The sequence below is a fragment of the Talpa occidentalis genome, unplaced genomic scaffold, assembly GCF_014898055.3.
Source record: "Talpa occidentalis isolate TD23 unplaced genomic scaffold, MPIMG_talOcc4v2.1 talOcc4.11, whole genome shotgun sequence".
In the NCBI taxonomy this organism is placed as follows: Eukaryota; Metazoa; Chordata; class Mammalia; order Eulipotyphla; family Talpidae; genus Talpa; species Talpa occidentalis.
Window position 1 is genome coordinate 98423101 of NW_023601104.1, and position 60948 is coordinate 98484048.

At 53.5% G+C, this 60948-nt stretch overlaps 3 protein-coding genes across 3 annotated transcripts; all 3 read right to left on the reverse strand.

The window, feature by feature from the left end:
* Positions 1-18079: 18079 nt before the first annotated feature.
* Positions 18080-20596, reverse strand: LOC119238138 (putative serpin A13). Its single transcript, XM_037501854.1, is given in 7 exon segments — positions 18080-18161; positions 18402-18427; positions 19047-19161; positions 19564-19834; positions 20044-20424; positions 20427-20481; positions 20483-20596. Coding segments are annotated over 7 exon segments (1044 nt in total).
* A 6489-nt stretch (positions 20597-27085) lies between these two features.
* Positions 27086-36006, reverse strand: LOC119239428 (alpha-1-antichymotrypsin-like). Its single transcript, XM_037503972.2, has 6 exons — positions 35942-36006; positions 33902-33999; positions 32864-33513; positions 31495-31768; positions 28968-29118; positions 27086-28020 (listed from the first exon to the last, which is right to left on the reverse strand). The coding sequence occupies exons 3-6, from the start codon at positions 33495-33497 to the stop codon at positions 27775-27777; spliced, it is 1305 nt and encodes a 434-aa protein (XP_037359869.1). The 5' UTR covers positions 33498-33513; positions 33902-33999; positions 35942-36006; the 3' UTR covers positions 27086-27774.
* Positions 36007-45709: 9703 nt separating this feature from the next.
* On the reverse strand, positions 45710-56153 carry SERPINA5 (serpin family A member 5). Its single transcript, XM_037503973.2, has 5 exons — positions 56055-56153; positions 49909-50544; positions 48243-48513; positions 47812-47959; positions 45710-47339 (listed from the first exon to the last, which is right to left on the reverse strand). Exons 2-5 carry the CDS (start codon positions 50525-50527, stop codon positions 47151-47153), a joined length of 1227 nt encoding a protein of 408 aa, XP_037359870.1. The 5' UTR covers positions 50528-50544; positions 56055-56153; the 3' UTR covers positions 45710-47150.
* Positions 56154-60948: the final 4795 nt, after the last annotated feature.

The following is a 60948-nucleotide window of genomic DNA, read 5'->3' on the forward strand; positions in this document are numbered from 1 at the left end:
TCCCATAAGGAAATAAAAAATGACCATTCTGAGCCATGGCTGGGGGGCTGGAGCTCTCTTGATTTCATTTATTTTCTTTGTCCCCCTCCTGCTTTGTCATATTTTGCCCCCCAACCTAAAGTAGTTCTATTTTTGGTTTCTTAAATAATTAATTTTGACAGCAACTGATTGGTGTGAAGCTTTTGAAACTTGTGCTTTTCTGTATAAAAATACTTGTAATTGTTTTCATTTTTCCATCATAGATTCAAGCTTCCTTTTTATTTATTTACCATAAATCATTGAAGTCATTTGTGTTTAAAAAATGAATTAAAAAAATAAATGCCCTCTGCATTCCCCTCTGGGAAGTGTCCCTATTTCTCTTTTAACTTTAATATTGGGTCTTGCTCTGCTTTAAATCAATCCATTAATTAATAATTGTTCACGTAAGTATTAAGGGGTTAACACTTCATTCATAAATAATTATTCATCTGGTAATATTTTAATTGATGAAGTCATTTATTAATTTGTAGGAGATGATATATATAATTCTAAATTTCTTACACAACCCAAAACTGTTTTTCCAATTTGTCACTTGTCTGGTGACTCATGTCTTTGCCACATTGAATTCTGAAATTTACTTCGTGGAATTGATAATATTTTCTTCTAGGGGTTTTGGATTTAGGATTATGCTAAGGAAAACATATAAAAAATATATATATTTATACACCCCATACAAATTTATCCAGTTTTCTTTACTACCTTTAAAAAATTTCATTTCTTACTTGGAAATGTTGCTTCATCTGGAATATATTTACATCAAGAATGTGGAAGCAGTCAAAGTTACTTTTGTCTGCATACTTACCACATTATCCCAGTTACGCTGATTGAAAAATTCATTGCCCTCCACCCCCCTTAAAAGGCCTCCCCTGTCATAGATTCAATTGAGAGAATTGTTCAGTGTAAGGATAAAGGAAGAAGCAACTTTGCAGAAGGTCAACAGACTGTCTGCCTGGAATTGTAAAAATGTCTGTGCATTCCACTGTGCTATAAACAAGATTAAAGGTTACAAAAGATGCTAACCTTTTGCCAAAAACAGGACAAAAGCTATCTACGTAACATATAAAGATTCACATGTTTGCATTTCCCAAATGTATGAATTTTATAATCAGACAAAAATTTACAAAGCAAGGAGTATCTTGGGGAGCTGTGTAGATTGTGCTTCTGTTGAACTGGTGCTTTTGGTTGCACGGGTGCTGACTTTCGGCAGGAGGACAAAGATGCGGCAGCTAAACTAAAGGCCCGTGACCAGTGGGTTTTTGTTTCCCCTTGGATGGGTCTGTGACCACACGGGTGTCACATTTAATATAGGCTGAGCATATGTGTTAGTAACTGGACCTATATTTTATTGTTTTTTATTGTTCTTGTACAAAATTCTCTCAGCGGTTCCAACACCTTAAATGAATAACTTGCTAATTACTTTTGTCAAATGATGAACGACTGTTGGTTTGATTGTTGCTCTTATTGCATTAAATCTTCATTGAATTTGGGGTGAATGGATGGCTTCTCTCCACTGTTTTTCCCTTGTACAGCCCCCAGTAAAGTTTCATATATTTCTTCATGTAGCATCTTCAACCTTTTAGAGTTATTTCTAGAAATTTTATCTTTTTTTAAAAAAAGATTTATTTTATTTATTTATGCATACAAAAGCTGGGATACAGGCCAGAGGTATGGGGGTAGAAGGATTCACCAGAGACAGAGTGGGGAACAGAACAGGTAGATCTACTGAAATACACTGCTGAGGGGAGCAGCAGGCAAGGCAGGAGAGGTCTGCTGCTGTGCCATGTGGGTCAGCTCCCTGGCTGGCGATCGAACTCCTGCTGCAGTGGCTGCCTATGGCTTGATAGGACTGAGATTTAACCCCTTGCACCACCAGGGAGGCCTGAAATTTTATGTCTTATGTTATTATACAGGGAGTCTCTTTTTTCTTTATGTAGTTTCATCTGTTATTGCTGGTGCATAAAAAAAGCTATTGACTTTGACCTATTCATCATGTAACTGGCCATTATATTGAACTCATTATTTTTAATAGCTTTTCAGATGATTCTCTTGGGTTTTCTTGATATATCATACTGTCTGAAAATAACCTAATTTCATCTCTTCCTCCAGAAATTCTATCTCTTCATCTATTTTATGCAGACTTGCATTGGGTGGGAACTCAAGAACAACGCCTATGAAAATATTCTCTGGCTTCCTTGCCTTGCCCCAACTTACTCTGTGATGTTTAACCATGAAATGGGAGATGACATTAGATGTTCTGCTCTTCCTAACTTTCAAAACTGATTCAGAAATTTAAATGGAGAATAAATATCAAATTTTGTCAACTGTCTGTGTGGCATTTGTTATGACGATTAGTTTTTTATAAAAGCACTTTACCACGTTAATAGTTTACCTGCTGGTAAATCACTCTGCCTTCCTACTAGGTCCTATGGAACATTATTTTAGGCTAATTGGATTTTTGACTTGCTAATATTTGTTTTTCTGCTCACTTTTTTAAAAAAAAAGATTTATTTATTTATTTATACAAGCACTGGGTACAGTCAGAAGCACAGGAGGGTGACAGAATTCACCAGAGCTAGAGCAGGGAGCAGAGCAGGCAGACTGACAAAATACACTGCTGAGGGGAGGAGCGGGCACGGCAGGAGAGGTCTGCGCGCCATGTGGAACCCTCACCCGGCGGCCGGGGATCAAACCGGTGCTGCAGAGGCTGCGGGCAGCTTCGCAGCCCAGTGCTCAACCGCTGCGTCAGCAGGGGAGGCCCTTTTCTGCTCACTTTTATACAGAGGCACTAAGTCCACGTCTCAAGGTCTGTGTGTGTGAACCTGTCCTAATATTTCAGGACCTAGAGCCAGGTTAGAGACAGAGATCCTGGGAGAAAGTATCAATAGAAGCCCCCACAACCATCTGCCAAACCTTGAAAAGTTGTAAAACAAACTCTACCGTTAGATAATATACGTTGACCTTACCTTTTCAAATATCCTTGGACAATGACAAAATAATCTATAAAACTGTGGTATTTATACACCAAAAATTGGCAAACTCAGAAAAATAGTTCAAAATTTAATTATCACGGTGCTGAAATGGGTTCTGACCTTCAGGTTGGCAATGTTTGGATGCTCATACAATAGCTAATCACTAAATTCTTGAATTGCCACATGTCGATTTCAAAAGTATTGTTATTCCTTCATTCCATTTCAGGAAAAGTACCAATCACGTTGCTACCAAGATAATTACACAGTACTTTTCACTGAGAAAGGTAAAGTATTAAAGAGTCAAATGTAATTAATACAAAATGTGAATCTGCTTTTATGAAAGTGTCAACGAAAAATGTAAATGACAGAAAATTAAAAATTATTCATGCTTTCAAATCATCATTTTTCTTCTAAAACACTGAAAATGATATTTTAGTAAATGGTAAAATGCAATTTAAAACCAGTAATTATAAAAATCTAAAGAAAAATTATTCACTGAAACAGAATTTAATTTTAAATTTAGTTAGAGCTTATTAAATGTTTTCATAAATGTTAATTTTCCCCCAATTCTAGTATAATTGGCAATCTGGAAACTCCATTTCTTGCTTCCCGTGCTTTTTGTCTAGACCTGTGTTATACAAATTTGTAATATAAATTATTTAATATTGAAAAATATTCCTCAGCTGTCACGAGCAACTGTCTGGGGATATTGTGCTAATTTATGGGTACCTCCAGGAACACAAATTGTGACATTAAAAGAAGCAGAAAAATGGATGTTGGTGCTTCTGGAAATAATGATCATTATGCAAAAATCTGTTGCCTTCTCCTGCCCAGAGGACGGACTGGCAAGTCAGTCTGTCTGTGCCACCTCTTTCTCAGATCCCCCACATCTGCAGGAACACAGCCGCCTGCCCTCCCAGCATCTGCACATTCACCTTTCAGAGGTGGGGTGGGGGATGAGGGGGTGGGGTTGGAGACCAGCAGAAGCCTCTCTCCGTGGGGCCTGAGCAGTGTTACCCTGAGGGTAACGAGGTTTTGGGCAAACTGAGCTCCCAGCTCTGAGAGGCAGGGATATGTGCCTACGTGTTCTCTGATATTTGTGTGTGCAGGCCTAAGTAAGTCTGCACATGTGTGTGCATGTGTGTATTTGTGTGTCTTGATGTTTACAACTTACTCTCAGATGGATGGGCGTGTGTGTGTGTGTGCGCGTATGTGTGTGTCCGTGCACAAGCATGCACGTCTCAGCTTCCTCATCTGTAAGAGGAAGATGATGATAGTAGTAGCTCATTCAAAGCCCTGGGTACGGTGGCAGGCACATGACATTTAGCCAGTGAAATCAGCTATGACCACTGAACCGGATTGTTGGACGTTGCCAGTATTGTCTCTCTCTTTCCCTTCTACCACCATAGGTTTTTTTTCTTCTAAAACACTCAAATGTGTCTCTTAAATGACAAAATACAACTTAAAATTAATAAATATAATATTACTTATAATTGTAAAATGTTAAAATTATTCAAAGAAGCAGACTTATTTTTATTTATTTTTATTTTTTTCCCTAAGATTTATTCATTCATTCATTCATTCATTTATTTATTTTTACAAGCACTGGGTACAGTCAGAAGCGCGGGAGGGTAAGAGAATTCACCAGAGCCAGAGCGGGGAGCAGAGCAGCAGAAGGACCGAAGTACACTGCTGAGGGGAGCAGCGGGCGGCAGGAGAGGTCTGCGCGCCATGTGGGACCCTCCTCCGGTGGCCGGGGAGCAGCCGGGGATCGAACCGGCGCTGCAGAGGCTGCGGGCAGCTTCTCAACCCAGCGCTCAACTGCTGCGCCACCGGGAAGGCCCCAGAACTTACTTTTAAATTTAGTTAAATCGCATAAAGATGAATTCTTTGTCATTCTAGCATAATATGCAAGAGGTAGCAAAATATCAAAGACTGGTGCATGCAGGAGAAGGGTATGTAGGTTCAAGCTGCGGTGTGAGACAGCACTTGAGAGAGTTCTGTGGGGGACACACAATGTCACATGAATCAACAGGTTGGGACCCCAGGAATGCATCATCTATTGCAAAATGTTAACGTAAGACTAACAATAAAAATGGAGTAGGTAATTATTTTTCTTTATCAACTAGGGTGTACAAGCAATGATACATCTCATTATTTTTAAAATTAACTTCCTCTGGCTCTGAGTGTCCATCCTGTTGGCTGGAAATGTATTAGTCACTACCAGGCAGTGGGGTGGGTGGGGAGCCCTCTGTCTGGGGGACCTGAAGACGAGGCTCATTCAGTTGTAGCCCATCTTGAGTCCTTCCATTCTGATGGTGCCCCCAGGTGCTCATTGTCCAAATCTTTTTTTCCAAAGATTTATTTATCTGTAGAAGAACTGGGGTGCAGGCCAGAGTGCGGGGTGTGAGAGGATTCACCAGAGACAGAGTAGGGAACAGAACAGGTGGATCTACCAAAACACACTGCTGAGGGGAGCAGCTGGTAAGAGAGGAGAGGTCTCCTGCACCCTGTGGGTCAGCTCCTTGGCCTGGGATCAACGTAAGGTTTTAGCGATGATGGCTGAGACTGAACCCGTAGGCCACTAGGGAGGCCCTTGTTGTCCAAATCTTGAAGGTCACAGCCACGCATCCCCAGCATCCATTCTAATGAGAACTGATGGTAACCCTGGGGGTGTGCCTTTTCCCAGGGGTGGTTGTGGAACGTGAGGGATTCTGCAGAGACCCCTCAATAAAAGGGGGCTTATCATGTAGGTCTTCTTGATTCTAAAGCTCCTTTTTATGCATGAGTGGCCAGCAGGGGGATGGGGTGGACCTCTGACAGGACCCCAGGTTTGTTCTCCATGCCCTGTCCAGACATCAAGTTTCCCTGATGCACTGCCATCCCTCTCCCAGGTCAGCTCAGACGGGAACTGAGTACTTCAGGAGGACAGAGAATTCTCCACTTGGGCAAAGGCTTGCCATGGACTGATCTATTTGAAGAGGAAGCTGTGAGAGCAATTTTCATGGGCGCTTCTGTTATGATAAGATGAGAAGATAAAAAACACATTTGACATTCTGCAGCAATTTGATAACTTCAATAAGAAAAACATTCAACTGAAATGGAATTGGAGTTGACCTTAAAAAACAAAAAATGTGGGTCTTAGGTTTTCTGAAGAAATGTCTTCCAGTTTTGAAGTATACGAAACTCAATGCAGCGGGAAATTATGGTTAATTGCCTCGAACCTTCTCGGTATGCAATTTCAGATGCATCTAGGGTTACATAATTGTTTCCAATACTCGGAAACACATAAACACGTAATTTCATTGTTTGATGGACCCTCACTGTGCTCTTGCCCTGGCCAGCTCCAGAGTTTTTGTTTTTTCTCTCTTATTTAAAGTCAATTTGTGAGGAGGTAATATCAACATTGTTCAGATTCTGAATGAGTTAGAGGAAAACGGTACATTTTTCCTCCAAACCTCTCTCCCTCTCAGCAGCATCAAGAGCCCCTCCCCAGGGGCAAACCCACTCTAAACAACTTAAATAATTTTTCCAGAAGTATTTTATTCCTACACAAAGAGCAGCCTAGCGGTCATGTGCCTTGCTCTTATGACCTTGCACTTTGCAATGTATTTCGGGGGGTCTTTCCAAACCAATTATAGAGTCACAGAGAGTTTACTCATTGGATAGGTTTTTATATGCTTTAATAAAATGATTGTCATTTATGGATGGACATTTGGGTTGTATTTTCCCCTTTCTTCCTTCCTTGCAACTTTAAATGACTCTGCAATGAATAACATCGTATCCAGATCATTTCTCAACTGGACAAATATACCTGCAGGAAAAATTCCTAGAAATGGAATCGCTGGGGCAAAAAGGTAAATAAACTTACAGTTTTGAGAAATATGATCGGCTATGCCCCCCCATAGTGTGATTGGCTAGCCACCCCCACAAAGCTATTCCAGTCCATGTTTGCTGTAGGACTATATGAGAGTCCAGGCTTGCCACACTCTCATCGATAGACTTTTGGCTATTCTGGGCTTTGCCAACCTGACGGATGAAGCAAAGCTGCTCATCTATAGTTTTAATTTCCATTTCTTTTAACCTGATTAGTATTTTCACAAGTTCAAGAGTCTAGTTGGTTAGGAACCATCCACTAATATATTTTGGTTGATTTTTATGCTGGATCAGTGATGTTTTTCTTTTCTTTTTTTTTTAAGATATATTTATTTATTTATACAAGAACTGGGGTACAGGCCAGATGCGCAGGAGGGTGAGAGGATTCACCAGAGACAGAGCAGGGAGCAGAACAGGCAGACTGACGAAACACACTGCTGAGGGGAGTGGTGGGTGAGACAGGAGAGGTCTGCTGCACCATGTGGGTTTTTCCTCGGCTGGCCTGGATGGAACCCGCGCCGCACAGGCTGCAGACAGCTTCACAGTGTGGTGCTCAACCGCCTGTGCCACCAGGGAGGCCCTTTTTCTTTAATGATTTGTAAGAATTCATTACAAAGAAATGAAATTTGTCCTTTTTAATGGTGTGAGTTGTGATTTTTTTCTCCAGTTTTTCTTTTGTATTATAATTCTGCTTATGGTAATTTTTGTCATGCAGCCATGTTGTAATTTGTATTTATTTAATACATAACATTATGCATATATATGTGTAAATATGTTTAAATGTAATATTAAAAATGGATTTTGGGTCTTATTTCTGAGTTATAAAGGCATCTTCTAGTCTGAAGTTTTAAGCTTGCTTGGGATTTCTTCCAGGACTTTTAAGCTTCATTTTTATATGGAAATCTTTCATGTTTATGAAATTTGTTCTGTTGCAACAAGACAATGCAACAGTTAGGATAAGCTAAAATACGCTGCAGTAACAAAGAACCCCAAGTCTAAATGGTTGAAAACAACAAAGACTATTTTCTTTCTCATCTCACACGCACATTCTTGGGTCGGGTTGCTGGGGGTCTGGGACACAGGCTGGCAGAGCTGTTTATTAGGAATGCAGTTGGTGACTGGGGCAGGAACAAAGAGACTTGGTGCAGAGGGCACTGTCTTTTAAAGGCTTCTTTTTGGGACACATTCTGCTCATACTTCATCAGTCAAACAGATTATATGGTCAGACAGAGAAGAGAAGTGAAATATTTGTGAACAGATGCAATAATTAGTAGAGAACTTCAGGATCCAACTTTTAATTTCCAGATGAGAACTTTGCTATTTCAACCCCATTTAATGATTAAGCCACCTTTTCTCCACTGATTTGAAATACTTTCTTAATTGTATTCTAAATACCATTATGCATTTGGGGTGATTTATAGATTTCCTATTGTGTTCCCTTGATCAGTCTATCTATCCAAACATTTATATAGTTTTGTTTTTTTTTTTTTTTTATAGAGGCATGTTTTATTTACTTATTTATTTATTTATTATATTTGTTTGTTTGTTTTGTTTATACATGCACTGGGTACAGTCAGAAGCGCGGGAGGGTGAGAGAATTCACCAGAGCCAGAGTGGGGAGCAGAGCAGGCAGAAAGACTGAAGTACACTGCTGAGGGGAGCAGCGGGCGGCAGAAGAGGTCTGCGCACCATGTGGGATCCTCCTCCGGTGGCCGGGGAACAGCCGGGGATCGAACCGGCGCCGTAGAGGCCGCGGGCAGCTTCGCAACCCAGCGCTCAACCGCTGCGCCACCGGGGAGGCCCGAAACATTTATATAGTTTTAATGATATATTTTTATCATTCCTAATTAACAGTTCTAGAATATGTTTTAATATCTGCTCAGCCTTGTCCTCCCCCAACATCCTTCCCCCAAAAATTTGCTTACTATTCTTGCTGTTTTTTTTTTTTATTTTAGAATTATCTCGCTTATTTGTAATATCCTATTGATGTTTTCATTCAGATCTTGTGGAATTTATATATAAACTTGAAAAGAACTGATATCGAGCCTCCCTGGTGGTGCAGGAGGTTTAGCACCACGCTCTGAAGCTGTCCAAAACCTCTGCAGCATGGGTTCGATCCTGGCCAGCTAGCGAGGGCCCCCACATGGCGCGCAGACCTCTCCTGTCTCGCCCGCTGCTCCCCTCAGCAGTGTACTTCGTCAGTCTGCCTGTTCTGCTCCCCACTCTGTCTCTGGTGAATCCTCTCACCCTCCCACGCATCTGGCGTATACCCCAGCTCTTGTACAAATAAATAAATCTTAAAAAAAAAAAAACAGTTTAAAAAAAAGAAAAGAACAGATATCTTTATGATGCTGAGTCTTCATACTCACGGTCATGCAGTGTCTGTTTGTTTGAATCTTCTTTATCTTCCTCTGAAGTGTTTAAATATAGTCCCTCCGTCTAGAGTTTACACATTTCCCAAGTTTGGTCCTGAGTATTGGTCATCATCGTGGCTAGTTATAAAAGGGAGTTATTCCTTCTTGCTCTTTCTCTCCATCTCCCTTTCTTTCTTCTTCTTTGTATGTGTGAAAGTCACTGATTGCTCCAACCCCTTTAAAAATTATGAAACGGAGGGACAGATGGGAGAGATTAGCAATGTCCCAATATCCCCTACGGGTAGGCTAGAGTTGCTCAAAGTTATTTTTTCCCCACATTAAACCTATACTGATCATTGGCCAATGATGTTGAACTCTATGGTTATTTACAAAGTTAATTTGGAAAGTTGGCAAGAAAGAGGCAGGTTAATATCTTACTCAAAAGCTCCCAACTTAACCCACAGGGGTCATTTCCAGGCGGCGAAATAAGTGAAAGCATCACCAGGTCAGAGGCCCAGCAGTACTCGAAATCTTTTCGGTGTTTGAATAGATGATATTGGAACAAAGCTGAGTTCCGTTGCAGAGTTTTAGAGCTTGTGGGAAGCTTGGTATCAGCTAGAGCCATGGCTCCCAGCCTTGGTCACACATGTACATCTCGAAGGGAATTTGTATTTCATTGTTTTATTCTTTCAATTATTTATTAATCAGATTAATTTTTTAAAGTATATTAAAATTAATTTTTGCTGCAGTGACATGGGTTACGTGGGCTCTATAAGGGTCAGGGCGACAGTGTTATAATTTGACGTCTGCACAGGCTGCATGATCATCCCTGCCAAAGTTTCATTTTCATCCACCCCCTTACAGCTGAACTCCTTGGCCTGATTTGTCCACTCCCACCTCCCCTCTGGTAACCTCTATTTTGTTCTCATCACTTAGGAGTTTGTTTTTGTTTTGTCTGTTTGTGTTAAAACCCCAGGGGCATAGCTTTGTGTTTCAACACCTGTGATGAATATCTCCACTGAAAACCGCTTCCATCCACCACCAGACGGTCGACTCCCGGACTAAGGGAACTTTGCAAAATCAGCTAAAAAGGGGAGCAACTCAGGAGAGAAGCCAGACTGCCTGGGTAAGAGGCCAGGGCGCCCCAGGTCAGGCTCTAATCTGCTCCCCTTTCTGCAGCCACATTCCCTCCCTGGGGAAATAATCTATGTAACATGGTCTTTAGGGATCATTGACGTTTACATTTTGAATCTTTTCAGCAGCGTGGCCTCTTTCTCAGTTGAGATCTTACTCCAGGAACAGGGAACAGAGGCACCGGCTCAGAGCAGGTGGGGACTCCCAGACCCCTGCTGGGCCCCCCCAACCGCAACCCCCAGAAGTCCACCTCTCCGAGAGGCATGGCTTGGAAAGCACAGGGTAGACACACTTGGGCTTTCTTCCTGCTCTCACATTAGAGGATGGACCTAGAAGGGGAGGAGTAAGGGAGGAGCTGTGCCCATCCCCCCTCATTGGGCACCTCGGCGACCCCCTCATTGCTGGTGAGAAGAAGAGCAGCGTGGGAGGGGGACCCCGTTCCAGGTCTGACCTCAGTTCTTTTGGATGAATCCCTGAAGTGGGATTGCTGGATCATAGGATCATGAGATTGCTGGATCATACTCTTAAGGTTTTGAGGAGGCCCTTCCTGGGGGCGCAGGGGTTGAAGACAGTGCTGTCTAGTTATCACCAGCCACTGCAGCACGAGTTTGATCCCCGGTCAGCCAGGGAGCGGCCCACATGGCACAGTGCACCCCTCCTGCCTCGCCTGCTGCTCCCCTCAGCAGTGGATTTCAGTGGATCTGCCTGTTCTGCTCCCCACTCTCTCTGGTGAATCTTCTCAACCCCCCCACCCCTCCCGCCTCTGGTTACAGCCCAGTTCTTGTATGCATCAATAAATAAATCTTTAAAAAAAAGATTTTGAGGAACCTGGTTCTGTTTCCCATAGCTCCCCCACCAGCCACGGGCCAGCTGCCGCGTCTCCGCATCCTCGCCAGCATTTCTTTGCTTTTCACATCATGGTCACCCTGTCCAAGGGGACATCTTGTGGTGACTGTGATTTACAATCACTGAAGATTCGTGCCAATGAGACTCTTTTCATAGGCCTGTTGGCTGTTCGCTTGTCTTGGAGAAATCCTGAGCTCTTGTCCTTTTTTAAATCACATTCCTTGCTACTGAGCTGTCGCAGCCCCTTCTATACCATGGAGGTGGCCGCGGCAGTGCGGCCTTGCTCCCCGGGCCTTTGCAGTAATATTATTTGGCTTTAAAATAGTAGGACAGTCTGTAAATGTGACACACGATGAGCCTGAAGGACAGTGTGTTGAATGAACTAAGCTGGTGACGGCAGGACACTGACTGTCCTTATATATCCGGACTTGAACACAATCCTGTGCGATCCCACTCGTGCTGTATCTAAAACAGCCAGACTCATGGATGCAGGAGGGTAGAGTGCCAGGGGCAGGCACTGGGGAACTGCCCTTCGGTGCCTACAAAGTCTTGGTCACGCCAGGTGACTCTTTTTTGAGACCTGTATCATGACACTGTGGCTCGAGTTGACAAGTGTGTCGTGCGCTTCAAAATACCTGCTTGGGGCCTCGCTGGTGGTGCAAAGGGTTAAGTGTCAGCACTCTGAAGCTCTCACCAGCCACTGCAGCACGAGTTTTCAAGCCCCAGCCAGGGAGCTACCCATATGGCGCAGCAGACCTCTCCTGTCTCGCCCGCTGCTCCCCTCAGCAGTGTATTTCAGTCAGTCTGCCTGTTCTGCTCCCCACTCTGTCTCTGGTGAATCTTCTCACTCCCCACCTCCGCACCCCTGACCTACACCCCAGCTCTTGTATGCAAAAATAACTAAATCTTAAAAAAAATAATACCTGCTTGCAGGTTAGGCTTCAGGCGAGATGTTCCTACTACAGTAAGAGAAAAAAGAAAAAGAGAGGCATCAGCTGGCCCCTGCATCTACAGCACACGAGTTTTGCATTTTAGTTTTGCCAACGCACCACCAGCAGCCGAGCCCCCTGTGTTCAGGGCCACACCTTCGGGGCGCTCAGGTTACTGCCTCCCTTTCCTAATGAGCCGCAGGGCATCTGGGGATGCTGGGGGCCCACCATATTGGAGCGCTTTTCTCTGCCACCCTGCCCCCCTCAGCACACTCAGGGGCGCGGACGCCAAGGCTGGTTTGGTGAGATTTTCTCCAGCAGGCCCCATCCACCCCTGCCTGCCCTCCTTCCTCCTGGTCCCAGCAGCTGCAAGGGGACCTCTAGACCCGCTAAGTGATGGGGCCACAGGGGTTGGGGGGGGCAGCTCCAAACTGCCTCTGGAAACAATTTCTTCTGCTCTGTTTTGAGGGCCTGTGAAATTTTCTCTCCTGTTTTCTTGTTGCCTTTCTCTGCTGCTGTCCCAAGGGTTCTGCTTTCCTTCTGGCTCCAGCCTGCCCTGCATGCACTGTGTGTGTGCGTGTGTGTGTGCATGCGTGCATGCAAGAGAGAGCACCTATGCATGGGTGTATGCATGTTGCAGCAAGTATGCACACACATGCATGCACGTATGTGTATGTTGCACAGCAACAGTGTGAGCATGTGTATATATATGCACGTGCACATATATGCACGTGCATGCCCGCACATGTGTGATGTGCGCCTGTGCGTGTAAGGGACAGGCCCCATGTTAACACCCCTTCCTGTCTCTCCTCAATCCCCATGTCTCTGTCCTTCGCTCCTAATGCGGAATAGCCCAGGTTTGCTGGGGCTCCCACCCTGGGTGCCCAGATTGCCCCCCTGGCCCAGACTCTGCCTTGAACCCTCAAAGATCCAACGGCAGCTCAGAAGTCTTCTGCTTTGCTGTAGGCACAAGAGCTGGACACTGAAACCAAATGTCCAAATGACTCTGGCCACACAGGTGTGGTGTGCGGTCAGAGGGATGGGAGCAGATGTTGCTTGCATGTGGGGGACTCGGAGAAGGGAGCTCCCTCAGCCTACATTTCCCAGCATCCCTCAACTGTCAGACTCAAGGAGCCCCTCGAGGAGCCCCTCCTGCGGCTGCAGTGAGGACCAGATGAAGAGATGCGGGGCCTGGCGGGCGGCCAGTGTCACTGTGGCTTGGGTCTCATGGCTGGGGGCGGCTATCAAGCTTCCTTTTCGGATCCTGGCACCCTGGCTCTTTCCTGCTGGCCACCCTGCCTGGTTGCCCGCTCCTCCTGCTAAGCTGCCCAACACTCGCCCTCCACACAGCCGTCACTGCCTCACAGCTGCCCGCTGGCGTGCCGGCCAATGTGAGCTCCCCTGAGTGGACAGGACTGTCCACCCCAATAGTTCTGGTGTTGCTGGGGCGTCTGTTCCCGTGTGCTGGCAGGTCTGGGATTGTTGTTGTTGCATGACTTTTGGGCCCGGGACCGAAAGCTGCGTCTCCCACAGCCCAAGGGTGCTTCTGCTTTGGCACAGGGCATGCCGAGTGCGTGTCTGGGACTTGCACAAATCGGCGTGTGGCTGGGGGTGGGGGAGGGGGGCGCGGGGGGAGAGGGAGGGGGGGGCAGGGCTAGACCATCTCAGAGGGAAAATGGGAACAAATCCTTTAAACTCTGAAGGAGGAGATGGGGTGCCCTGAATAGGGGTGTCAACACTGCAAACCAGTGTCCAGGGAAATACCAGCCAACCTCCAGAGACCCCGCAGGTCTGGACAGGGGCACCCGGCAGGGCCCTGAGCATGTGGACGTCCATGACCTGGCCCAAGTCCACTCTAGCCTGGACACAGCCTGTGGGGGAGCCCCCAGTGGCCAGAATGGACTTTCCACCAGCCCGAGGGATGGACCCCATCCCTCTAGGGAACTTAAGGGACCTGTCATTGTTGACCATGCTGTGTAGGCCACACGAGGTGGTCAGAGATTCACCTAACAAGCATTGCTCAGCACCTCCTGGGGGCCAGGGGCGGTCATGAAGAGGCACGAGGCCCCTGCTCCCTGGGGCTCCTGCATCAGGCGGAAGGCCTGAGCCAGGCACAGGACACAGCCTGGTCAGCCTGGTCTTTGAATAGGGACTTTGTGACCATTGGGACCTGGGGTTCATGCATGTGGGAGCAACTGACCACTAGACTACCCTGCCCCCGCCCAACTGGGTCACTGGGGGCGGGGGGGTGTGTGTGTGTGTAAATAGCCCCAATGTAGGTCTCTGAGCCCTGTCTCCTTAGGGACTCTGGACAACTGGCTGTAACCACCCCCCCACCAAGCTCTCCAGGGCTGGGTTTTCTCCACTTTCACCAGCAGGCTGCACAGTCGGGGGTGCCAGGCCAGACTGGGGCCCCAGACACTGAGGATCCTGCTTGCTCTTCTTGTTGGTTTGACTTGACCTGGTAATTTCCTTCCTTCTAAATAAGAAAGCAGCCCCACCCGCCTCCTTCCCCATCATATGTCCAAATCTGCCCCAGGAACTCAGCCTCCCCAGTTGTTACCCCACAGGGTTAAGTCTACCCCTCTTTGCTGGAACTTCTGGTGTCAGAAGCCTTGTCCTTTCTGGGGGTAGGAGCCTGTTTCCCCCACTCCAACCCTGTAAGCTTTGAGCGTTCACACCCAGTTCGTGTATGCAGTAGGAGCTCAATAGATACTGGTGGAATGCAGGCCTAGCTCCGGCTCTTCCAGCTTCCAGCTTCCAGGCCTCTTGCTGGCCTGAGGAATCTTGGCTTTGTCTCCTCCTCCCTCCTGCTGTCACGCCTTGTGCTGCACCCCAGAAGGGACAGATGGAAGACCCTGTCACCTCCTGGCCAGGCCTGCTGAGGGCAAATCCAAGAGGAGCCCATTTTTCCTTGGATCCAGGGATCGGCAGCTACCAGTCAAGCTACAGCAAACTGCCGAATAGAACTGGTCCCTTGAAGGGGCCTCCCTGGTGGCGCAGGCAATTGAGTGCAGCGCTGTGAAGCTGTCCGCAGCCTCTGCAGCCCCGGTTCAATCCCCGCCGGCCTCGGAACAACCCACAGGGCGAGCAGACCTCTCCCCTCTCGCTCGCTGCTCCCCTCAGCAGTGTGTTTGTCTGCCTGTTCTGTTCCCCGCTCTGTCTCTGGTGAATCCTCTCACCCTTCCACACTTCTGGCCTGTACTCCGGTTCTGGTATAAATAAAATAAATCCTTATATGAAACAAAAAAGAACTGGTCCCTTGAAAAATGGTACCTTCCAGACAACAGAATTGAAACCTCTGTAGTGAGCTCTGGGTTGATGAAATGGAAATTAGCAAAATATCAAAGAGAACTGGTTTTCATTACTATGGCTTGTCTGAGGTCTGTTGATGGGGCAATATTGGGTGGAGGAGGTGCAAAATAAAGACAGATGATTTACACATCTTTATATATTTTATATAACATGTTGCTCTTGTCTTCATTTCAGCAAAATCACAGAAGATCTTGTTATAATAATGAATGTCATATAAATGGGCTCTGTTGACAGAAGGGTCTAAGGGGTGGGTCTTGCCCATCTTTTGCAAAATGTGGTCAAGCATTTCTGAAGCTGCAGGCCTGTGACTTCCGTCTCGCCTCTCAGGAACAGTGTCACATTTCCCTGGGGACTTCAATGCAGGTCAGGCTGGGTTTTAAGTGAGGGTCCAGATGTCAATGCCTTGTCCTAGGGCAGTCTAGGATCCCACAGACACCCCCCCCCCCGCCAATAAATGGAAAATGAAGGGTCAGAGGCCCCCCCATTACAACACTTGGCTTGGCATAGGGCACGGCTGTGTGTCTGCTGGTGTCCTCATCACTGCTCCAGGTGGGCATCTGGTGAAACTTGTCCCAGGTATAGGACCTGTCCCAGGGGTGTCTGGTCCCAAAGCTAACGGCTCCCTTCTTCTGTGCAGCCGGAGACCCAGGGACGTGAGCCAGTGACCAGCCAAGTTCTGCTCCATGACTGACTGGAGCACAGCCCGCAGACAGTTACAACACCCACGCATGCCTGGGACGGGCACAAAGCCTTTCCTTGCAACACTTACCCCCGCACCATATGCCCATTAATAGGTGACCCTAGAGCACGCTTTGTCTGCAACCTTTGAAGAGGTATGGCCGACACTGTACTCAGCCCTACAAGGGTTATCAAGGGGCCAGAGTCCCCCCTCATGCTCTACTGACTCCCCAGTGGGATGAGTACCCTGGTGACCACAGCAAGTAGCACCAGCAGCAGCCTCAGCATCCCCACGACCTTGAGAGGAGCAGGGACTGAGGTCCTGGCCCCAACCTGTTGAACCAACGTCGGGTTTCTAGCAAATGCCCAGTCCAGTGCCCGCAGTGTGAGCGTCGGTGACTTAGCAGAATGCAGACGAGGTAAGGCGCCTGCCCTGCTGTGCCACTTACTAGCTGGTGACTGGGCATCTTAAGCAGCGGGCCTTCGCCTGAAAAGGGAGACACCACATGAAGCGGGAGAATCAACTGCAGTTGCCTTTTTGGTAGGTTACCGAAAAAGAGCCAAATAGCATCAATTTCATGTGATTCAACCTAGTACTTGCTTTGTTGGTTTTTTGGTGGGAACCAATGATTAATTTTTTTTTTTTTTTTTTTAATCAAGTGGCATGAGTCCTTCAACTTTATTCTTTTTTTTAATGCATTTTTTTTATAGAGGCATGTTTTATTTATTTATTTGTTTGTTTGTTTGTTTGTTTGTTTATACAAGCACTGGGTACAGTCAGAAGCGCGGGAGGGTGAGAGAATTCACCAGAGCCAGAGCGGGGAGCAGAGCAGGCAGAAGACCGAAGGACACTGCCGAGGGGAGCAGCGGGCGGCACGAGAGGTCTGCGCGCCATGGGGGACCCTCCTCCCGTGGCCGGGGAGCAGCCGGGGATCGAACTGGCGCAGCAGAGGCCGCGGGCAGCTTTGCAACCCAGTGCTCAACCGCTGTGCCACCGGGGAGGCCCTCAACAATTAATTTTCAAGTGAGACAAAATACAGAAAGCACCCGGCACACAGTAGGTGCTCAAGGCTTTGTTTCCCTTCCTATCCCCCACACGGGAGACCCAGGAAAGACACTGTGGAGAGGCCCAGGGGAGAGCAACACTCATTCACCCTGACTCCGCAGACAAAGCCCCAGGCCCGAGGGCCAAGGTGCTGTTCATGGCTAGATGGGGTGTGCAGGGGGCCCCCCATCAACACCCAGAGGAGGGGATCCCCGCAAGTCCAGCGATGCCTCCAGGGCCACCCGGACACTTAGGCAGCGGGCCGGGCCTCAGCCCGGAAAGGGAGAAACCATATGAAGCAGGAAAATCAAATGCAGTTGCCTTTTGGGCAGGGCCCCACAGAGGACCCCGTTATCCCAGTGGGTTGACCACCCTCCCCAGCAGAAGCACGCTCCTCGTGTCCCTGTGGAAAGTCACCACGAGGAAAGGCCGATGGGATTCAGTGTCTGGTGGGGGCGTGGGGTCAAGACGGGGCTGAGACCGGGGAGCCAGCTGGATGCTGGTGGCACCGGCGGCCTCCAAGCCTGCCTCGTCCAGCGTCATCGTGGCCTTGTGAGTGACCTGGAAGGAAAATTCTGGAATCATCGATTGATCTCTCAGGAAGGATCAACTAGGTCTTTCCTTTTGTTTCATTTTTTCCTGCTTTCCCCACACTGCATGTGGCTCACCCAACCTTCTCGCCCCCCTTCCCACTGGGATTCCCTCGGCTCCTCTCTGCCGCCCCAGCGCTGGACTTCATTCTGGTCCCTTCGCTGCTCAGTCCGTGCCTTAGCAATGCCGTCTCGCGTCATGTCCCCTTCACGGACACCGCTGTCTGCGGAAGGCCCCCGAACCTGGCCCTGCACCCCTTGGCCTCCCCAGGGCAACGTGATCTTGGGCAAGTCACTTCCCCTCTCAGATGGGCTCGGGGTCCCCAGTTATCTGATTTGGCAGTCGGCGCTCAGAGGGGTGCTGCAGCTTGCCGGAGGCCACACAGCTGGACGGGACAAGCCCGGACCTGGATGCGGGTATGCTGCCCTCCACGCCACGCCGCCTCAAGGGCACAGGGAGGCCACAGGGACCCAGGCTAATGCAGAAAGGGACCCAGGCCACTTTGGTGTAGGACAACTTGACCTGGTAGACCCTGCTTGCTGCTGACCAGACTGGGAATCCTGGTCAGTTCCTCAGCTCTCCAAGCTGCGTGTCCTCATCTGCAAGAAGGAAGGGCAGCACTGACCTCATCATTTTGCCATGAGGTGTGGCCTGAGCATCAGAGCGCAGGTGGGAGAGGGGCTGAGGGAGCCTGTGAGGTCCCGCCTCTCCAATGTTCCCTCTGACCTTCTGCAACTCTCCCCTCAGTGCGTGACCTTGGCCATTTACCTCCATTCTCTGCCCAGGGCCAGGAGTGACCTATGTGCCTCCACAGATCTTTCTAGAGCTTTCTAGAGCACACATACGATTAGGCCTAAAGCCCCTGATTTGGCTTCCAGGTCATCAGAATGGCTTCCAGGGTTGTCCAGGGCCTCAGGTCCATCCAGATAGGGGACTCCTGGGTCCCAGAGGCCGAGCCTCTCCTCCCAGCCTTTCCCCGGGCCCTGCTCAGGCCCTTTTTTGTAGCTTGTCCTTCTGGTCAGGAGTGACATCCCCAGGAAGCATCCTCTGCACTTGCAGCCCTGAATTTGCTTCCCTTTTCCTGTGTGCCCCAAGGGCAGGCCTGTGCGGTGGGTGGCGCGTGGAGCAAGAGCAGAGACGCAGACGGAGGAGCCTCGCATGATGACAGAGTTAGCATCCTCTGTCTTTAAGGAGACACTGGCCTTCTTCCAGCAGTAGCCAAAGGGCATCAAGAGCCGGCCTGCCCCCTGAAACCCCAATCCCAACGTACTTTGAAAATGTGCAGTGCAGGGTGTCCCGGGAAGCCCACAGCCACCCCTAGGAGGTGCTCCTCCAGTGTGTAGGTGCTGGAGATGGAAAATTGGGGGAAATAGAAGTCGAGTTCTCTGTAGAGAGACAGAAGTTGGTTTGCTGTTGAGATGCGCGTTTGACACACGCTTCTGCAGTCGGCAGCCTCTGCTCTCTAACAACCCAGGAGGGCACCTTCTCCTCACCCCCTGCCTCTTCCTGGCCTCTGCTCTCTGTCCCATTCGCCTCGGGAGGGCCACAGAAAGACGTTCTAAAGCTGGTCAGCACAGAGCTGGGGCTGGAGACAGCTTCAGGCTCCTGATCCAGTGCTCCCTCCCAGGCCCCAGTCATGACACCTTCAGGGCAGGCAGGGACAGTGCCCAGGGAGGACAGTACCCTGGGGGGGTCAGCACTCTGGGAGGGCAGTACCCTGGGGGACATGTAGGGGACTAAGCTAGCAGGCAGGGACTGGCTTCCCGGCCTCTGGGCGAGCAGCCTACCTTGTCCTGAGCAGACTGTCCCACTTGATCGGCATTTCGGGAAGCAAGGCATCTTCCAGCTGTGTCAGCTTGCCCCGGTGGGGGACAACGAAGAAGGTGGTGGTGTTCCCCGCGTGGCCCAGCTGCAGCACGGTGCACTGCAGCTCGGGGTCATGCAGGAGGCGCTGGCCGGCCTTCTGCTTCATCATGGGCACCTGCACCGCCCTGCGCTCGCTCACGAAGAAGTCTTTGGGGCTGGTGGCACTTGGGTCAAAGGCTCTCGCCCACCCTGCTGAGGGGAGAGACACACCCATGTCGCCCTTGAGACAACTGAGCAGGGGCTTAGGGGTGACCCATCTGGCAGCTGTGGGGAGTAGGAGGGGGAGCCCTGCATCTAAGCAAGCCTGGGAGGCTTCCTGGACGCTGGAGAGAAAAGGGGTTGAGGAGCAATTGGAGCCCCCATTCCTGAAGGGAGAGTCCACGCTGATCATGCACTCTTACCTCTGAGGAGCACGCGGTTCGTGGAGACCGCCTCGGTTTCGCTCCCGAGGTCCTCCACCCGGGCCCCAAGCGTCCCCGGGGTCTGCTTCTCTGCGTACTTGTCAAGGTGCGTGCGGAAGGGTCCCGTGCATGGGCCGACAACCCTGTGCTGGTCCAAGGTCACGAGGAGCTGGGGGTCCCGCCCGGGGAGCTTGACCAGCAGATCCTGGAAGCCCTCCTGGATCTCAGCCTCGAGCACCATGCTCAGGTTGAACCCCAGGCCCTCCAGGAGCTGGGTCCTGCTGGCCGCAGGGGTGTCTCGGAGCAGCATGGCCAAGGCCGAGGAGAAGCTCACAGGGGAGAAGAGGATGTTTGCCCCCGGATCCCTTAGAGCCAGCTGTTGGCAAAGTCAATGTTGCCCACGGAGATTTTGTGGCAGGGCAGAGCAGGCCTGGGGGGGGCTGTCCTGGGGACTGGGGTTGAGGAGATCAGAATCCTCTGGGTCAGCCAGGGCCAGACAGTGAGCCGTGGCCGTGAACACAGTGGCCAGCGACCACCACCGCGGGGCATCCATCCTCAGGGCCCGTGGTGGGCATGCAGGGCCCTGGGAAGACAATGATAGCAGTGTCAGTAACCCACGCTATCCAAGGCACGGCTGCTCTGAGCCAGGCGCCTCCATAGCCGGCCTTCATTCACCCTCACCCCAGTCCCACGGGGAGGCAGTAATACCCCCGCTTGGCAGAGAAGGAAACGGAGGCTCGGGAAGGCCAAGTCACCTGCCCAAGTGTGAGCCGCCTGTAGGTGGCAGAGTGAGGACTTGAAACCAGAGCTGGTGAAAGGGGGTGTGCACTCCGGCGAGACGTCCCCTCCCCTCCACTTCGGAGAACTTCTCACCACCTCTTGGGGCCTCTGCATGATCTGGCCCTCGCTGTCCTCACCCCTGACCGTCCTTCCCCTTCTCTGTCTGCTCTGACCACCCTGGTCTTCTTGCTAGTCTAGAGCTTAACAGCTCATTTCTACCTCAGGACCTTTGCACTTACGGTTGGCTGCCAGAACAGCCTGTCTTCAGGCCTTTCCATGGCTCATAGCCTCGTTTCATTCAGTTCTCTGTCAAAGGTCCCTCAGAAAGTCCCACTCTGTCCTGCCACCGGCTGGTACTCTGCCCTGCTTCTCGTGCCCATCTCGAATGCTGACATATATGTCCAGAGGTGAGCGCTCAGCGTCTGCCGGAAGAGCAGCATGTCTGCACGGCTCTTCAGCAGGTGCACTCTGGGACTCCAGTTGCACTCCTGGGGCACAAGCGTTTCCTGGTCCTTGGGGACCCTGCTCCCTGACACCTTGCTCCCCAACCTAGCTCCACCAGCGGCAATCCTGCTTGGCCCTGTCTGTCCCCCTGAGTTTGGATAAAGTGCTGACAGAATTGCTGGTCATCATGTCCCTCTGGTTTTCCGTGTGATCTTGTGAGGCTCTGGCCCCCTCTGAGCCTAAGTTCTCTCTGTAGAGGGAAGAAGCAGCTGAAACGCAGCCTCCAGGAAATCCTCGTCTGCAGAACTGTCATCCCCCAGGGCGGCGGACAGCAGAGAAGGCTCCCTGTCCCTGGGAACCCGCTTTGGTGAAGGTTATGACGTCAGCCTCTTATTCTACTTAACGTTCCTTCGTTCACTCGCTGGGCAAACACTGGCTGAGAGTCTGCCCCGTGCCAGGGCTTGAGCTGCACGATGGGCGTGAGGGACAGCCGCTTCTGCAGGGGGCTCGGGCCTGGGGGGCAGGCACGCGGACACTCTCACGAGCTCTGTGTTGGGCACAGCCAGGTCTCTGAAACCAGAGAGCTTTCGGGCTGACAGGATGCCATGACTCAATCTGACATTGTACAGATGGGAAAAGAGGCTGAGGGAGAAGCTTGGTTCATTCACTGGTTGACTTACTCATTCAAGAAATATTTGGCAGTCAGGACATGAGGGGAAGGCAGCCTGGGCCCTGCCTGGAAAGAGCTGCCTCCTCCAGCTGTTGTGGGAGGAGGAAACGCAGATAGCTGATTACAGTTCTCTGAGCAGCGGCAGCCAGAAGAGACCTACAAAGAGTGGGTGGGAAAAGCACAGGAGGAGGCACAGATAGCAAGGAGTCCCTGGAAGGCTTCCTGGAGGAGGTGGCCCTGAGCTGATACCGGAAGATGGAGCAGGAGAGAGCCCGGAAAGGGATTGCAACAGAGGCAATCGTATGTGGAAGGTCATGGCAGCAGGGTGGGCCAGCACCATCCAGACCGCAGCCTATGGTTGCAGCTCTCAGAGCGGCAGGGAGGCGTGTGTACGGGTGTGCAAGTGTGTGCATGCACTTATGCACATGTGGACCTCAGGAGATGGCTTGTGGCCGGTTCACCACATTGGCTGGGGAGCTGGGACTCCAACCACACCTCCAGCGCCACACTCACCTGAAGTGGAGGGCTTTCTGGAAGCCCTCACGAGGGCCGGGGTGCTCCAGCAGGTCTGCCTGGTTCAGGACACAGAAACCCGTTCCTGCAGGGGAGGATGGTGACAGGCTGGACATCTGGGATCAACACAGACCGTGCTGTGGCTGCCCTTGGTCTAATGTCCATGTCCAGCACAAACAGCCGGGAGGAAAACAACCCGCGCCCCCCCCCCACCCGTCGGAAGGTGTGGAAATCCATGCCTGGAGAAGGAGCTGGGAGCACGGCGGTGCCCAGGTGCTGGGCTGGTGTCGGGGTCTGAGTATCACTCCTCACTCTGCGGCCAGCCTCCCCTGAGTCTCAGGCCTTCCTCCACCCTCCCACCACCGCAGCTGCCCCCAAGGTCAAATCTGGGCTCCCTAAGGTCAGCCTTTGCAACTAGTAAAGAGCAGAGCAAATTGCAGTGAGCGCCCCCCCTCCCCAACCCTGCCCTGGGGTTTCCTCCTCTCATCCACCCACCAGAGTAGGTGCATTCTCGGCACCCACGTCTCTGGTCTTTCTCCAAGGAGCTCAGGTACAGCACTTTAAAATGTCACGATGGCGGGCCTCCCTGGTGGCGCTAGGGGTTAAGACACAACCTATGAAGCTGTCCGCAGCCTCTGCAGCACCGAGTTCAATCCCCAGCCAGGGAGATACCCTCACGGTGCAGCAGACCTCTCCTGACTCACCCGCTGCTCCCCTCAGCAGTGTATTACAGTGGGTCTGCCTGTTCTGTTCCCCACTCTGTCTCTGGTGAATCCTCTCACCCCTTGCACCTCTGGCTTACACCCCAATTCTTGTATGCATAAATAAATAAATCTTTTTTAAAAAGGCACCATGTCTTATTCATTGTGACAATAGCGCTTTTTTTTTTTTTTTTTTTTGTAGTGACAAATTCTTCAGGAACATCAATAGAACTTTCCACTCAATGCAGCACAAACAAGTTAATGTGTACAGAAAGTATTTGCAAAACTTTCGTAACTCAGATGGGCTGTCCTTCCGGAGCTGGCTTGGTGGTGGGATGGCTCCGGGTGGCCTGCAGGCTGACCGCAGAGACAAGGTCTCTGTGGGTGAGGGGTGTAGCCAGACAATTTTCTCCAGTTTTGTTTTGGCAACATTAGCTTTGCTCTGCTCGTCCACTGCCTGGACATCAACTCCTGCACCGTCACCACCCGTTGGCTTCTCCGGGCCTTCAGGTCTCTGCCTTGATGCTCACCCGGGGGAGGAGACAGTAGGAGCCCATTATAAAATCTGTTGTATTGAGCCACCACAGGATGCCCAGGCCTGCTGAGGGCACAGTAGAGCTGGTGAGTAAGGCATAATCCTGCCCACACGAATATCTTTGTTTCAAATCTTACTATGGAAAAATTCAAACATAAAAGTAGGCAGGACTGTACAGTGAGCCCCTTGTTGACATGAGGCTAACAATTTTTCCCACACACCTCTGAATTGTTTTCATTCTTTAATTATTTTGAAGCAAATCCTACACATCATCCCATTTTATCTCTAGGATTTTTTTCAAAAATCATAGCTACCTATCACACCTTAAAAACGTAAAACGTGAATCCTTAATGTCCTCAAACAGCAAGTGATTGTTACCCTAACTGGCTCCAAATGCTTATTTTTTTGATTTATTTATTTATGCATATAGGAAGTGGGGTACAGGCCAAAGGTGTGTGTGGAGGGTGGGTGAGAGGATTCACCAGAGACAGAGTGGGGAACAGAACAGGTGAATCTACTGAAATACACTGCTGAGGGGAGCAGTGGGCGAGTCAGGAGAGGTCTGCTGCGCCATGTGGGTAGCTCCCTGGCCAGGGATCAAACTCGTGCTGCAGTGGCTGGTGATAGCTTCATAGGTTGTGTCTTAATCTCTTGAGCCACCAGGGAGGCCCTCCAAATGCTTTTTTACCATTGGTTTGTTTGAATTAGCATCTAAAAAAGATCGCCACATGATAGTTACAAACACACTCGACATTCATGTGACACACTTCACGGTGAACAATTGTCCGTCACGCCTATTGGGTTTCAAACTATTTTCATCACCCCTAAAGGAGATCCCTGACCCATCAGTCATTACTCCCTATCCCTACCCTTCACCCCAGCACCTGAAAGCCGCTTCCCATCCCTATGGATTTTCTTGTTTTGGACATTTTATATAAACGGAGTCCTATGACACGTGACCTTCTGAGCCTTTCTTCATTCAGTCAGCATGTTTTCGAGACTCAGCCACGGAGAAGCAGGAGTCAGTGCTCAGTCCTTTCCATGTCTGAATAATATCCCATTGTCTAGACTGACCCCATTTTGCTTATCCATGGTTCAGATAATGGATATTTGGCAATTTCAGATTTTTTGGTTCTAAATAAAACTGCTCTGAACATTCAAGTACAGGTTTTCGTGTAGATATACGGTTTTGTTTTTCTTGGGCGTAAACCTACAAACAGAACTGCTGACTTACATGTAACTCTATGTTTAATTTGTTGAGGTCCTGCCAGGCAGTTACCACACAACAGCGGCGCTATCTTATGTTCCCATCGATAGGCACAAGTGTTCTCATTTCCCCACGTCCTGGGCAACATGTTATTTTCCATTATTGTCATCGTCACTGTCCTTGTTGTTAGGGTGAGTAGATGCAGGGGGCTTAGTAGGTGTATCTCACTGCACTTTGGATTGTGTTCCCTGCTGGTGAGTGCTTTGCACACCTGCCCGGTACTGGCTGGCCATTTGTAGATCTTCTTTGGAGAAATGTCTATTTATTCCAGCCTCTTGCCTGTTTTGAATTGGATCGTTTGCCTCTTTAGTATGGAGCTATAAGTGTTATTTAAATATTCTAGATACAGTAAATACCCTTCTCAAATACATGATTTGCAAAATATTTTCTCTCATGCTGTATGTTGTCACTGTTCTCTTCTTGATAGTGGCTTTCGATGTACAAAAGCTTCTCATTTTGATGACCTTCAATTTGTCTATTTTTTCTCTTATTGTTTATGATTTTGGGGTCAGAATTAGAAATCGACTGCCAAAATCTTGATGATTTACCCCCATGTTCATAAGGACCTTGACTTGTTGAAATATGGTGTGAGGTAGAGACCCAGCCCGGCCCACCCCACTCCCAATGACTATCACAACTTGTATTCCAATTACAAGTTTACCTGTCAAAACTCCCAAGGGCTGGGACCCTGACACTTTTGTACACCACTGACGTCTCCACAAGACTTCAATGATTAATATTTAATACCAATTTAGTGAATAAATGGATGAATGTGTGAATGAATTGTTATAATTTTGGTTACAAAAAGTGATTATCAATCTGGTTGGAGTCAGAGCTCCTAAATTGCTATTTGTTTTCTATTTAATTGATCTGTCTTTTGCATCTTTCCTCCTTTTTTATCTTATTTTGGGGTTATTTGAATTGTGTATATGTTGCCATTTGACTCAACTATTGACTTTTTAGCTATCCTTCTTTGTTTTGTGTTTCTTCAGTGGATTAAGGATTTACAATACATTTTTAACTTTCACCTTTTGCTTTCAAGTAGTAGACCTCTTTAAGTTGAGAAACCTACGTCAACATCCTTAATTTTTTCTCCCTTCTGGCCTTTGTGTGATTGTTCTCTTTTCTCACTTTTGCATTAAGTTTGAAACTTCACAATGTGTTGCAACTATTTTACTATAGATAATCCCTTATCCATCAGAGATTAAAAATGAGGAATCATTAATCATTTTTGCCACTCTGCATTTTGGGTTCAGATACCAATTTTTCACCTGTGTTATTTTTCCTTCTTTCCAAAGAACTTGCTTTAATGTTTTGTAATACCAGTCTGCTATGAATAAAGGGTCTCATCTTTTGTATAAAATCTGATGCCATCTCCAGGCAGATAGTGTCAGAATTAAACTGACTTCTGCACTTCTGACTTTTGCTTGTGTTGAAGAATTGCTTGTTGGTATGGGGGAGACTTCACACATGCTCAGGACCCAAAATCCAGTGGCCTTGGGAGAAATGACTGAACCTTGAACCTCTCTGTTCTTCAGTTTCCTGGTCTATGAAATGGGCCTAATAATAGCATCCATCTCATAGTGTCAGGCAGTCAGGGCAGGGAGAGTGATGCCTAAGAAAACTAACAGCCAACTATATCCAAGATGCAGGAAAAACCTTCCTAGAAGGGGGAAGGCAGACACCCACCCCAACCTGCCAGGGCTGATACAACTGAGCTACGCCCCCAGCAGTGCAGTTGAAGGGGGCATGGCATAGAAACTCCTGTCAGGACCAGTGAACCAACATCTGGAGTAGCTGCACCATCAACCCCAGGAAGGAACAGCGTGAGCTGCCTTTTACACCTCCTTTAGGACAGGAATCCCCCACTGTTGATGCAACTGTTCTCCCATGCACTCTGCCCCCTCGGGCCCCCTTCCTGGGTATACTGTCACTAAATAAACTTTGCTTTGCCCACACTTAGCTTTGAATACTTTCCTGGCCATAGTTGAGAACCAGAGACCCCTTTCAAACTGCTAAAGACAGGATCATCACAGGTTATTCCAGTTACAGCCCTGAGCAGATTGCTTGGCATTAGGATCTCCACGACTTAGTTCCTGGACACCATCTTCAGCGCCTGTCACACAGCATCTGGGGACGCAGGAATGAGTGAGCACGAGGACTGCTTGTTTTGTGCATTTATTGTTGCTTTGGTGCATTTAGTCTTTGCTCCTGGGGCTCCCTTCTGCCGTCTGAGTCGGGGGCTCATCTATGGTGAAGAGGACTCAGACCTGGCAAAGCAGCTGAGAGGCTACAGCCGTGAACCTACTTTCCCCAGATTGGGGGTGCCAAGGGGCCAAAGAGGGAGATCCTAGAGGAGGGGAGGCCCAGCTCAGCTGCAGCCGCAAGGGGTGGAAAGGCTGTGTAGATGTGGTCTGGGGTCAGGAGCCTCTGCAAAGGTAGATGGGCACATCCCAGGGGAGAATGAAACTGGAACTGGGGACCCAAGATAGGAATCAGCCTGAGAGCAGCAGGGTCCTCAACCTACCCTACTCCTCTCACCCCCCCAATTGGGACCTTAGGGTCACAGGCATAAAGCCAGGTTTGGTGAGCTGACGAGGCTGCAACAGGGGCCGAGGAGGCTTGAAGTCAGATCGAGGTGCAGGGGCATAAGGGGTGTCCAGTCCAAGGAAGATGATTGTTGTCAGGTGGTCTCCAAGTCACCGAATGAACAGTCCACGGGCTCCCTGCGTGCGGGCCCATCTGGCAGAGCCACTGTCACGGACATGCAGGCAGGATCTGGCCCGCCACTTCGTACACAGAGGCCCGGGCGCCTGGCTCCTTAGTGCAGGCGGGCGGGGCCGTTGCTCAGGGAGGAAGGCGCCTTACCCTGATTGGGGTTGGCCACTTTGGCCAGAAAGAGGATGCTCTCGGTCTTTTTGGAGACGATGCACAACAGAAAGGGCCTGTTGAAATTCATAATTTTCATCGGGCCCCATTTTCCAGACAAGGGGATCATTTTAACTCCTGTGGCGGCCGCTGCTTCCGTGCCCACCTCAGCCACGTCAAGCTCCGTCTGGTGGACCATCTGTGGGGACACGAGAACATTACCCACCACAGGCAGGATGGCGAGGGGAAGTGTCCTCCCTGAGCACTTCCGAGGGGACTGACATTTAGCAGCCGCCGCTGGCCTGGCGTTCTTCATCTGTCCCCCACAGGCCTGCCGCGGGTTGGCATAGTCCCAGCACATGGACAGACGAGGCTCAGGGGCAGTAGTGATCTGCCCGGGGTCCCGGGGGTTGAGAATGGGGTGGAAGCACCCTGCTCTGGACCCCCCTCTGAGCCACTCCCCACTTATTGTTGGGGGCGGGGAGGACAAGAGCAACGCCAGATGTTTTTCTTGCATGCAACTTCCTGGAAGCCTCTCCACTTCAAAGCAGCTGGAGCAGATCTCTCTTGGGCCAGGCTCTCGGCTGCTTTGCACAGGATGTGGTTCCCATCCCTGGACTGTGCACTCCCACTACCACACCTTTTGAAAGGTGGGGTACAGAGGAGAGTGGGGGGCTGCCCAGCTGCCCCCCGCCCTTCTGACCACTCTGCTCTGGGAGCGCAGTGCAAGGTCTACTCTTAGTGTGTTGTCATCACAACAGCCACATGGCGGTGGTTACTGCCCATCACCTCTTATTGCTCTGCGGGCGCTGCATGCTAGCCAACAACTTTCACCCCAGCTTTACAGATGACAAAGCTGAGGGGCAGAGGGATTTACTTCCTCGGCCCCTGTAGGCATTAGCATGGGTGGGGGCCACACAAATTCCAAGCCAGGGTCCTCCCTGTGACAGGCTGTGTATCCTGTGATATTGCAGGGGGAGGTGGGGTGGGGGGTCAGCCCCAGCACAGTGGTAACCTCATGCTTCTGGGTGGGGGCAGGGGTGTGGGGAGGGGTTGTCCCAGGGAAGGTGATGGGATGATTCCACATTATCCAAAGGTGTGCGTGGCCTCCACCCTTCAAGTAGTATCCCAGGCCTAGCGACTCACCTGGGAAACCTTCAGATTCTTCCTTCCGGTGACTCCCGAGAAGTCAGCCTGGTGGGTGAAGACTTTTCTTATACCCAGCCTGGGCAGAATATTTTCCAGCTGGTAGTTGCTGGAGATGGAAAACTTGGGCAGGTAGAGCTCATCTATGAGGCTAAGAAATGAAAAACATAAACCTGAACATCCGCTTGGCTGGGTACCCACATCCCCCACCCCCCCTCACAGTCTGGTCTTCCCTTATTTCCTCTCCAGCCTCCCCTGCTCTTGCTGGAATAAATGCTCCTTTCCCAAGTTTCGCGACTGTCCATCCACAGACGCAAGTGCCACTGTGTGATGGGCAGGGATCCGAGCCTGGCCTGTTCTCTGAAGCTTGAAGAGCAGCCAGAAACACCCACACTCCAGCAAGCACACTGGGAGACTGTGCCGGGGCGACCCACTCCACGGGCACCAGGAAGGCTTCCTGCAGGAGGTGGCATGGAGCCTGAGTCCCAAAGGAGGGAACAGAGCTGAAAAGGAGGGAAGGAGCAGGTGGAAGAAATTGCAGGAAGGTGGAAAGAAAGTGGGGGTGCCCCATAGCCTGGAGGGCAGCCTTCAAGTGGGGGGAGGAGAGAGGAGAGGCCATGGGCAGGGGCTGAGCAGAGCATGAAGGGCCTGTGGCTACATCTGAAGGGACTGGGGGATCCTGAAACAATGAACTGAAGCTCCCACGTTGTCTCCGCAGTGAGCACCTTGAGGATGAGGACTGCTTCTGAGCTGAACTGGTGAGTTCTTAGGCAAAAACCCTCTGAGCCCCACCTCTCTGCAACATTTCCCTTAAGAATCTTGTCATGGTCTCTCAGGCCTTACAGTCGCCAAATATGAGGAGGCTGTACCTCCCGTTAAACTTTGAGTCCATGGGCATAGAGAGGGCATCTATTCCTCTGCGATTCATTCATTCAGTAAATATTTACTGAGCACCCACCACGGGCCAGGAATGTCTGAGGCAGGTTTTCTCAGTGCTTTGTAAATCAGGGAATATTCTATCCATGTACAACTAGTCATCAAGCCCCTGCTATGTGGTAGATATTTCGTGTTAGAGGAGGAAAGTTTCAGGCAGGCAGGAAGAACACAGGGTGTTGTGGGGTCAGATGTGTGTCCAGGGGTCTCCTGGGATCTGCTGAGCAGGAGCCAAGACACGCAGCATCGGTGGCCAGGATGCTCCTCTCCATTCAGTAGGAAGCTGAGCCCCAGGGGAGAGCAGTGGCTGGCCAAGGTCAGGCTGCCCTGGGGCGTGAGCCTTGGAGCTGGACTTGGTGTCGGGACTCTCCTCCTTGTCAAGCTGCCTGCACCCCCTCCCTATACACCCAATCCCCTGGCAGGGCCCAGCACTACATCTGCCTCCCTTGTTCCCTTTGATATTCGTCTCCTGAAGTCCATGTCCTGGCCTGACTCTACCCTCAGGTTTATCTGGAACCAGATATCCTCCTTGGACCTACCTTCATTGATCGCACCCAGATTCCTGCCCTTGACTCCTAAATGGCCCCTGCCTCCGCCCCCCCTCGCCCCAACACCTGTCCTCTGCACACTATTCTCCGCTCAGCATCGCCGATAGTCCTTCAAAAACAACATTCGGGTCATTCAGTTTTGGGCCCAATTCTCAAGATGACTCTATTTCACTTAAGGAGGAAGAGTTAAAGTTTTCTAGGGGTCTGCACAGCCCTGCATACCCCAAGCAAGCCACGCCCTGATCCCAGACCCTTCCTCTCACTCATTCTGCTCCAGCCACTCTGGCCTCACTGATCCTCAAACACACCAGCGAAGGTATCTCTGTGCTAGAGTTTTTGCACCGGCTGTTCCCTCTAAGTACAATGCTTTTCCAGCATATCCATGTGGCTTAATCCTTTCCTTCAAATATTGCCTAATGGTTACCCTATTAAAAATCACGAACTACCTTTTGGTCCAGTTTTCCTAATTTTTTTTTTTTTTACCCTGCTCTACTCTCCTCCTACGCCTATTTTTCACCTTCTAAAAACATCAAATAATTTCCTTGCTGATTGTATGGTTTTATTGTCACTCTCAAAGGAAGCTGCATGAGCATAAGGAATTGTGCTTTTATTTGCTAGTGCAGCCTCAGGGTCTAAATGAGTGCCAGGCACATAGTAGGTGTTCATTTAACCCTTCGACACATGCTGATTGAAGGAACATAATAGTTCTCAGTCTGTCTCACCTCAACAGGCACAATTCCTTGTGTCCACCTTGACTTTGAAGAGGTAAAGATAAGGAGAGAACACTCGTGGGCGTCGGGATTACTCATGCCTAAGCGGATGTTAAAGATTCCCCGTTCGGTCCAACATCATCATCGGAGAAAATTAGCCCAAAGCCACGCAGGCAGCCAAGGGGGAGGTGATCCCAGACTCCACCCATCCCAGTACCTGTTCTCCAGCCACCACCTCCACCAGGCCCTGCATGACGGGGGGGCAGTGGGCATTGAGGAAGAGGGGGTGTCCCCGATGGAAGGAGGGCGGGCAGGTATCAGGCCTGGGCTAGTCACCTCATCTGCAGCGAGGCTCTCCACCTCCTCAGGGTCTCGGGGCTCAGCCTGGCCTCCACCTGCCGCATTTTGCCAGTGTCAGGGAGGATTAAGAGGGCACTGTCGTTGCTGGTGTACTGGAGCTCCAGCACCGTGCAGCCCAGCGCCTTGTCCCGGAAGTTGGGCGCGGTCAGCTCCTCCATGCTCATCATGGACACCGTCACCGGCCTGCTCTTGCTCACGTAGAACTTGGTCTTGAAAGTATCTCGGGGGTCAAAGGGTTTCTTCCACTTGGCTAGAGGAGGATGGAGTGGTCAGAGAACTGTGACCCGGGGCTGCCCTGCCTGCTCCCTTGCTGGGTCCCCCAAGGTTTCTCCCTTGAAAGAATGAAATAGTTTCTCCTGCCTGCATTGGCCAAAGCACCTGCTAAATAGGTGAGCTGTTGGGGGTGAGCCTGGCAGGAGGCCGTGAAACAAAGACCTGGTTCATTTGCTAAGTGGGAAGCCAAAAATGTGACAGTGCAAAGAGGGGAGGAGGAGATAGGTGACCTCCCTGGGAGACACTGGCAATCCCTGAAGCCTCAAGAGAAAGGCCAAAACATTTGGGGGAGTGTTTGGGGAGAAAAAGGAGGAAAGAGGCTGAGCCCCGTGTGTGGGTTGCTTGCTGCAGACAGAGGGGAATGCCCATCCAAGTGAGCCATCTGCACCTGAATGGTGCCGGGAGGACCCCAAGAACAAAACCCCATGGGCAATGGTGACATCTTGGGGGGCAGGGGCACCAGGCATCCCCAGTGCCATGGGTCGAGAAGTGTGGCTTATCTTTCGTAACTTGCAGGGATGGATGGATCCCCTCACGTCGGGTCACGTCCACCCACGGGCTGTCCTTGTGATCTGCCCAGATTCACTCTGGATTCTCAGTCTGGGGCCCCTATAACCCACCCCCAATCCAGGGGGGTTTGGGATTGTGACAATTTCTCAGGCTCAGCAGCCAGTAGCGCGGCATCTGTGCCTCTCGGCCAGCCTTGGCCTCTAAACAGCCCGGCCATGCACCTTCCTGGAGGCCGCCCCCTCCCAGCCAGTCCTGGGAGGGATTTCCAAGGTGAGGTCAGTCCTGTTAGCAGGGCAAGTTTAAATCAGAATAAAAAGGCCTTTGTCCAGTTCAGACAAAGGGTTAATGGATTCCTCTGCAGAGTCCAGGAATTTGGAACCCCATGAAGGAAGACAATGCCTATCAGGCAGGCCAGCTTGGACCTCCCACCCCCAGCCCAGGGCACCCTCCTCTGCCTGGAATGTGTCGATTTACACATTCCACAGAGCTGGGACACAAAGACCCCTGAAGGCTCAGAGCTACCAAGGCGAGTGTTTCCCTCCACCCCCAAGCCCGGCCCCACCTTTAAAGAAGATGTAATTCACCAGGACCATCGCCGTGGGCTGCTCAAGGCCCTTGATCAAGTCCACAATCTTCCCCTGGGTTTTCTTCTCCACGTAGCTGTTGATGAGCTTCTCGGCAGCGGCGGTGTCCATGAAGCTGGTGGAGAAGGCCTCCGCGGCATACAGCGCCTGGGCTTCAGCCTTGAACTTTTCCAGCAGCCTCAGCGACTCGTCGATGAACATGGCATTGCCCAGGCTCAGCTGCAGCTGGTCGTTGGGACGGCTGAGGGTGCTCAGCAGGTGCTGGAAGCCCTGGTGGATTTCTGACTCAGGGATCTCTGTGAGGTTGAACTTGAGGCCCTTCAGGATCTCTGTCCAGGTGGCGCTACGAGCCCCCAGGGACAGGAAGGCCAAGGCCATGGAGATGCTCAGCGGGGAGAAGGCCACATTCCTGTTGCGGTTCTTTGCAGCCAACTGCTTGTAGAGGCCGAAGGCAAATTTAGTGTTGCTGGAGGCTAATCGGAGGGTGTCCCTGGGCGCGCCCGTGAGCTGGCCCTCCTGGGCCACATTTTCCTGCTCAGGAATGTCCTCCGATTGACCACGCACGGGGGCGCAGAGCCCAGCCACCAGGAGCAGGGCTAGGAGGGGTGACATCCCTTTGCCTTCAACTCTGAAAAGCAGAGCTCCAGTAAGTCTAGAAAGAGCAGAGGGTGACCTGCTCCTGTCCCACCGCTCCCTTGGGGGCCTGCGTTCCTGCCTCTGCCTTGAGCTGGTTTTGTGACTGCCCCGAGGAAGGTGCCCTCCCAGGTACCCAACACATATGAATTACACCTGATTATATTCCACGTTCCCTCCCACTCTTTGAGGGAAGAACTCTAATGTCATTTCCCCACAGAGAGGTGAAGGTGTTACAGGGCAGGGAGAGGGGCAGCCCAAACCCCACAAACCTGACTATTTTATATAGGGTTCTGCCATCCGCTGCATTTACACAAAACATGAGACTTTAATGGGAAGGAACTTTAATACAATTAGGAAACAAGACCTTGGGCCCGACTCACCTCTCTGAGTGGGGCTGGCCCTAGTGAGGGTTCAGGTGGCGCAAAAAGCTGCTGGGCAGTGCTGGTGCCTTGGTGGCTGTGATGATTGGCGTGAAGACCTAAGGGAGGCAGAACATTCTTTGCAATCCCTGCCTTGGGAAGCCTCAAAGCCTTCCCGATGAGGGGAAAACAATGGGCTTCAGGTCTCAGGGACCTGGAGGGCTTCCTCTGGGCCGCTGGGAGTGCTGTGGGGCGACCTCTCTGAGGTGGATTCCCACCTCTCTGAGAATGAGTCCCATCTCTGCACAAGTTGAGTGGCTCCCGTGAGATAAAGGGTGAAGGGGTTTGACTTATAGTGACGGCGGAGGAGAATAGAAAAACGGGAAAGGAGGTGCCACAACCCCAGAAACCTGGCTCACACAATGCCAGGAGCTGGAGGGGGGGTAGAAAGGATTAACACAGCCATTAACCCAGCTATAGGAACCAAGGTCCTTAGGCCCCAGCGCCCAGCTCACCGAGGACCCAAGCAGGCATCAGGCTGCAGCAGGGGGTGTCGGGAGCCTGCGCACAGGCCTGAAGGTGGAGATACGGGAGATTGAGGGCCAGGGTAGACATCCGGCCTCTTTCAAATTCTACATACTTTATTCAAAGTCAACAACCAACAAACCCCTCCAGGGAGAAGCAGGCTCCCCTCCCCCAAAAGAAGAGCAGTCACTCTCAGGGCGGTGCAGGGGCTTCTTTTCACCAGCTCTCTGTCCCTCCCCGGGCAGCCGCCTCCTGCCTGTCCGTGCCCTGTCCCAGGCCGGGGCTTCTCAGCACTGACCTCCCTCAGCGGAGGCCGCTCTCCTCCAGGCCGCCCGCCTGCGACAAGGCAGGCCTCTCTCAGCAAGCCTGTTCCTTTCGGGGCAGCCCTTTCTGCCTGCCAGTGTCCACGCAAGTGTCCTTTGCTCTTCTGTCCCCTTCTCTAATAAACCTGCTCTTTCAAATGTAACGAACGTCTCTGTCTCGTGGGGACACTCGCCCGGGAAACACACCGCGCGCCGCTGAGGAGGAAGCTCTGCCCACACCTCTCCCGCAGTGAACCCGAGGACCCGCGCTCAGAACCCAGCAACTCCAAAACACACACGAGCCATCGGTGTTCCCTGCTCTCAGTGGGTGAACGTGCAGCAGGAGGTGAACTTGCTCTCAGGAGCGGCAGGTCCAGCTCCAGCCCAGGGCGCAGGGGATGCAGCGGAGGCTCAAAGACCGGGGAGAGGCTGATTTCAAAGCTGGTGGCTGCAGCACTAGGACTGCTGGGCCCGCAGCCTCCACCCTCCCAGCCACCCACCCAGGCCCCGCTCAGAGCAGAAAGGGCAGCTCCGGCGGGGGAGGGAGAAGCAGGGGAAGCAAGTACGGGCAAGAGGAGAGGGAGTTGGGGTGATTTTCTTCAAAGGCCGTGGAGAAACCCGGCGAGGAAGGCCACTCGGTTGCGGGCCCTGCTTGTTGATGCTCAGGCTGACGCAACTATTTCTTGGGGAAACAGTTACACATTTTTTTTCTCACAAAGTTATTTTTGGAGAAAAAGTCTTGTCTGTTTGGACACGCTGGCAGGCAGGCTGCCCTTCCCGGCTGGGGGTCCTTGAGGTGAGGGCCCTGGGACAACTCCCCACCCTCAGCCCCCCCACCCCACCCTGTGGCCTCTGCCCCGGGTGGGCACAATAATTCTGTCCCTCAGGAGCCCTACTGGGGTCAGACTAAGGGAGGGAGGCACCCGTCCTGCAGGACTTCGTGTCCTGAGGAGGAGGGGTTGCAGGCACTATGGTATGGGGTACCCGTGAATCAGGATCCTGGCTGGAGTCAGCGCGAGTGTTAGAGGAGAAACGGCTCCAAGCACCTCCATCCCCCTGCAGGTGTGAAAACCCAGAGCCCCAGGGAGGGCTGGGGATTCAGAACCAGGACCCCAACTGTCCCGCAGGGCTGGGCATCCCCCTCTGAGGCCCTCCCACTGCCCCACTCTGAGGCCCTCCCACTGCCCCTTTCTGGGGGCCTGAGGAGAAGGCCTAGAGGAAGCCTCCGGATTACCTGGCGGGAGAGCTGTGAGGAGGGCGTCCCTGCAGGCCGGGGAGTGCGGGATGCCTGGATGCTAGGCTTATTTATCCCTGCGAGGGACTCCTCCCCCTCTGGGAAACCTTGGCTGGGCCACCCAAGGAAGTGTTGCTCTCAGACTGGAGACGGCCCCATGGTGGTTTCTGGTAACAGGGATTTATTACATCTACTCAAATAGTTCAGTGAGGGCAAGAGCGCTCATACTTTTTTCCGCCAACAACAAAAAACAAAAACCTGCCTTGTTTCAACAAAACCCCCAAAACTTTCCTCATTTCACTTTCTCTTTGGTTTGTTAAATTACTCACTGAGGAACACTGGGCATCCAGAGAACGGGACACAGGAAAATTCCCTGATATTGGTATTTTTTTTTTTAAATAACCATCCTTGTTAGGTTTTTTCCCCTCCTGTTTATGAAACACTCGTCAGGAGCCATGTAAACAAGTCAGAACACTCAGAGAAGAAAGTGTTGGGATACCGTTTAATAAGCTTGAAAACTAACCCCCCACCCCTTGCACAGAAAGCAAGTAGGGGAGGCCTCGATAGATAAGGGAAGTGATAAGGTTGCCATGGGAACCGGCCCTGTGACTGACCACCATGACCAGAAAAGCCAGCCCAGCTCCAGGAATGCAGGAGCAGAGGCCAGAACTCCTTTCTGTGTCAGAGGCCAGAGCCTGACCAGACATCCCTGGTGCCAACTGGCGCCCCAAGTTAGAAAGCCCTCGAAGACAGGGTATACAAAGGAGCCCCAAATCCTCTCCTTTGCACCTCTCCCATCTTGCCCGCTGCTCCCCTCATCAGTGTATTTCAATAAATACGCCTTTTCTGCTCTCCTCTCTGTCTCTGGTGAATTCCTTCAGCCCTGAACCTCTGGCCTCACCGCAATATTTCTCCCCACTACAAAAATCTTCCCCAGAATTTATCACCAGGGGAAGTCCCAGGAAACAATTCATCTGATTTCTTTACAAGTCACTTCTCTTTGATGTGTCTGTGATTTGAATCTTGATACACAATCAGATATAGTTTTTAAATGTAGCACCTTTATTTTCTTACAGATTTTCATTTTCAGGCCCTACCCTCAGAGAGGGGCGATGGATTTGAGGGCCCCAGACTCTAAGGGGAGCTCTGTTTTGGGGCCCTTCGTCCTGTTGCTCTTCCACTCTTGGTTCACCTGGCAGCTGGTTGTCTCTCCCTTCTGACCTGCAGATCTCTCTGAGCTAATCCCAGACCTTTCTTGGGCTCTCCCAAGGGAAAAATCTCCATAATCCTGTGTAGTCACAAACCTCCATTCCCAACAACCTCTAACAAATGTGTGTGGAACCCTCTGGTGTTCCACAGAATGCAGTCTGAAAACCACTGGATTCATGGTGCGGGGATGGCTTGGGCACCCCGTCCACGGGCACCCAGTCCACGGGCACCCAGTCCACGGGCACCCAGTCCACGGGCACACAGCACAGGCAAAGAGCAGGGCATCTTCATGCTTCCATCCCCCTCCCAAATGCCTGACGTGATGGTAATAAAGCTGATGTGCAGTCAGACTAAATATTGCTCTAGTGCGACAGGATCTGTGTTTGGTTTGTTAGTGAGGCATCTCAGTTTTGTTGACAATGGAGCACGGAAGTGGCCAAGGAGAGTTTGTTCTGTTCTCCCTGAAAGAATGACATGTCCTTTCAGGCTCCAAACATTTTTAGAACTGGACAGTTTAAAGTTACCCAGAATCCCCAGGAAACAGGGTAAAGAGATGATTTTACCCTCGTGGCGGGGGGTCCTGCCACCAGGGCAGGCTGATTGCCTCACACCGTGGGGCTGAAGATTCCTGGCGCCTCGCACCTTGGGGCTGAAGATCTTGTCATGACCTGCATACTGTTCTCTACCTTTTGTTCTTGGCCACAGGAGCAAACAACCTATTTGGGAAGTTAAGTTCTGGTTAAACATTGATTTGGGGCTCAGGCACACTGGGGGAGACTAGGTGGGTGAGCACGCTCAACCAAACACGCTGAGAATTTGTTTTAAGCTCCTGACCCTATACCTTTTAGAAGTTTAGTTGAAACGTGATGATTCAAGAGAAGGAGAGGCCGGCAAACAGGAGACGCTACTGATTAGTAAGGCTGCTGACTCCACGCTCCATGCGGGCTCCCAGCTGGAGGCTGTAAAGCTAGAGCTGGTCTTTGATGTCACAGCTTCAGCGAAAGGATGTGCGCTGATGATTATCCCCTGTATTAAATGATTGACTAACCTAGTCATGAAGTTAAGTATAATTCCTTCATTAACCCTAAAGGGCACCTTTTCTTTAGAGTGTCCGTAGACGCCAGATGGCCCCGGGAAAGGAATGCACTGATTGTTTCCGCTTTACTGCGATGCATAGACTGAGTTCCCTCACGCTTGCCTGCGTGCATAAATGCAGAACCGCTGAGACCCTCCGCAGGAGATACTAGCACGAAACACTTTGTGTCTGTGTCTTCCTCACTCTCTCTGATTGCGCCCATGCCATCCCATCCTTCAGGAACCCCTGACTCCAAGGCTGCTGCAGCAACGACTGCAGTTTATTCTCGCGCCTGTAGTTCCAGAGGTCGGCCGTGGGCTGGCACGGTGGCTGCCGTGGACCTGGCTCCTTGTGTCTTGTTGCTCTGCCGTTGCTGGTGGTGGCCTTTCTGTCCAGGATGACTCATGGCCGTGTCCGCCTCCCACTCAATAGGAAGGCAAGAGGGGCAGGACGGTGGACGCTGTCCTTTGAAATGAATGACCCGAAGGCCGCTGACGTCACTTCCACTACGTTGCATTGGCTGGAGTTGGTGGTGGGGCCGCACGGGGCTGAGGAGCGCGGCTGTATTTTGCATTGGACTGTCACGTGCCTGGTAGACATTTGGGGTTCTATTACCATGAGACAGAAGATGCGAACAGATACTGGGCATGAGTAATAATCTTGCCCCACGGGTCACCTGCATGCTCCCAGTTTTCCACCCCGGAGGAAGCATCATTTTCTTGAAAACGGAACTGGCTTAGTCTGAAGCTTCAGTCAATATGAAAAGCAGACAGCCCTCTACCTTCCCTGGACACCACTGAGGATCTTGCGGGGCTCACTTTTCTTAGTGAGTCCCCAGAACAAGGCCTCAGAACCCCCACCATGGATCATGCCAGCCTCCCCCCGGGCTCCTCCAGACTTCCTGGGTGTGCCCGGGCCCCGCAGGGCCCACACCCCTGCTGCCAGGAAGGCACAGCTCATTGTCTTCAGGGCGAGCGTCAGGGAAGCTAAGCAGAAAAACGCAGAAAAGCTAAGCACAGCTGATACCAGGCGGAACCATTCCAGAATGAGCTGGCTTCTCCACGGTCATCTCCCCCCGCCAGGTCACCTCTCCACGGACTGTTTGCACCCCAGAACAGCAGTCCCTGAAGAATATTCTTGCCCCTGAGGCTCCTTCCAAGCAATTCTCTGTGGCACCAGCTGGGCCACTTACACTTCAGCTCAATTCAGCATCATGTGCCTGCAGAGAGCTCCGGCCCCTTCAGATGTGCTGACATAGATGAGAGCTTCTGCTGGCCCCCTCCTTGGGCTTGGCTGGTTTTCTAGAATAGCTCACAGGACTCAGGGACACACTTTCTACCTTTAGCAACTTATTATAAAAGGGCACAGAGGAACAGCCAGGCAGGAGAGACGCTGGGGGCAGGCATAGGGGGAAAAGGGTTGACGTTTCCATGTTGACTGTCACCCTCCTGGCAGCTCTACGTGGTCCCCAACACCAGCTCTCCTAATCCCCAACTATTCGGACTTTCAGGGGGGCTTCATCTCATCTGTGTGACCCATTTCTAACTCCACTTTCAACCCTTCTCAAGAGAATTGGAGCAGGGGGCAAGTGGGGAGGGGGCTGCGTGTGAAAGCTCTGGGCTGCTCATCATGAGCAACCCCTCTCCAGAAGCCCACCCAGAGTCTCTTATTAGAAGCAAAGACTCACCCCGGGGTGACCAGTGTGGCAGAGCCCCATGTCCAGAGCCAGGGGCAGGGATTCTGTCTTCCATGACCCCACACATACAGCAGCTCCTCTTTTAGCTCCACTCACATTGGCGCTCGGACCCACAGAGGCTTGGAGTTGGGGTGAATTTCTTTGTTCCCCTCCCACCTCTCTGCACCATTCCAATTGAGGGGCGCCCTCCCCCTTGGGGACCTTCTCTTGTCTTTCTATTTCTTGTCCACTGGTCTCCTGGTCCTGAAAAGCCCTCTGCCTCCTTTGCCCCACCTGCCCCTTCCCCCAAACCCCAAACCCCTTCACTCCCAGAGCCCCTCTGTTGTTCCGGTACTGGGGGCCGGGGGGGGGGGCGTGCTAGCATCCCACAGGCAGGATATCTACCAGATAATCTGCGTCTGACATCACCCTGCCCCCTGTGTAACTCTGGCTCCTGGTTAGGTTGAAAAGAATCGCTGTCCTCGTTTTATCTAAAGGGTTATCACCGGCGCCAGCCTCAGGATGGGGCAGGCGACTTAGGACAGAGTCCAGCACCGGGCCCCAGGACGTCCGAGGTGGGGCTGCTGGAGGCGGGACGCCCACCTCAAGCCAGATTCACGTTCCCATATTCTTTCTTTAAAAAAAATTTTCGAAAGGAAGACATTTTCGTCCTTGAAGATAGGAGCGAAAATGACAGTCTTGGGAGGCTACTTCTTGCACAGGCGAGGGAGTCGCTGCTTTGTGAGGCACAGGTGGTGCAAGAAGGCCGTCTCCTTCACGTGGGCGGGGGCCCCGCCGAAGGGGAGCTCTGTCCTGCTGGTCCCCCACCACCCGTGACCTGAGGGGACCCAGGTGGGCAGCCCAGGGAGGGCTGGGACGTTCCTCCTGGCTCTGGTGGGCTCAGGGCTGCTGATGACAATTGACTGGCAAAATAAATGAGTGAATGAAGGAATCAGGAGGGAGGGCTCAGCCCCGAAGAGCCTCCAGAGAGCTCGGGGAAAATTTCCTTCCCCGGGAGGATTAAGCACAGCTGAGGAAGAAAACATTTCACATTGTCAAGGATTTTCGAGAACATCGGGTCGGGTGTCTGGTTACGTGTCTATCTAGTACTGGCCCTGGCTTGAGAAAAACAAAGAGGGCGGTGAAAATTTCCCAGACCTATTTAGGGCCTTATCTTCTGGGAAGTGGAAGTTTTAGTCATGCCGTAAACCTCTGCGTGGACATTCTTTGAAATAACTCTTTTGTGTGGAGATGGCAGTTCCCAAAATGCTGCTTTTTCAAAGAGACCTTTTTTTTTTTTTCCCTCTTGGAAGCTCTCTTCAGGGCCAGGCTCTTGGCTTGTGACCCTTTATTGGAACCTGGAGAAGGGGATCCATCCACTTAATTGCTAACTGTGGTTAACGATGCCCGGTTCCGGGCCTCCTGGTGGCGCAAGGGGTTAAGATGCAACCTATGGAGCTGTCCACAGCCACTGCAGCACGAGTTCGAGCCCCAGCCAGCCAGGGAGCTACCCACATGGCACAGCAAACCTCTCCTGACTCTCCCGCTGCTCCCCTTGGCAGTGGATTTCAGTCCTTCTGCCTGTTCTGTTCCCCACTCTGTCTCTGGTGGATCCTCTCACCCCCCACACCTCTGGCCTGTACCCCAGTTCTTGTATGAATAAATAAATAACTCTTTAAAAAAAAAAAAAAAAAAAACAATGCCCTGTTCCAGGGGGCTGTTTCCAGGGCTCAGCAAACCTGGTGGTTCTCAGGCGTGGGCACTGCCACCCAAGGCAGAGTGGCCTGTGTGAGTGGCCATAGCGTCTGCCTCAAAGGTGGACAGAAAAAGGCCTTTCCGGTGCTCAGCCCTGGGACTGGGGCTTGGCATTGCCCCATCCAAGGGCCAGCCCTTGCCATGTGCCCAGTGTCGGGGTGCAGAGGAAATCATCTCCTACCCTTCTGGGTTTTTCTAGGCTGGCAGATCATTGAACAAACGTCACACACACTGGTCAGAGAAGACATGACATAGAAGTTTAGTAATAACTTATGTAATAGTAATGACAAGTGTATCTGGGGGAGACCCCGCGTGACTGAGTAGCTAGCACAAGGGCCTTTAGCTGCCATCTTAAATAGCTTAGCTAAGACAAAGGAGGTTGGGGGAGAAAATTCGGAGTGGGCATTTACTGGGGAAATGGAGGCACTTCTGTCTTCCCAAGGAAAAGAGACGGGATCAGGTCTCGTTAGAAGAGACCCTTACCGAGAGAAGGGTAGTCAAGGACATCAAAAGCAGCCTCCAGCCAATCTTCAGAGCCTCTCCCCGAAATCAAGCTTTTCCACAAAAGACATATTTTGGGGTGCCTGAAGTTTGCACCCCTCTACCAGTTACATGTGGAATCCATGGGAACTGGGTTATTTGGACTTTGCAAGCGTGACCTTTGGGCTGCGGCTCGACTTCCCATCGTGGCAGCAACCTCTTCTTGGTACAGGTGGGCCCAGGAAAACCCCTGGCCAGGCTGTGTCCACACTCGGGCTGGGACTGGGAATGGAGGCGAGCATAGGTCTGGGAAGGGTAGGCCCACCCAGGAAGGGGGGACAGGAGGAACCCAAGTATGGGGGTGTCCCGACTCCAAGGAAAGGAGAGGCAAAAGCCAATTCCTTCCTGAAGGTTTCTCCCTGCAGGGGGAGGAGGTGGGGTTCATGGGCAGGACCTCCTCGTCACCCAGGCTCCTTGGGCAAAATGGCTTCGCCACCATTTGCTAGCCTGGGGCCTTAGGCCACTCGCTTCACCTCTCCGAAGCACCTCTGTCCATCACAGCTCCTGAGGAACTGGTAGGGAGAAAGAAGACGCTGACAACTGCCCGGCCTTGTCGCTCACAGGCCGTGTCTCTGTCTCTGCTAGAAGAGACCCGACAGGAGGCTGGGGCTGTCAGCCTCGTGCGCTGCTCCCTGGTGGCCTGGTGTGGGCCTGGCTTTGGGTCTGGGGAGATGCTGGTGGCGATCGGAGGCAGAGCCCTCAGCACAGCGCAGCCCCCGCTGTGCCGGGTCCTCACAAGGTGGGGGGCGGGGCACGCCTGGGGACACCCCAGCGGGGAATGCCTGGCTCTGTTCTGGAGGCCGCTGAGTCATCCTCATCCTCCTCCCGAGGTATCTCTTGCCTTCCAGCAGGGAGCAGTTGCCGTCACTTGCTTCTCCTTCAGTTACGGCCTCCGCTTCTCTTTCAAAGCCGCCTTCCCAGTTCCAGGCAGCAGCAAGAGGGCCTGGAAAGCCCGTCAGTTCCTCTGGTTCTGCTGGAGTCAGAGCTGCCTGGACGACCTCACGCACGCATCCGCCTCCCTGAGCCTCAGGACTATTGTCTGTATCAAGGGGACAGGAAATCCCTCCTCACACACACACTCATTTATTCTCTCAGGCCTCCCGTGTGTTGCTGTTATAGGGCAGCCCCGATATTGAACGGGTTCCTGGCTGTGGGTCCTCACCCGCGCTTACAAGGGACTTATGAATACTCCACTGCAGGACACACAACAGGTTCATAAAAGGTTTATTTACAAGAGAAAAGGAAATAAGGAAAATGGACAACCCAGGGAGAAAATAGGGAAATAAAGTCTTTAATGCGTCCTACCCGATCCGCCGACCTGGGGGCACTCTCCGAGCTGGCCGGATGCTGCGAGCTGGCGGAGAGCCCAAAATAGGGGACCCCCCAAGCCCACGTGTCTGGCTTTATATCAACCTGGCTGCTGAGCCCCACCCTCAGGTCCCAGGCCCCTTCCCTTGGGTGGTGACGGGATGTGGAGTTCCCAGTGTCTTTGGCTTTGGCCTGGGGTGGGGGTGGCGTCCACAGAGCCTGTATGGGATTAGCTTTAGGACAGCCTTTTACCCCTAACATGACCACGACTCTCCGATGAAGACAATTACACTGCCGGATTCTGGGTCCAACACTCTGTACCTCGGGTTCTCTCTCTGTCTCTCTCTCTGTCTCTCTCTCTCACACACACACACACACACAGACTGACTCACACACACACTCTCACATACTCTCATACTCACACACACTCACATACATTCACACTCACATACTCTCTGACACACACACATTCTCTCTCACATACACACACTCTCACAAACTCATACTCACACATTCTCTCAGCTACTCTTACACTCACACTCATGCACCCTCTCATACACGCTCATACATTCTCACACACATTCACACACAACAATCTCTCTCTCACACACATTTTCTCACACACATTCACACTCACATACTTTTACATTCTCTGATACACGCATATTCACTCACACACACACTTTTACAAACTCACACTCACTCTCTCACATACTCTTACACACACACACAACACTCACACACACCTGACACACAACAATCTCTCTCGTGCACACGCATGCATGCACACACACTCACACACTCTCTCAAGGCAGCCAGGCCTGAGCAGCCCTGGGAACAGCCGGCGCTGGAGGAGCCGCGGAGACGGCCAACAGCCACTTGCGTGGACTTGGCCTCCGGATTCTAGTGCCCCTCTGTCAGGTCTTCAGGGACTGCAGCCTCCACCCAGGACTTGACTACAAACTCAGGAGACGCCCAGAGCTAGAACCACCTACCTAGGCCTCTCCCAGACTCCTGAGGCTCAGAAACTGTGAGATAATAAATATTTGTGTTCCCAGTTGTGAACTTTTGGAGAAATTTATTAAGTGTCCATCGATGGATACCCCACATCCCCCTCCCTCCTGGCTCCTGACGTGTACACAGGGAAGGCTGCTCGTGTGAGAAAGCAGAGCAGGTCTCAGTGTGGCCTGTGTCCGCGGTGGGTGGGGTTGCTCGGCCTTCCCCATTTCCAGGCAAACGTGCCTGTTCTTCCTTCACCCACACCCAGGCCTGGTCCTAATGATGATGCAATCACGCCCACTCTGGTTTTTATGCCGAGAAGTGGCGAACCCTCACAAGCACTTCCTGAGGAGGGCTCAGCTCTTTGGCCTCACAGATGAGGCACAGAGAGAAGTGGGGCCCCGAGGCCATCTGACGCTGAGTCCCAGCTGGGTACCTCAGGGAGGACTGGGGGGCCCCCGCCGCTGGCCTCTCCAGCACACACAGCGCCTCTCCCTTCCCCAGACCTGTCCCCAGCCTGGCTGTGGAGACCTGTGGCCTGTCCCGAGAAGCCGGGGGCTGGGAGAGGAGGCTCCTGACTCAGGCGCTGCCCGTGCTGTGCCAGCTACAGGTCCTGGCATCGGGGGCCTGCCCTGGACCACTAGCCAGATTGAGGGCTCCATGTCTTCCCCTACACGCACCCCAGCAGCACGCGCTTCCTGAGCTGCCCCCTCTGCCTGGCAGTCCCACACCCATCCCCAAACCTGCTGTCTGTTGAAGGGCCGCTAATCATTCAAGACCGGCTCCTTTTAGGCAAAATCTAACCTGGCCCCTCAGCAATTCACAGTTAATGTGCTCTGCCCCTCTCTCCACGGCCACACCCCTCTGTTCATCCAGGACCTTGGGACCATGGAGTTTCGTGGCCTGTGGCGCCTGTGCCTCTCACACACGGCCGCTGTCTTGTGACCCAGTGTTCACGTGAACTTTAGACAGCGCTGACCCTGGCCTTATCCAGGTCACACACACAGGTGCTCCCCTGACCTTGGACTGCTGGGTAAACAGCCAGAGAAATATTTGTCAAAACAGCCCAGGCATTTTGCAAGGGGAAGGCACACAGGAGCGGGTCTGACCCCACGCAGGGTCCCATCCTGAAGGCGGGTGCCCAGCCTGAAGCACAGCGCAGGCAGGCTGCAGTCCTGCTGCAAACACCTGCCCTGCCACCGACCAGTGTGCGGGGCATCTGTGTCCCAGAGCCTGGACCTCGCTGTCACCTGCTGGGGTGCTCTGTAAAATGGGTGCACTGCTCTCCTTGTTGGGGGGACTAATGGGATCACAGTGCAAAGTGACCAGCCAGGGCTGGCAGATGCCCAGTGCTTTGGAGGAGCATCAGAGCTTGGGATTCTGACCTGGTCATTTCTAAGGGGAGACCTTGCATCATACAGTCCAGACTTTAGGCTCAGAGAGGAGACACAGCTTCATGGGAAGCACCGTGGGTGGGCAGGCACTCATGGACAGATTTGGGACCTAATTTGGGGACAGTCTGAATGAAGGACTCACTCACTCATTAATTCATTCACTCATTAATTCACTCACTCATTAATTCATTCCTTCATTTGAGAGAAGAGGAAGTGTGGTAGCCTTAGAGAGGGAGGAGAGTGAGCTGAGCTGGATCCCACGGGAGCTAGTGGCTGAGATGTCCCTGACCTGAGCTCGGTTTCCTGGCCATACCTCGTCCACAGTAGAGCACAGGGCTGGGGAGGGGCTGGTCTCCGGGGTCACACTCCCAAGGTCCAGTCCTGCCTCCACCCCCTGTGAGCTCTGTGAGCAATGTAACCCCTGCTCTCTGCAAGCCTCACCTTCCCCTTCTGCCTCCTGGGGATACGGTGACAGGTAAATGCAACCCTCCAGATGCCAGATCCAGCACCAAGCCTAGAACAGGCTCAGCTATATTCACCCCAGAGCTACTTCTAGAAGGACCAGGAACCAGTGACTGCAAAATGCTTTAATGTTATAGCTAACACTAAAATCCAGAGTGAGTTGTTGGTGTCTTTAAATGATACTTTACTATTCGCAGCAGGCCTCCGTCCTCTCCCTAACAGCCAAGTCCTGAGGAGTCAGGAATCCCAAGGGGGGTGTCCTGCCATGATTAACCCTGTCCTGGTTCTTTCCCACTCTGCTATCCACTTGCTTTTCTTAAAGGACAGGTGGCACTTGAGTGTATTGAAGTCAAGTGTGACCTGTAACAACACCCCAGCCTTTTACAGTAGCGTCTCTCCTACCATTTTGTGGCACTGGGCTGGGTATCAGGGCCCTAGATGCTGGACTTCCCACTGATGTGCTGTGTGACCTCAGGCAAGTTGACCAACCTCTCTGGGCCCCAGTGCTAACCTCCAAGGATGACATATTCTAGAGGGTTCTCCAAGGACATCAAATGTTCTCCTTGGTTCTTCAAGGGCTCTGTGTCTTTCAATTGTGTGACAAGGAGCAATCATCACTACATCTACATTATTATTATTGTTATTATTATCATCATGATCATTATTATTAGTGAAAGCCTCATTAGTCAACTAAACCTGTGTGAATCATGAACCACCCGGCACAGGGGGCCAGAATGTACCCTGGGCTTCAATGATGGAGGCCTGGGGCCTTTTAGGATAAACCCAGCCCCCTCAGGGGTGGTTCACTTTGCCAACAAAGAGGATGTTGGTGGAGTTATCCACGATGGCCATCAAGAAGGGCCTGTTGTACACTACTCTGAGGGGGGCCATTTGGGCTGAGCGGAAGCCGACGATGGCCGCTGTGGCCGCAGCTGCCTCGGTTCCTGACTCGTCCACTTCCACCACGGCTTTGTGCACCATCTGCAGGAGAGACACCAGGTATGCCTGAGCCACCGGGGCAGGGACAGGCCAGCACAGGAAATGGCCAAGTTTCTGCCTGTGATATCACAGCTGGTCAGGAAACGACACAGTGGAGCAAGGACACAGGTACCGGGCTCGGGGAGACTGCGCAGGTACCACACTGACGCCTCCTGGCCTCGCACAGCGAGGGCATGGCTCTCTGATTCTGTCGCGAGAAAGGAGGATCGGACAGGTCCAGTCATGGGAGGTCAGCTAGGGAGCAGAGGAGCCAGCGCCTGATTCCTAATTTTGATGACTTACCCCGGCTCCTCCTCCGATGCACCAGGTGTAAATGGGCCTGAGGGTAAAACTCAAAGGGAGCTCTGTGACTTTAGACGGGAAAGAGAGGGGCGGGCGGGAGAGGAACACAGACCAGAATCAAACCGGACAGAACAGTGGTCTCTGGCAGCCACTGCTCGGGAGCTGGGCTCACCCCGGACAGCTGGATGTTGGAGTGGCTGGAGAGGCGGGACAGGTCAGCCTGGGAGCTGAAGATGTCTCTGATGCCCAGCTTGGGGAGGATGTCCTGCAGATGATAGGAGCTCTCGATGGAGAACTTGGGAAGTTGAAGAATGAGGTGCCTGCAAAGGGAAAAGGGCTTTTGTAGACTCTTCTAGAGCATCTGCTGGCTGAGCAGATCTGCTTGCATCACCCTTCGGCTTGGTCCTCTGGTCCTGGTCTCCCGCGGAGCCCCTCCTGCTCTGGATTGGGACAAAGGGCTGGCCTCCGAGATCACCCCCCTTCTACAGCACCCCAGGAGGCCCCCAGGAAACCCGGCTTCCATCCTGCTCCCAGGAGGCCTTCACCTGATGCCTCTGGGCGGGGAGCTGTGCTCCTGGGGGTGGAGGGTCCGTCTGAAGTTACCTCTTTTTGAAAATCCTGAGCCACTTCTTGACTGTTTTCTCGCTCAGCCCATTCTCCACCTGCTCCATCTTGCCCTCCACGGGCAGGATGAAGAGGGCGGTGGCGTTCCCCCGGTAGGGCACGCCCACCACCCGGCAGGAGAGGTGGCTGTCCGCAAGGTAGTAGTAGCTGTCCTCGCCCTTCATCATGGGCACCTGCACCGTCACGTCCGGGGTCACGTGGAAATCCTGCTTTACGGTGCTCTTGGGGTTGAAGGCGGACTCCCACTTAGCTGGAGACACAAATGAAGAAGGGGAGGAGCTCTGCGCGGGAATTGGGAATGGGGAACAGGGGTCCTCCTGGAGCCTCCACACCAAGGACAGGGTCCCCTAGGGGAAGGACCCCCCCTTAGAACGTGGGGGAGGTGGGCACTTCTCGTGGGACTCTCCCTGCCATATCTGCAGAGCAGGAAGGGTGGTTTTCAAGCCTCGTCTTCAGAGGCCCCGAACGCCTAGTGCTGCTCTGATGCCCAGGGGTCCCTCCAGGTCGGGTCTCCCCAAGAGGGGAGGAGCAAGGAGCAAGGATGCCTCTGGGTGTGCCGCTCTCTTTCCCCCTTTTCCCCGGGAAGGGGCCTGAGCTCAGTGTGGGAGGGGCTTGTAAAGTCCCTGGCAGCAGCCTTGCTCCTGCCGGATGTCCTCCGGTGCCCCCTGCTGTGTGTGTTTCCTGCGGGGCTTTCCGACCCAAGTCACAGGCATCATTTCCATCTCCTTCACAGGCGGACGTGGCCCATGGCCCTGCAGCCCCCGCAGCTGCCCCTGCAGCTCTGCAGCCCGGCGAGGCCCACAGCCCTGGACGAGGGCGGGGCGTCTCAGGATGCCCGCTGGCCGCCAGGTGTGGCCATCGAAGAGGGCGAGGGTCAGTCATTTCAGTCTTTTCTTTCCCCGCCCCCTCCCTCCGCTTCCCTCCCCCTCCCCCCTCCTCTCCCCTGCATTTCCCTCCTCTGCTCCCCACCCAGCTTACCCCCTACCTTCCTCCCCTGCCTCCCCTGTTCCCAGCCCCTGGCCCACCTGCCATCCGCACTCTCCCCTCCCCTACCTCCCTCCCTCCTCCTTCCTTCTGCGCCCCTCCCCTCCCCTCCCCTGCGTGGCCCCCCTCCTGAGGCTCCCACAGTGTCCTGTCTGGAAGGAGGAGCAGACCTGAGCTGAGATGCGCAGGGGTCTTTCCAAGAGGTATGGGGGAGGCGAAGGTAAGGAAATCGGCTCTCCCCAAGGAGGAGAGAAAAGACTTTCCAGAGAAACCGTTTGTCCTGGTGTTTCTGCACTGGGTAATCCCCTCCCTGGAGGACACGGTGTGGGGCGGGGGGCGAGTTGCTGGGGCGTTATGGGCTGGGTTATGCCCCCGACCCCACGCTAAGGTCCTAAGACCCACAGTCCTGCCCTGAGTGGCTGTGGTGCCAGGCGTGGGAGCTGTGGCCTGTGCTGCCCCAGGTGCCCAGGCACAGGAACCAGCTCGTCCCCGGGGAGGAGACAGTGTCCTGGGCCATTAATGTCCACGGCGCTATCTTGCCATGGCGGCTGCGGACACCTCAATCTACTCCTAACCCTTTCGTGGGCAGGATTGTTTTTTCTTTTTTACATAAAAGCAGCTGGGAAGTGAGAGGAAGCTCAGGTACAAGCCACGGTCTTACCTTTAAAGTAAATGTAATTCACCATCACCATAATCTCCGTGCCGTCCAGGCCTGAAATCAAGTCCATGATCTTGTCTTTAGTTTCCTTTGCCACGAAGTCGTTGATCTGCTTCTGGGCCCCCACGGGGTCCCCAAAGTCCGTAGGGAAAGTGTCTGCCAGGTACAGTGTTTTCACGGCGTTCAGGAAGGTCTCGTGGAGATGCACCGCGGGGCGGATGAACAGGACGTTGCCCAGGCTCAGCTGCAGGCTGTCCCTGGGCTGGTTGATCTCCTGCAGCCGCTTCTGGTAGGCGGTGTGGAGCTGCTCCTCATCCCAGCTCTCCTGCAGGGAGAGACCCAGGGCCTCCAGGACCTGCACCCTCGTGTTGGACCCCGTCCCCAAGGACAACATGGCCAGGGTCGTGGAGATACTCAGAGGGGAGAAGAAGACGTTCTGGTCAGGTTGAGAGGCAGCCAAGGCCCTGTAGAGGTCGAAGACAAAGTCCTTTTCCCTGGGGGCCTCCGTGGTCGCTGGCAGCACCTCCTTAGACCTCTTCTTCATGGCCCCGGAGTGGTGGCGGCGCAGGGCAGCCACCTGAGGGCTGAGGAGCGCCAGGCACAGGAGCAGGCACAGCTGCATGGTGGCTGCCTCTGGTTCTGTAAGCGAGAGTCGGAGACCTGTCAGGGCGGGTGTGCAGACGCACGGCGCCTCAGAAAGAAGGTGGGGAGCAAGTGCGCAAAACCGATGTTCCAGACAGGAGTCACCACTGAACCAGCAGAAAGGGGAGCTGCGACACCTGTGAGGCTGGGGGTGAGGGTTTAAGGAGCCGAGTCGGGGCTCCAGGACAGAGAACTGGGGACATAGATAGCTGATGGTGGGGAGAGGAAGAAGGCAGAAGGGTGCAGGTCCACGGTGGGCTCTGGCCACCAGGACAAGAACCTTCACCCTCACAGAGATCCAGGCTTGCTTCGCTGGGGGCCGGGCCCGGGCGCTGGGCCTGGGGGCGGAGGACTTGCCTCTGTTTGGCCTGGCCGGCACCTGAGGTGACTGGTGGCCCGGAACCAGTGACCTGCTTCTGCTTGAACTTTTACCCACACTTCTGTCACCCCAGAGCAGTGTTAAGCAAGGCTTCGTGGTCTTTCTCTACTCTGGTCAACTACCTACCAACTGAGCCCTAGCCCGGCCACCCCGCCTTCATTCCGCATCGGCCGTGGGCCTGGACTCACAGGTGAACGCACGGTGCCTGTGGGTCCCCTTTTCCTTGCCCTGGGGCTGCTCCAGGGTCTGCAAGGTCACGCTCGCCCCTCCTCTGAGGTCCCTCCCCACTGGAGGTTCTGACCTCTTCATGTGAGCATCCCAACTTCCCTCTTTTCAAATGGGCTGAATTGTGCCCCAGATCCACATGTAGAAATCCTACCCCTGTGTCTCAGGATGTGGCTGTGTCTAGAAACAGGCTTCTGGGCGGCCCGAGTCCAGCAGGTCTGGTGTCCCCGTGAGCAGTGCTGGTTAGGACACAGGTGTCCACAGGTGAGCGCATGAGGGCACTGCAGGTGGCGCCTCCAAGGCCTCAGAGGAAACCTGCCTGTGACCCCTGACCTCGGACCCCCGGGGTGCCAGGCCAGGAGGCAGGGAAAGGCTGTGTGGGGGAGTCTCTCTTCCGTCTCTCAGGCAGGACACCCTCACCTCTCATCTTCCCGGGGCCTCTCAGGGGGTCTGTGGGGGCTTCCATCTTCCCGGTGTGAAAGAAAATAAAGCAATTTGGGGCAAGGAAGAAAACAGAAGACGGGCAGAGGCGGGAGTCAGCAGAACAAGGCCATGTGTGCGTCAGCCCAGCGCACTAGGAGATCGGCCTGGAGGCCCGGAGCCTGCCTGGGTCACCCCGACACGAATCCCCCCTCCCGCGGGTCTCTGACCAAACAGGCACTTCCTTCTGATGCGCTTTTATTGGCCGAGGCCTTGTCTTTCTCTCGCACCGGCTGTACCTGCGAGGGGTACTGATCCCCGGAGTTTCAACCAGGCAAACGTTCTGTCTGAAAATTAACATGTGCTCCAGAACAACACTGTCTCGCAACGTGTTTGCCGCCAGCGTAACACCTGGACTCCAGCCTCGATGCTACACAAGCCAAACCTTACCTGGGTGGGGGGTGAGGGGGTGAGGAACGCTGAGTGGGGCTCCCTGAGAGTGAATCCTCCTTCCGCCCACGCGGTTGATTATTTATCCATCACCGTCAGCTTTGTCTTCGGCTGAGGTGCCTCCTCCCCTTCCTTCCTGAGGCCACTCCACCTCCACCCCCACCTCCAGGCCCCTGTGCCTCCCCAAGTCCTTCCACCGGGTGAGAACAGCTTTACTCTGCGAGCCCGGCTGCCTGGGCTCAAATCTCAGCTCCACCCCCTCCCCAAAGCGTGGTTTGGGGCAAACCATTCTCTCTCCCCGCCTGCCCCCACCCCCCGCCACTGACCTGCTGTATGAGGTAGGGCGCCTGCCCCCTGGGATGGCCGGGCCTTGAATGCGTCAAGGCCAGCACCGTGCTAGCACAGGCCCATATGGCACTGAGGAGGTGCAAGTGGCCGGGGGTGGGGGGTTGTCTGGTCAAGACCCGCTGGAGACATCCCCCAGGCCCTCCACAGGCACGCGCTCCCTCACGAGCCAGGCAGCTCACCCCCACGTTGCTGATGGCCTGACCGACTCCGGTGAGGCCCTGCCAGGCGTACCCTTCTCCCTGTGGATTCCCTCCAGGGGGGTGCTCTTGTTCCGTGGACACCATGTCCTCAGCATCCCAGTACCCCAGACCCAGGGGGACACTGCCACTCTGTCCCAGTGCAAGACCAAATCCCAAAGGCCCCAACAGCAGCTTTGGACACTGCCCAAAGAGCGGCCCCACGGAGGCAGGGGTCCCCCCATGCTCCTGGGAGTTGAGGCTGACCTGGGCTGCAGTCCTGGCTTTGAGTGAAGTTGAATGGTTCCAGGGGGTCACCTTCACCACCCCTGACCCCCAAGGGGCACCTGAGCTCAGGAAGCACACTCTTTCAGAATGTTCTGCCTGTACAGCCTCCAGCCACCCCTAATCTAACAGCGGCTGCAAATCACTGGACACCACTGGACTCGCTGTGATGACCTCATGGATTGTCCCCTCATACCTGGCCCCTTCTCCACTTCACAGATGGCACTCGGAGCAGCTGAGTCACGCACAGGGGCAGGCGTGATCTTGGAGCACCTGGCCCTCAAGGGCCAGGCTCTATCCACCACCCTCCCTACCCCTGCACACTGTTCGCCTCCCCAGATCCCTGTCTGCAAGGTCGGGTCAAGGTCTCCCTGCTCAGCAACCCCACCCCTACTCCATAATCTGCAGATGACCAGGCCTTCCCACCGGTGCTCCCTTGTGTTCCCACCTTAAAAGTTGCCTCCTGGAAGGTCTGTAAAGGGCCACGTGGGTGTTCAGATCTCTGTATCTTTTTAATGTGTCTATTTTACAGCACAGCGCTATCAGTGCAGCTGTCCTGCTGAAGAAACAATTCAGCTCACCACCCCCCAGATGAACACCCAGCTGATAATCGCCCTCAAAGAACTGCTTTCACAGAACAGCTACAGGAGTAGAGGGTGTTCCACAGCTTGGCTCCAGAACCGCCCTGCCCCCAACCCCCCTCCACAGCCCCCACCCCACCCCGACCTCTCCTGAAATACCAGAGTCCCGACGGGTCAGTCGCCCTCTCTGAGTGTCCGCTGAGTCCCTTGGGGAGCAGCATCTCCTTGGCGACACCCCAGTTTCAAGCAGGTTCCCCAGCCAGCAGGTGTGGGACCCAGACATTTCGCTCCATCGGGGCCCACTCTCTCTATCATCATCAAAACCACTGTTTGGTCAAGACTGACTGGCCCTTGAAAGACTTTATCTAGGCCCTTGATAAATATTACTAGAATTAATCGTCATCAAGAGTCAGCACTAATAACGCCATTTTGCAGATGCTTAAACTGAGGCTTAGCAATACAGAACAACTGTTCCCAGCCAGTGAGTGATGGAGCTGGATTAAAATCCAGATTCCATGGTGTAGACATGACCTCTTGGCTGGCATCGAATAGGAGTAACACCGCCCTCCCCGCCTCTCCAGCTCCCGGGGTCTATTTTGGGTGTCTCCTCACTGTCCAGCTGCAAGAGCTCATTTACACCCACAGCCACAGCGAGTTGCCTCATTACCGTAACTGCACAGAGAGGAAACGGAGGTCAGAGGTCGCTTCTGAGCAAGTGGAGGCCGCTGGGTACTCATTCCAGGTTTCCTAATTTCCAAGCCCAGACTTTGCCATGACATTCCTGGGCCTCTGGTGGAAACACACACTTGGTCACTGTTCTGAACCAAGGTTGAACCAGGGCGAGTCTGCTGCAGCACCTTGCGCCTGGCACTAGGTGAACTGCCCCCACCACCTGCTGGCGCAGAGACTGAGCTGACCCCCCTGGGCCCCTAACCCCCACCTCTATTTCTGCAGTGACTCCCCCATGTGTCGGAAGGAAGAGAACCGTCAGTCAAGCTCGTCTGGCCTCCCAGGCTGAGTGCCCGGAGGAGGCAGGGGACAGCAGGGGAGGGCAGTCCCCCACCCAACCCCCTCTCTCTTTCTGGACCCCCTCACTTTTCCACCTGTGGTGCCTAAAAGACTCCTTCCATCACAGACACGTCACAGGGCTCCCCCAGAACGCCATGGCCAACCCTTGGTTTGGAGTAAAATCACACTGGTCTGGGGGAACCAGCCAGGCTGCTCGTGGTCGGCCCCTGTCCGGTTCTCGCCTGCCTCCCCTCCACCGCAACCGCAAGGCCGTGCCCTGGTCACGCCTCTGCCACCAGCTCCTCCAAGGCAGCAAGCCCTTGGCAGCTCTGCACCTCCCGCTCCCTCTGCTGGAAACTTCTCCCTCCCGGGCACCTTCACCACCTTCCAGGCCCTGCCCGGGGCAGGTTCACGATGCACCCCCCTCCCCTCGCCCCCGGTTGCTTCTCTCAGTGCCATGACAGATGCCTTTCCCTGGGCTTCTTTTTCTCTGGGCCCTCCCCACTCCCACCCTTAGGTGTTCATAGCAGGCAGGACCCTTGTCTGCGCTGCCTTGGGCCGCAAGGCTGGGCCACCACGGGAGGTGCTCGGGCACCTGGCGGGGTGAACGGATGAGTGTGTGGGCCAGCGGGCCCCGCTCCCCTCAGTAATGCAGAGGGGTCCCCTGAGCTCTGGAAACAGCCAGGGCGGGGCGGTCATCCGGAGGGAGCCCTGGGCTGCCCTTGCCGGTCACCTTGAGCAGCTCCCCGCGCTGCCCAGCCTCGGAGTCCTTGCCTTTTCTTTATGACACGGAGGGGCCGTCGTGTCCGGCCGTGACGGTGAGTCCGGAGACGAGTCCGTCCCGCAGCCACCACCCCTCCCTCTGCCCGCGCGCCCTGGCCTCTGGGGCCCCCGCCGCTTCGCTCCTCAGGCCGCCCTTCCTCTACTTGTGAGTGGGGTGCCGGCTAGGGGGGCTGTTTCCTTTTATCGAGTTTCTCCTCAAGGGCACCAGCCCTAGAAAAACCTAACATGCTGTCCACTTTACATCACTGCGTTGCTGCACCCTCTCTGGGCATTCTGGGCGGCGGCCTCTAGGCTGGGGAGCCCTGTCTCAGAGAAACAGGTTGTATTTGATCGTTTCCCCTGATTTCTACATGTTTGGGGTGCCGGCATGGAAGGCAACCCCAGCTGTGGTTGGTGAGGCCCCTGCACCCCAGAGAGGTGGTCCTGACCTCGGTGCAGGGTCTCGCCGCAGCCTGGCTGGCAACTCCACCTGGGTCAGCCTTTGTGGTGGGGGCACCCTGGGTATGAGAGACGGCGCAGCAGTACCCCAATCTCTACCCCCTCCTGCTGGGACCAAAAAATGTGGCCAGATGTTATCAGAAACACCTTGGGCATAAAGTCAGGCCTGGTGAGAACCACCGCCTCTTTGATCCCTTCAAGCCCGCATCTCACCTGCAGGGAAGCGGAGGGTCTGGCTAATTTAGTGTCCTGCCCAAGGTCGCCCAGCGAGGGGCACTCGTTCAGCTGCCCCCGGCCCTGGCGCCTTCGTGGCACAGGGCAGGGTTTTCCCAAATCCCATAGCCCCGGGGTCCATTCCTGGCCCTTCCTCAGATGCCTCCAGCCCAAGGACCGCTCTCTGGCGCCTGCACTTACTCCGTCCGAGGCCGAGGCGCACACAGCGGAGACCACGTCCTTCAGGGTCAGCGAGCAGCAGAGGGAGCACTGAACTGGGGCCGGCGTTTCCCACTGACCACAGCGGGGTCCGACTCCACCCCTCCCTGAGCACGCCCCTCTGGCCTGACCCTGCCCTGTCCCAGGAAGCTTCTAGCCAACAGCCAGGCGGAGGCAGAGCCACCAGAGGCATGACCAAGGCCACCCACTCCGGCCCTGCGGCTCCGCCCTGACCTCCACGGGCCTGCAGCGGCACGGCCACCCGCAGACGACCGGGCAGGCCAGCGCCAGCGCCAGCGCCCCAGCCCAGGGACGCCCTCCAGCAAGCCCTCCCTCTTGCCAGGCTGATTCATTTGTCTCCTGCTGGCAATCTGCCAGGTCTGGGGTGGGGCTGGGGGCAGAGGGTCTGAGCCCAGACTTGCTGGATCCACGGACCCTGGCGGGCAGATCAGATCCGGGTGGAATGAGGGACCGAGAGTCTCGCAGTGCGTGAGATGAAGGCCACACGTCCCGCCCCTTACTGCACCAACAGCCGAACTCTGGCTCACACGCGAGGGGCTTTTCAGAGTCCTGCTGGGAATCGGGGGCGCAGAGAGCGCGGCTGGCTGGCCTCAGGCCTGTCCTCCTTGCTTAGGGAGGGGCTGCCTCTCGGCTTTCTGTGGACTTGGCTGGACCCTAATTTCCACCTTGAAACTGGGGCTTTCCAACTCAGTCCCACACTTCCAAAAGGATTTCCAAGACACTCTGCTGCAGGCATCTCTTTCCAAGGTCCCCAGCTTGGGGTTCTGGTCCCGGTTGTGTGGGTGTAGCCTCACCCTAGAGGTGTGGTACCCATGGGGTGTGGAGTTGGCAGAGGAAATGGAGAACTGGGCATTTCTTGGGGGGACACAACCTTGACACGGAGCGAACAGGGACCCTCTAGATCCCTCTCTACCATGTGGGGGCCTGTCATGGCCCAGTATCTTTCCTTATCCTCACAGACACCCTACTAGGGAGATACTGAGCTCACCTCAATCTAGAAAGCATCACTTCCAGGACCCAAGGGTTTGTTCTGTGCTCGCGGTGCGTGGACGGTGGGTACTAGTGTCCCCACTGAGTCAGAGAGAAGACAGCCAGAAGCAGACAGCGGTTAGTGGCGGCCCAGGGCGGCGGCTCAGAAGGAGCAGCACCACAGGGGATGCTTGGTCGCTCTGGTCCAGGTTTCGCTTTGCTTCCACTGCACCATGTGGGCCCCTCATCTCACAGGACCAGCTCCTTTTTCAGAAGGAGAATCTGGACAGAGACACCCACACAGGAGGAGGTGACCTGAAGGCACGGGGGTGGTGGGGGGTGAGGCAGCCAGGAGCCAAGGCAGCCACCCAGCCCGGGAGCTGGTAGCCGTGGGGGCAGATGGTCCTCACAGACTCGGAAGGAGCCCCTTGTGCCGGCCGCTTGGTCGTGGACTGGCAACCTTGAGCTGTGGGATGGCACGTGCTGGGGGGCCATCAGCCCGGTTTGTGGTATGGGGTTACAGCAGCCCCAGCAGACAGCGCCTCAGCAGTGGGTGGTGTCCAGATTCGAACCCAGGTACTCAGGTTCCAAAGCCCAGGTTTTCTACTTGGGGCTCTGTTGCCTCTTGACTTCTGGAAAGCCCTGGCCACTGTCTGGCTCACTGTGGCCTCTCGGGGTAGGGAACCGCCCCTCTCAGGGAGGGCCCCTGTTCTTCCCAGCAGCCAGATGGAGCAGACCCCTTCCCATCTCTTACCCCCCATGAAATTCAGGGGGTCCCATGCAACCCCCATCCACGGCCGCTGATGCTGGATCTGTGCCCACTTACAAGGGAGAAAGCTGAGGCCCAGCAAGCTAATTGCTTGCCCATAGCACAGGTTAGTCCTCCTGGTTTACTCCAAATGTCGGAAGCCACCCCCGCGCATTGGGGAGGTCCCTTGCGCTTCTCGCTAGTGGCCAATCCCCACTTAGTAACTTTGTCCAATGGGAGAAGGAATAACGGGGTGAGCAGGGGGGCATGTGTATCTGGTCGGGAGAGCCATACAGATTTGTATGGCTGGCACAGGGGCTCCCCAGACCACCCCCCCAAGATGCTCCGTCCCCTCCCACTGCAGGCACAGGAGGACTTTGTTTCTCCTGCCAGAAGAGAACCAAGGAAAGAGCAAACACGTTGCCCCTCTGAGCACTGACAGTGCCTCCTGGCACTCCCCCGGGGGAGTGCCCACCAAGCCCCCACAAACAGGGGGAGCCGGCAGAGCAGGGATCCCAGCACTGCTCTCTGCTCTCCGGGAACAAGGCCTCCTGCATGGAGTCTTTGTTTGTTCAAAGGTCCAAAAGGGCATTTTGAAAGCTGAGGAGGTGGACTGAATATTTATCCAGTAAATTCCAGGGACACGTCTGGGGTGGAATGGTGGTGCTGAGCAAACAAACTCTCTCAGAGCACAGCATTTTTCATTCATTCATTCATTCATTCATTCATTCATCCATTCATCAAATACTGGCTGGATCTCAGTTATATGCCAGACTGTGTGACCTGCACTGGGGCCTCTACCAGGGTGACTGGAAAGAATTAAGGGTGACGAGGGTCCTGCCCTCAAGATGCTCCATGTGATAGGGCCTGGGGTGGGGGTGGGAGGCAGAGAGTGTCAATCAAAGCTGTTTGATGGTAGGGGACAGTCTGCCTTCGGGAGGAGGTGGGACATTTATACTATATGCAGAGATGGGAAAGAGAACATTCTGGGTGAGTGAGAGGGAACGTGCAGGGGCCAAGGCCTGGAGGTGGGAAGTTACTAGAATCCTGGACAAACAGCCAGACTTTCTCAGACTGAAGTCATTGGCTACGTGAGAGCATGAGGAGAAACTGAGGCAAGAGAGACAGGCAAGGACCAGATCAGGAGGGCCTTGACTGCAGAGAGAGTCTATCTCTGACTATCTTGCGGGCAACAGGGAGCCATGGAGTGCTCTTGCGCAGGGGCGGGGTGAGCACAACCGGAATAAGCAGGCATTGTTTTGAAGACCGAATTGAGGGTGCGTCCCTCTTTTCTCCCCTTCATTACCCCAGGACTTCACTTTCACACATCTTCCCAGCAATGCCTTTGCCAGTGCAACCTCAGGCCCCTTTCAGGCTTGTCTGAACCCACCCCCGGCCTCTGTGGGGGCTGATTTGGGAGTGAGTCAGCCTGGCCCTGACTTTCTATCTTAGCAGACCATTAAAAAAGAACCCAGCTTCCCAGCAGGCACAGAGGGGAACAGACCGATCTGTTCAGTAACGCACTTGCTTTTCTGCCAATAAAACCAGGGTGGGGTGGAGGGCGTGCCCGCTGGGCCTGGAGGCCCCACCCCAAACGCTTGCTGGGGCCTTGTCCACACGGAGGCCTGTGTCGGTGCCGCCAGCCCCTAAATGCTCTTGCTCAGCAAGTCCCTTATTTGGGAACTTTCCCTTGTCAGTCTCGCCTGGAGGCGCCCCTGGATCTTGATCCTCGCTCCTCTGGCGGCTCCACGTGACTGGTGACTGGGTGGCTCTTGGACAGAGTGTGGGGGCTGCTGCCAGACAAGCTCAAACCGCCCCCTCTAGAGTCCAGAGTCTTTGAAAACAGCTCAGCATTTTACTCACTGCCGCCGTGTTAGCCCCTCCTGGGACCATCCTTGCTCAGGGCAGCACAAGCGCCCGGAAGGGCCTGCTGAGCAGGGGTGTCCTGCAGCACATGGGAGCCCGGCTGTGGGGTTTTCACCTTGAGGGTCTCTTGCTTGGTGATTCAGCCCATTAGCTCCTGCCAGGTCCTGGGCGGTGCGCTGGATGCCCACCAGCCACAAGAGGGCGTGGAGTGGGGGAGCGAAGCGCCTGGCTGGGGTCCGCAGAGCCCTGGGGAGAGCTGGGAGTGGAGCTCTGAGATGTCGGGGACCAAGACAGAGCCTCCACCGGGGACTATTTCTAGCAGCAAGAGGCCGGTTGCCTTTTGCCCAAATCAACATTCCTCTAAAACACCCCTTCATAGGAGGATTCTTGTTAAAAACAAAGCATCCCAGGCCCCCCCGCCCAAGCTTCATGAATCAGAATCCTGGGTGTGGGCTGGGGGGGGGGGGCTGTCATCTGCCCTGGAACCACCTCTCCAAGGGGTCCTGAAAATGGTCCAGCACCGAGAAGGGGGCCTGGGCCCGCGGGCCGGCGTGTCACCACCAGAGGGCGCGCCGGCTCCTCGCAAAGGCAGGGGCACGCTCCTAGAACCAGCCCTGGGGCTGTGGGTGCAAAGCTGCAGGGTGGGGGGGCAGAGGGGTTGTCTTTGGAGAGCACACCTGGTGTTTTCCACTATGAAAGCGCAGAAGCTACTCAACTAGTCCAAGCCTCCTCTTCCAGAGAGGCCCGGGAACGACCCAAGGAAGTAAAGGCTACCACTGGGTTCAGCAAAAGGCACAGAACTCTGCGCACCCCTTATTCCCCTCTGTCCCGGCCACCCCACGATCCTCCCCTCCTGATCTCAGATTCATTTACAGGATGAAGGCGGAACAGAAGCACCTGGGGGTTCGGGGAGGAGACGCCTTTGGGCTGAACCCTGAAATCGTTCATTGATTCTGTCTGGGCCAGCTTACTGCTGAGCTCCTGCTGTTCTCACTGTTGGATCCTGGGGAGCGAGCGAGCACCCCTAACTGCACCCCGAGTCTATGGCTCTGATTGGCCGAGGGACAGGGAGCCGGAGGCAAGGAAGGGTTTCGGTGGGACATTTGAGCAGAGCCGGAGGAAGCCAGCTAGAAGAGACGGTTTGGAGAGAGGAACAGTGTTCCACTGAGGGGGACAGCATGCGAGAATGTCCTGTGGGGACTGAAACTTGGAATGGTGACGGGGTCAGAGTGTGAAGGGCAGGGAGGAGGGACAGGCTGGGAGAGGCTGGCA

What these genes read in the sequence shown, in the direction of transcription:
- SERPINA5 (XM_037503973.2), bottom strand. Translation starts at nt 50,527, where the DNA reads ATGCAGCTGTGCCTGCTCCTGTGCCTGGCGCTCCTCAGCCCTCAGGTG. An exon ending in CTCAGGATTTTCAAAAAGAG is followed by an intron (nt 47,960 to 48,242) that starts GTAACTTCAGAC and finishes TTCCCTTTGCAG; the next exon opens with GCACCTCATTCTTCAACTTC. An exon ending in CCAACATCCAGCTGTCCGGG is followed by an intron (nt 47,340 to 47,811) that starts GTGAGCCCAGCT and finishes TCTCTCCTGCAG; the next exon opens with ATGGTGCACAAAGCCGTGGT.
- LOC119239428 (XM_037503972.2), bottom strand. Translation starts at nt 33,497, where the DNA reads ATGTCACCCCTCCTAGCCCTGCTCCTGGTGGCTGGGCTCTGCGCCCCC. An exon ending in GAATTACATCTTCTTTAAAG is followed by an intron (nt 31,769 to 32,863) that starts GTGGGGCCGGGC and finishes ATCCTCCTCTAG; the next exon opens with CCAAGTGGAAGAAACCCTTT. An exon ending in AGAGCCTCGCTGCAGATGAG is followed by an intron (nt 29,119 to 31,494) that starts GTGACTAGCCCA and finishes TTCATTTCTTAG; the next exon opens with CCTCATAGATGAGCTCTACC.